Source organism: Rhipicephalus sanguineus, chromosome 1 (assembly GCF_013339695.2).
Source record: "Rhipicephalus sanguineus isolate Rsan-2018 chromosome 1, BIME_Rsan_1.4, whole genome shotgun sequence".
NCBI lineage: Eukaryota > Metazoa > Arthropoda > Arachnida > Ixodida > Ixodidae > Rhipicephalus > Rhipicephalus sanguineus.
The window spans coordinates 255,028,963-255,101,051 of record NC_051176.1 but is presented as its reverse complement, the minus strand read 5'-3'; the positions used below and the strand labels follow the sequence as shown (position 1 = coordinate 255,101,051).

Here is a 72,089-nt window from a genome sequence, read left to right as displayed (position 1 = left end):
GCGCCGGTGTCGGTAGCGAAAAATCTCGATGGACGCAAATGATAAAAATCGCATTTCTAGCTGGAATCGAACCCAGACATTCTGCGTGACAGTCAAGTATTCTACCACAGAGCCACGTCAGTGGTTGAATCAGCTTCGGGAAAGCACATATCCGCTCAACGTCAATTGTGATTTCAGTGTTGGCTATCCGATTTTATAGCCATGTAATATAGTATAGACTCCTATGACTCGGCAATCTGTAGACAAGCGCTGCTCGACCCCGTGGGAATACGCCAACGACACTAGTTGTGATATGCAGATCATCACTCCGTAGTGTGCTGTTAGTTTAGAAAAACATTGACGCCTCTGCTGTAACGTGAGTTCGACGTTACGCCGGACAATAAGCTGCCCTTTAGGCGCCAATGTAGTCGACGTGACTGGTAAGCCACGATATGCGCACAAGTGCTTAATGCACACAGAGACGTTTATCCACGTCGTAACGCTTGATTCCAAGCAAAAAAAAAAAATGCTGCGTGGCCAGCTACTCAGTGACTGCTTCGCATGACATCGATTCTCACTATGCGTGAGATCTGCCGGAATTTTTTCTATATTTGATTTTGCTTTCAATTGTTATAACAGTCAGATAATGACAGAATTGTATGGCAAATCGCGATCGTCCCGTCCACTCTACCATGCCGAAACACGTTCGAGAGTCCTAACGCAAAATTCGTCTTCGACGCGTGTCGGTCCAAGTATTGAGCACTGTCGGCGTGGTACGCAGCTAACACTGGTATTGAGCGGCGTCGGGTCTGGAGACGGCGGTGGCCACACGCGCAGTTGTACCTGTATAGGTGTTGCGACGTGAGCTTGCGTGATCGCGACCGCAGCCGCAGCGTGCGATGGCGAGCGCTGTCGCCAGAAGCTCACGTCAGCTTTGTAGGCTGGATCCATCCCTGCCGACGCTCACTTGTTCCTTCCGTGAGCCTCGTCCTGCCTCGCTGCTTTTTGTTGACCACGAGACAGCGGACAGGTGTCGGTGCTCACGCTATCCTGGCAGCGCAGTATGTTCGCAAAGGAAAAGAAAGAGAATTCTGCTCCTGCGTAGAAAAAAAAAAAGGAGCCGTTAAAAATCGACTCCAGGGAGATGTACGAATGCAACAGGTTATGAGCGCAGTTGTCGTTGAAATTTTAGCTGATCATTATCGTCCTCGCTATCGTATTATTATTACCATCTCTCAACACCTTGGGCAGCACAATAGTTGTGTTTGCGCACAGGAAGCGCCAATGATTCGCATGATGTCGCAGCGAACAGTAGTAGTAGTAATAGTAGTAGTAGTAGTAGTAGTAGTAGTAGTAGTAGTAGTAGTAGTAGTAGTAGTAGTAGCAGTAGTAGTAGTATTAGTAGTAGTAGCAGTGGTGTTGGGGTAGTGGTGACCGTGGTAGTGGTGGTAATAGCAGCAGCAGTACCAGCAGTAGCGGTAGTGGCAGAAATAGCAGCAGTAATCGTCATAGCTGTAGTATGTTCTCGTTGACAACACTAATACATCAGCACATTCGAAATCGAATAGTAGCATTTGCAATAGAGGTAGTGACAGGACACGCGCAGCGCTGTGTGTGTTTCCTTTGTGTGTGTTTCCTGTGTGTCCCCGTCGTTGTTTCGCGCTGTGTGTTTCAGTAGCATTTGCATAATAACTTGTTGCTGATCAAGTCGGTGAATACTTGACATCTTGATTTTACCGCTAAAAAGGACGAACTCATCAGAGACAAAAGGACAGGCGCGTGTCCTGTCATCCCTCGTGTGTTCGTCCTTTATAGCGCTAAAATCAAGATGTCGTCGAGTAGTAATTGCAGCAATAGTTGCAGTGGTGGTAATGGAAGTGGTGGTAACAGCAGCGGCAGCAGTAGTGGTAGTAATTGTTGTCGTAGTAGTAGGTGTAGTAGTAGTTGTGGTGGTGGTGGTGGTGGTGGTGGTGGTGGTAGTAGTAGTAGTAGTAGTAGTAGTAGTAGTAGTAGTAGTAGTAGTAGCAGTAGTAGTAGTAGTAGTAGTAGCGGTAGTTTTGTTGCTGTCGTTATCGTTGCCTCCACTCTATGGCTACGCACGTAGCTCGCCCTGGGCTTTTACTACACAGTGATTTGCTGTTAGATAACCAAGTCAAGGGCGCCATCCGACAGCGAGCTTTTCCAACAACAGACATTATAAAACAGCATACGTATTGTGCAATTTTACGACTAAACGTGAAAGATAAAAAAAAAACAAGGAACAGAATAAAAAAAATGTAATTGAGCAAAAACATGGAGCTATATAGCGATGGCGGCAGGCACAAGCGGTCGTCGTCGGATTGAATGAGGTCACCTACACTAAATACTTATTTCAGAGCATCATCGCTCATTCTGGATCAACCTGATTTTATTGCAAGAGTTACCTGTTGGTCTCCCTCTGTATACGCACGTCTTACGCGATTGCCTCGCTTACTGCCACGTACCGGAAACGCATAACGACGACTAGGAAGGAAAGGAAAATAAAATGCGAGTCTAAACATCCCGATATGTGTCAATGCTCATCTGCATAACTGTAATTTCTGATTCCGCGTGGCACCACCGATAAGTCGGTAGAATCAATAGCCTACCTATTAAGGCAGCGAAGCTCGCACTGGCGAAAAAGTTTGGAGGATGCTTGAGATTCTCCTTCAAGAGTAGAACGCGATAGCGTAATCTGGGGTGCTATGCAGGATGGCCCGAGTTTGGCGCAACACGGAATCTTTCCGAGCTCTGGCGACACCCCCTTTTGAACGAGCAAACAGTACGAAAAGGTCAAATCCATCCTTCAGCGCGCGCTGCGTTGCATTGGTTACGATGGAAACGCGGCGTCACGTCAGGCCGGTCGACAAAGTTGGGTTGTGTCTTCAACCCAGAGGCATCTTCTTTCGTTTGTTTGTCGTTCCACTGAGTGCAGAAGTGCACCCATTCAAGAAAAGTGTCAGAAACTTTTACTAACGATATTTTTTAGAGGTACGGGCTGTTTAAATTCCTTTTCGTTTAACGTCTGCACTCAGTATCCTTTAGAATAATCAGCACCGCGGTCTCTGAGATTAGCTCCGACCGAGCGCCTTACAACACCGCGGTCGGAGCTAATCGCCGAAGCTACGTCTGTAATCATCACCGTCGGCCTGTACATTCTAGCGCGTTGCTCGTCCGGCGCGCGCACTCTTCGTCCTCTTATTAATCCTCTGCTCGCTCCCCGAGCACGTGCGCACGGCTGATTAGCTAATTAGTTGGGCGGTATACCTAGCTAATTAAACCAGGTCATGATATGACCAAGTTAATTAAGCCAAGTCATGCTAAGACCGATCTAATTAAGACGCATCTTACTGAGACCATGCTAATGAAGCCGTGGGAAGCTAGAACCGAGCTAATTAATACCATGTTAGCACCACGCTAATTACAACGTGCAAATAAAAACAAGCTAATTAGAGTCTTCACACTAAGGGTATGTTAATTAGGACCGTGCTAATTATAAATGCATTAATTAGTTCCATACTAACTATTGCCTTGCTAATTACACCTGAGTAAATAATGTCGTCTGGACTTAAACATTACCACATAAGACAGAACTGTTCAATATCATGTTAATTGAGACCTAGCTAATTAATACTATCAAAATTAAGACCGACCTTACGCGGCCTTCACTCCGAAGAAGACCGACTCAGTAGACGAGCCACGTAAAAAGCTGGAAGGAGCTGGGTGATCACACGCTCCTTCGATGGTTCTAGACTTGCACAAGTAGTGCCAGCAGACTTGCACAAGTAGTGCCAGCTGAACCAAACTATTTTATATCCAAAGAAGCTGCTGCTTAGTGTCCACCGCATGAAACGCTTGACAGGCACACCGGCACTATGAGAGCCAAGAGTTGAACTGGGGCCTTTTCAGAATCAACGAGTGTGTACCCGAGTTCGCGCGTCATTCAGTTTGATTGACAGACGCCCGCAGCGAAGATCGGGTCTGCCCACCGCGTTTGCTCTTGCCGAGTAGCAGGGCTCACGCCGCAACGCCAGGAAGCGGCACGATTCATCTATGAGCTTAATCGCACAGACTATGCACACACGCACGAAAAACTAAAGGTTATATCATCACGTGGCTACGATGTCTCGCATTCAATTTCACCGCGCTCACGACGTATCACTCACAGCCATGAAGCAAGCGTCCCTGGTGGCATTTGCTGCAAGAAATGTTACTGTTTGCTTGTTTGTGGAGACATTGTTTCTACCGATTTATTACAAAAGAAAAATCTTTGGACGTCTAATGTAAGTAGCAGCAACCTGTCCATTTATTTATCTGTAATATTCGAGAGAAGCGAAGCGAGCTGCACGAGAGTGCTGCGTGTGCGCCCTTGTTGCTTCAAGAGTGGAAATTTCCATGCTGCAGGTGGAGCGAAAGAACTTGTCCGAAAGAGGACGAACGCCCACGAACACGGCCTATGGGAGGCGCGATGTTCAGTTGGCAAAAAGGCAGCGCGACAATCACGCTGGCGTCGCTGCACTATTGAAATGTTGACTAAGTGGTGCATGGCGCGGACGCGTTCGCACGCGGTGTTCCTTTGAAAACCTGCCGCAAATGCCGCATATGCGTTTGTGACGCCATGCTCGTTCTTGTAGCCGTTTTTATCAACGCTGCTATCGCGCGCTTCACACTGTCTTCCTATCATGAACGCCGCAGTGCGAGCTCGGAACAAACTAGTGTTCCCGAGAAGCTCGGGTCATCCTGCATAGCACCCCTGGTCGCGTTCGCATCACCCTTTCAATCGCTAGCCTCGCTTTGCTTCTCGGTGAACGCTCCTCCGTGCCGCAAGGAAAGGAAAGTCTGTGTGCGTAACATTGGCCGTTTCATACTATCCTAGAATGCCTACTGCAAGGACTGTTACGAAGTGCCCAATACGCCATAATTCTTTCTTTAGGAGATTGACGCTGTTGACGCTGTTGCAGCTGATTATGATGGCTAATTATACCTGAGAGCTCTGTAATGAATGGGCCTTCATACTACCAACTCGTTGCGCAATTAACACGTTTTGACGCCTGGTGCGACTATACGCTTGTGCCACGCAATATTACATGCGTTAAGGGAACTCTCGCACTAGATGACATATTCGTATAGGGTTTTTTTTTTTTTTTTAAGAAACAGCTTGAAGCACTGGCATGGCTATGTGGTAGAACACCAGCTTGCCACCCAGAAGACCTAGGTCCGATTCCCACTATAACCGAAGGTTTTTAATTTATTTATTTGCATATATCTCAAATATCTCAAATTTTCGCTCACGGAAAGCACCGATGTTTCGCTCACAATGAGTGACGCCGACGCCGACGCCGACACTGAAATTTCTGCGAAACGAGCTCTTTAACGCTATCGCGTTAATAAGATATCGTACATCATACAGGCACAACGATTGACATAAACTCGAATATAGACAGACACTTGTTGCTGCGCGTTTCCGCTTGCGTGTTCTCTTATTGAATACGCAGGCGATGGTCAAATGGACACTCTTGAACGGCGGTGCCTTTGTGTGCGTCGTACCTTTAAGAGGGGAGACGGGGCTCTTGCTCGCGGGGGCAAGAAGAACGAAAGGGGAAACTCCTCAAAAGTTGAATTCTTTGAGCCTTTGCACCTTGAGTACCATGCAGACGAGTCTATACGAAGCCTGTGTAGTTACAAGCTTGTTTTAATTAGCGCCTCAGGGAAGAAAAGAAAGAAAGAGCAGCCATTGATTTCTGGAGTCCTCACTCCTCTTTGTGCGGCTTCCTCATTCTTTTACCTTTTTTTTTCCTCTACACTCCCCAGGCTCTCGGCCACCGAAGTAAGGAAATTATGAAAAGAGAGTTTTCTCCTGCGATTTAATTTTGCGCCAAAGTGCAGGCGCTGCGGGATCGCGGAGGGGCCTCTGGGAAACAGGCGCGTGCGCTCACTTGCTGCCACTGAATAGCGAGCGGGCGGACGGGCCAAAGGAGGCAGCGTGCCGCTGTTGGGCGTCAAAACCTGTAATTAATACCTGAGGCGATTTATCGATTTTATATCCAATTCAGGCCGAGTGCGGAGGACACGGCAACAGATTGCGTTTCCTACGCGGTGCCTTGCTTCCTTCTATTTCCCCCCTCTAGCGCTTCTTTCTGCTGCGTCTAATAGCCACTCACATTTGTTCCTTGGACCGGCGGCGACGTGTCGAGGAGTCAGTGGCAACAGGGAGCGCCTTCCGCAGCCGCCACTGTGTCCTCCGCGAAAATACCGCTGCTTTTTGTGGCAGAAGTCCGTGGTGGGCCAACCTGTTCTAACCTCGTTGCCGACTACATTCCGTCTCTGGCTAATCCATTACCGATATCGAGACAAGCAGATCTAGTCCTTACTGAAAGCCTCTTGCGCTTATATTGATAGGCGCTGAATCACAAATAAGCTTCAAAAGAGAATTCGCTCTTAAATGAGATCATCATGGCACCTGTGACGCACCAGGAAATTGTCAATGGCGCTCTTTACATAACGTGGTTTGCATACGAGGAGGTAGAAGTGCTTTCTTCCGAAGGAACGATTACTTTCGGCGTTCTCAGGCTGTAGGTTTGCGCATTTCAGAGGATTGCTAATACAGAACTACTTAACACGGCAACGCTAACACATTCGTAATCTGAAAAATCATATTTAATCACAGTTTGGTTATTTTGATAGCATAGACGCGAGGGTGAACATAATAATAATAATAATAATAATAATAATAATAATAATAATAATAATAATAATAATAATAATAATAATAATAATAATAATGACTTCCCTGTGCAATCGTTCAGGGGAAACTACGACGTTGATCTGAGCTCACATACGAGAAACCCTGTTCGTTGAATTCATTGTGGTCACGCACAAGGCATAGACAGCGCTCACTTCGAGGCGTGCCAAACAAAATCTATCAACAACTGATTTGGCGCGCCAGTGATGCGCGTTGTCACGGGTAAGAGACCGTGGGAGACGCAATACAAAACGCAAAAGATAGCGTCACTTAAACGAGCAAAAGTACAGACCGACAACGTTCAGTGACGCGCAATAAAAGTGTCTATTGAAAAAAAATGTCACCGCTGCCTATACCTTGGTCGTGGAACGATATGCGAAGTACTGCAAAATAAGGGGCCGCGAAAACCAGCGGCGTTCTTGCAATCTTTCCGGTCGGAAGTGCATTGCGAATGCACCATCCGCTGGGAATGATTGAACCGTGTTGAGAAAGCCGTCAGCGAGCATTATGTCGTAAGAGGATACGTTCCGCTCAATAGCGCAATGGAACGCCGACTTGTAAAGCAGGTGGAAGTCGTCAGTAATCAGAAAACACAAATTCATTTTGCAGAGATATGTACGAAACGTGCACTCATACGATGCTTTTTTCAACCTATTTAAAAAAAAAAAAGCAGTTCGCACTTCCAAGGTCACCAGTTCTTATATTCGCCTAGTGCGCAGCACCTCAAGGGGTCGGTAACACATTGAGTACCAAGGACAAAGAGCATTTGAATGACTTCACGCGTAGCTCAAAGTTTGAAAGTCTCGAGTACAGCGTCTGCGTAGAGTTACTTGTTACGAGAAAGAAACTGCGAATTATGGTCTGATCCCAAAGGCGGCGCCGCCTATAACACGGAGTTTCTAGGATGCCATCCAACATGGAGCTTTCACGAGAGAAGAATGGGATAAACTGGCAAGTTCTAGCTTTTCTAGGAAACTTTTTGCTGTGAAATTTCGCATGTGAAAAGGAGTGGCAAAATTAGCTGTCATTCTTACATTTGATTTCTGCGTCTTTGATCTAATATTAACCAGCTTGTGCATTTGTGCTGTTCATTTGTGCATTTGTGATGTGAGGCGTATGCCGATCATCTCAAAGATCTAGCGGCGTTGCCAAGAATGAAGTGGGCAGCGAAAAAAAGAACATAAAATATTCTAATCGAGAATCGTTTTCTTGGGAGCTAAGAGACAGAGATTCAGTCCCATGAATAGGTACTTTTTTTAAATGCGAAGCATTTCTTAGCGAACCCAAGACACTTTGAGCGTTTCTATCTATCTATCTATCTATCTATCTATCTATCTATCTATCTATCTATCTATCTATCTATCTATCTATCTATCTATCTATCTATCTATCTATCTATCTATCTATCTATCTATCTATCTATCTATCTATCTATCTATCTATCTATCTATCTATCTATCTATCTATCTATCTATCTATCTATCTATCTATCTATCTATCTCGCTAGCTAGCTAGCCCTCTTAACCTTACTAGCTAGCTAGCTAGTAAGGTTAAGAGGGCTTGACGAATATGACTGTCTGGTCATGACACCCGCTTCGGTGGTCTAGTGGTTATGGTGCTCGATTGCTGAAGCGAAGGTCGCGGGATCGAATCCTGGCCGCGGCAGCCGCATTTTTGATGGATGCGAAAATGCTCGAGGCCCGTGTACTTTGATTTAGGTGCACATTAAAGAACCCCAGGTTATCGAACTTTCCGCCCTAGAGTACGGCGTTTCTCATAATCATATTGTGGTCTTGGGACGCTAAACCCCAATAATTATCATTAAGTCTGGTCATGACATGAATAACGTGAAAATCCTGTCGCGTACGTCGCCGAATCCTTCCCTCCAGACACGTGTGGTACATACCCGTATACCACAGGCCGTGATATACGGGTATGCGCCACAGGTGATTGACAGTTTATATCTACCCAAGAACAGCGAGAACAGACAATGGTAATTTAAATGCGAGAGCGTTAATAAAAACCAACGTCGGCAGCGTTGACCCGATGAATGTAAAGAATAATTGTATGCTATTTCTATGTTGTATGCTCGATTTCCGCTCAAGGGCTAAGGAGTAGCCGGCGCATTATGTGTGCACCTACATGTCCTTTTACATTGTGTCAATAAAAATAGGGCTCCCAGCAGGAATCGAACACAAGCATTCCGCGTGCCAGTCATGTATTGTAACACAGAGCCACGCCACGTCTTGAAACTGCTTTGGGAAAAGATCCTATGCATGCGTAATGTCGGTGCAACGTCAATTGTGGTTGTAGTGCTGGCTATCTAATTTGATAATAAAGCAATAAACATTACATATGTTCTCTGATACAGGCGTCATGCCGGGTTAACGTCAATTGTGGTTCCAGTATTTTCTCCGCTTTTATAGAAGTCTAATAAACATTACATTTTTATTCATATGATTCAGCAAGCTATATATCAGGCGTTGCTCGACCCCGGAAGAATACGCTAACGAAAGTTGCGCATGATATTCACATCATCACACCCTAAAAAGCACTTATTTTCGATAATACTGACGTCTGTGCGCTAAAGTGAGTGCTGACGCTACCCACCCGTAAGTTACCCTTTAAATGTCAGTGTACGTAGTCGACGCCCCTGGTAAAGCCACGATGTGCACACAACTACTGTATACGCTTAAAAAACACGTCGATCCACCTCGTAACGCTTGGTTCAAAGCAAAAAATGCAGCGTAGAACTACTCGCTGACTGCTTCGCATGAAACCGATTCCCACAAGGCGTGGGATCTGCCGAATTTGTTAATGAAGAGGCTTGAAAAGAGGTGAGAATGCAGAAACCTACTTACCGTAAAATACACGATATGAGGAATGAGGTGCTTCACATTAAAATCAAGATTACAGTTTTTATGCTTAATTTGGGCTCTACAGTGGCACAAGCGTATCGAGCGAAATGATTTTCGTAATAGTAGTTTACGCTAGAAGCAGCATGATGATTAGCCTTGAGTTGTTTATAATATTTTAAAAAATGCTGTGACTCAATAAGCACTGCTTTTAGAGTGCAAAGAGACGGTTAATGTATCGACGGAAATGAGGGAGACTGTAATCTTTAAAAAGAATAATGCCAACCGTCGAGGAATACTGATTACCTGCTGGGTATGCATTGTAGTCATGGCTAGTTACTGCATCTTAATGGCAGGTACACCAGTTTTGTCGCAACCACTACTGGGTCTCGACTACTTTGTCTGCAGCGACGCGAAGCATCTCTTGTGTGTCTGTTGTTGTTGAAACTTGCCATCACGAGAGCTTATTCAGCACTTATTGGAATGGTTGACCATCCTGCATGTGATATCACCGGCGGCGAGAAGAGCGGAGGCCCTCTGTTGCGCCACTGTAGTCGCAATGAACATAAAAAGACAAACGATGTCTAAAGCATTGCGGCGACTGGGTGACTGTAGACATACGCTATATTGTGACACCGTATCGGCCGATAATCGGCCCAGAAGCAGTGAAGGCCCTTTTGCGATCTTCGAGAACAACTGTGGGCGCCTTTGTCTGCGCGGTACTGTCTGTGAACGTATACACACATTCACCGCCTTCCCCACTCCCCGTCCTTTCAGTTATGCTTTTTCTGACGTATAGGTGGTCGACCAGGCTCCTTTCTCGTTGGCACTTCTGCCTCACTTCTGTCTTTATTTTCTCACTTATGTCATAGCAATGCGTATTATAATACAACTAAGCTACAACCGTTTTGGTGTACATGCATACGCTCGAAAGCCTACACTTAATAGCTAATTATTCTTCGTCAGCATGAGTCTTCTGTCAGCGTTTTGTATGAGCCTGTTTGGCCTGACAGCATAAACCGCCAGTTTTGTTTGCTTTCTTATTTTTTTCGCCTGAGCGTCACTTCGAGAAATATTTGTGCTTCAACGTGAAAATGTTTAGAATTACAACCTGATTAGCATACATGCTGTTTTGTATCTCCTTTTTCCTGATTGTCGAAAGTTGACAGGGGTGTCCTTCCATCAGTTTTCAGATGTTGTTTACAAGTGCAAATGGCGCCATGGGAACGGCTTCTCAGGCTTGTCGGTACGCCTGATTTGTTGTAGCGCAGGTACAACGACCCGAGAAAGAGCGGGCACATAAGGCACACGTAGCGATGTGTGCATCACCCCATGTTCCAATTATGCACATGTCCTTGTGCCTATTGTGCAACCAATGAGGAGGTGCCGTGCGAGCACGTAATTTAGGAACCTCTGAGTGAATAAGTGGAAGCGGGGTATACCGTAATGTAGCGAAGGGCATAAAGGATTTGGCTTTTATCAAATTGCGTTCTCTTGGCGAAATGGTCGGCATGATGTAGCTGTGAGTAGATGCACAGTGTGCGAGAGAGAAAAACTTTTATTTATGCAGGCCTCAAGGATCGTCCTCGTTGGGTGGAGCCCTTAGTTCAGGGCCCCATTGGCTCGCGCCACACCACGTGCCCGCTGGATCAGTCGACGCTGCTCCTGCGGCTCGGAGCTGCACAGTGGACTTTAATGAAGCAGCGCAGCCACGCTGGTAGAGCACAGGTCCCAGCCAGAGATCAGAGTGCATATTCACAAAACTGTTTATGCGCTAAAGCACTTCCCAAGAACAGACATCAGACAAGGACAGTAGTGAAGATCGCAAGGTCAAAAGTGACCCGCTAAAGTTTAGCATTTCGTACTGACGGAAAGCAGTGTGAATTCTGATTTTTATTTTTGTAAATACCGGTGGTGTTTTGAGTGCTTGTACGTATAACAGTTTTATATTAGGGCACCGTAAGAACTATAATAAATGGACAACAGGACTACAGCAAAAGTATGTTCAAAGACTATTTATTTCGCTCTTTTTTTTCACGGAATTCACAAAACAACAGTTAAAACAACTTTTAAAGCAATAATCAGTACATCTCATCTCTAAAATAAATATTTTGTAAACTGAACATTGCTGTGCCGCAGTCTTATCTAACACAATATATAGGTGTTTATCTGATAACGTAAAATTACAACGAACAGAAAATGCGAGAAGAGGAATTTTATTGACCTGTACATACATACTCAACGATACATAAAAACTTGGGTATCAAACCTGGATAAAACTCACACAGAATAGGGCTAAAAAACCAAAGTCTAGGCTTTTGATAGAGTTCTAAGAATGACCTGGGCTTATTTGTTTCAGTATAACCATGCGAAGTGCCATGAAAACAGATGTCAACAATAATAAAAAAAGCTGATTTTCTGTAATGAGCATCATAAATAATATGCTTCCTGGCGCCATTCGTCAAACAAGAAAGATTTTCTTTTCTTCTTATTTTTTACATAAAGTTATCCGCACCATCCTCTAAAAAACGTTCTATAAGCGATGGCGAAGTCAGTCAGGGAGAGTGTGGAAGACCGCATTTCTGTCGGCAAAGGTCAATTTTTCTGGGGTTTGTTCGCAAACATTTTTTTTATTATGGACACTTTGTAAGCTGATTTTTTATGGAATACGCCTTCCACTTTATTTGTGGCTCCTCATTCTGGGAATTTAGGGATCACAAATAAGTTCAAATTCTCGTGCCCGTGCTATGCTTTCGATTTCTAATGCAGGATATACACGTTTTTATCAATAGCACAGGACGCTTCAAGCTTTTGTAAACGCTTGACCTCGCGTCTTCGAGGAGAAGCTTTTTTTCTTGCTCGAGGCTCTTGACGTTGACAGAAATATCAGCAGCACAGCCTCACCAGTCGGAGACTGCTTCAGAACTCTCAAAAACAACACTCTGAGCACGCTAACACCAACTTTTTTTTTAATTAGCACTTAGTTTAATACTGGTGTGGACGAGGACACAAACGAGCCGATGTCTGAAGACTCAACTTCAGTCGGCAGCATGCATCACAACTCCACATGAAGGGTTTTCGTTGATGTCAAACCTGAAGCGAAGGTCGCAGTGACTGCGACCTGGTCGTTACATTTTGTCGAGGACATGCACCTACAATAAAAACTAGACGAATTTCAGTTTTTATACAGTGCACTGCTACGCATGCAATATGGTCTTACAGCATAAGTACAATTGAATATCATGCAGTCTTGAAGAGAGGTGTACACTACAAGAAGAGAAACGCTCGCAGAGAAAACAATTCGCTCTTTTGGAAGCATTCAGGCTGCCTTATTGCTTAGTTTCATTCCGCACCACCTGCGACCTCTTTGAGCCCTAATAAAGTAACCATTGCATGCCTTTTAGTTTACATTCGTTGATGCGTAGCCAGCTTGCAGGCGTAGGTAAGAAGACAAAACAACATGAAACCTCTTATTGCTTATACGTGAAGAAGCCTAGCAGGCGGTAAAATTATTGCTTTAGCTTAAGGTACTGTCGTCAATATATTAAGCATTATTTATTGCTGCAAAATGAGCTCGCGTTTGTGATTGATGCTTAGTAGCGGCTCAGAAATCGCTGTAGCCGTTTTCGGTGAGATTTATGTGCTGCTTACCGACAAATGCCGCAGGCAATGCGATTGCAAGCTCTCGGAATACATAACTGATTAATGGAGTGAGGGGGCAGACAGTGGCGCACGGTACAAGCGCCGTGGATACGTGGGGCTGGCGAGTCAACTTCAGCGTTGCGCTTTTTATTCCGTGCGCTTTCATGTACAGCGTAGCGACTACGTTGTTTACACAACCGTTTGAATGTGACCTTTCGAAATAGGTGGGGCTGAAAGTGGTTACAAGCGGCGAAACATCGTCCTTTTACGTGCGCGCGAATATTATTGGTAACAGTTGCCAAGCGATGCTTTCTTCGAGCTGAGAACTCGCAAAAGGAAGCGTTATGTACACAGCCATCAACAGAGCGATCTATTTTATTGGTGCGTCAGGAACACTGAAATCAGAATCACTGAAACTAACTCCCTTCTCATTACTTTTCTGAAGTAAACAATTTCCTCGCTGCCAGTTTACGCTTTTATTCGCAACTACCCCCTCTTCTTCTTTTTGTAGTTTTTTGTGAGCTGGCAAATGCTGTTCTAATGAGCGATAACTTAAGCATTTTTCCATTTCCACGTGAGAAAACAGGGAATGTCTCTTATATCCCCAGGTAATATTTATGTGTTTGCTTAGAAGATCTTTTCCGACGAACTTGCCGCTGTCATTTTCATTATCTACCTCACATGCTTTGCCATCAAATGCTTATATTGATCCCTGCGATACCCACTGAAATGTTTGTTGCAGCTCGAGAACTTGATGGCGCAGGTTCGGGTCGGTCTCCTCCAACTCCATTTTATACTTCACGAACAAAAATTTCGCAACAGCAGCTCGAATTAGCGTATGGTGCCAATCCATGCTTAAGTTGCCACTTGTGAAACGGTGGTTTAGCGGTATAGACTGTTCAGCTTCGTTACATTACGTTTAGCCTTCTGCCGTGTTACAACGGCACGAAAGGCATTCGGCAGCAAAATAAACGCAGAATGCATTATAGACAGTGCAATTGTTCTAATGAACAAGACGTGTAATGTTTCTACGGCAAGCGGTTATTTCACTCACTCAGAGCATGATTATCTAGCACATGAAATTAACTGGCAGTTACTTGCTCTAGCCACGGACACACTGCTCAAATGAGCGCAACATTTACGGTTTCATCAAGCTGAAAGCATTGTTGCTTGACCTCAACAGCACACATCCACCGCAAGCGAGCTTCGTGAAGCAAAAAAAATTGCGCCGCCAGAAATTCCCCTTGTAACACGCTCAAACACACTTTGTAACTACTATTCACATACGCTCGTCAAATCTATAACAGCAAGAACGACGTTAGCGGCATAGCGGCGAAGCGCTCGATATAGTCAGTTCACGTTAAAGCGCGCAGAATGACTTGGCTTGACCATTGCGACTTTCTTGCTGCGTCGTTCAACAACCCCACGCTGGCCAGTTTTAAAAGGTAACGTAGCCATGTGTGCAACATTTTTCTCGATGTCTATGCATATTGTTTTAATGGGAGACGCGCAACTCTGAGACTGCATCATTTGCTGCCATTGGGTAAGTTGACATAATGCAGACTTAGTGGGCTCAGACAGCGGAACATATCGCGCAAAACCACTGTTTCAAACTGTTTCTGCATAACATCACCCGCGTAAGGGGTGGTTAACTTCGTCGATTGTTTTAGCGCATTTGCACATGCGGCAAAGTGTGAGCAGGCAGCGCTTTGCTTTATTGCTTGGAAAGTGAGCGTGGTTGCGCGATTAGGTTTTGTTCTTGTACCCCTCATTTAATTGTCATATTTAAGTTATTTGCTGACAGTTCGCTCCAACGGTACAGGGGCTTATTATGGAAAAATAGCTTGGCAGTAAAATGCGACGCTTCCGCAGAAATTCCCTGCTTCTCGAATACCAGATTTTTGGATACGTTTTTCATCCCAGGATGAGTGCTCCGTATCCGTGAGGAATCGGCGCTGTAATTTCTGAAATTTCTAAACTATATCAATGTGTATTTTTGTCTTTTTTTTAGATTGTCGCAACTGCCACCTCTGTGTTACTAATAAAGTAACGCTTCTTAATAATATATTTGTTTCATCCGTTCAGTATAGTCAAACAGTTCCAGCTTCACTATTGAGCGTTCCAGCTTCACTATTGAGCGATAATTAGCAACCAAAAACGCTCGTTACGCCTTTTAATTTCTAAGCAGCGAAGGAATACTGAATGGCGGAGTGATAGCAGTACGCATCAGCAAAGCCAGCCAAGTACGGGAGATTGTGAATGCACTTCAAATCACCACTCAAGACAGCTACGTATATTACAGCTGGCATGGGCAAACCGTATTTAGCGAAGAGCGAAATAGTAACACGAAAGCACACCAGCACAAGCACGAAACAAGAAACACTCGCACTCCAGCGCGTATTTACAAAAAATAAAAAATAAAAGCATAAGTGTACGAAGCCATTTGTACAAAGCAGACGCCACACGGTACATTCTCGTCGGCACTGGACACAATGCTATTTCGATTGTCTCTACTTTGAAGTATAAAGTAGTGCCTGTATAACCATCTGTACAAGTGGCGATGAAATCAAAGCGATCGCTCTGCTTGCTAATTCAGCGGTATACATCGTTGCTGGGAAAGCAGCGCGCAGGCGTCAAGGACTATACACAACCGCGCGCGATGCTGCCGTGTAGGCGAAGCATCCGCTGCGCCCTGGCTACACCTACTTGCACGTGCAACGTGATTGCACTGCGCGACATACTGTACAGTGTATTATTGCTGGTCGAATGTGTCGATTGCTTTGAGGCAAGACGACTGTAGTTGGGATAGCTGTCTGTCGCCGGGGCGAAGGGTCGAACCAAAAGCCTCTCCGGTGGCTCTCTACTGCAGAATGGCGAGGCACGCCTAGCACTATGTCCTAGCCTCTCGATATAGGAGCGCGCTCGGCAACGACTACGGGGCCACGGAAACAAGGATTCCGTCGTGTAACACTGGGAGGGCCTTCGCTACATAGTCAGATGCAGCATCAGTAACACCCAAAACTAGACAGCGGTCGTTGCAGAGTGAAAGGAGAACACAGCCGGGCCGAACCCGGGAAGGGATCCGGTCGCGTACACGACCGGTCCCCGGAGGGAGCGAGGACTTTCTAGCTTGTGAAACAGCTCGGTCTCTCATTGTCAGGATTGCATAGGAGACTACGTGATGTCTATATAGCGCATTCGAAGATTGCACGTTTTAGTCGCGTTATTGCTATGAGAACTATACTACGGCAGATACAGCAGGTCACGTAAAGGTGTGCGAATGTTGGTCATCACTAACGCGCTGAAAGGAGACCCTATTCGCATAAGAGTACATTTGCGCTCTCGGCCATTTCGCTTGAAGCTGAGCACTACCACTGGTGTGCTTTGAACACTTGCTATGTGTTGAACAGAATGATGATTGGTTGGTTGGTTTGCGGGGTTTAACGTTCCAAAGCCACGCAGGCTATGAGAGATGCCTTAGTAGAGAGCTCCGGATAATTTAGGCCACATGGGTTTCTTTAACGTGCACTGACATCGCACAGTGCACGGGCCTGTAGCATTTTGCCCCCATAGAACGACCAATAAATACGATGAGACGCACATTGCACGCTACTGCTTAGAGTTCAGTAACATTTCTTAATGAAGGCGTTTTTATCTTCACTCATTAGGTCAGCCTTTACTTATTCTGTTTGACTTCCATTAATGTGTCCCAAAATAACAACTACGTTTTATCATCAGGCTTCATTACTCTTTGGTTATCTCTGAGCCAGCTGTAGGTTTTCAACAAATTGGTGTACAAGATTCGTTTCCAATAAACAATTGTTTCTGATTCCGCAAAATCATCATTTCCATACCACGCAAAGTTATTCGCGATTACACTGCATGTGACTAGTCATAACGCTCGCTCTGTTCTCTTTTGAAAATTCAAGGGGAAGTATTCCGGAATTCCAGAAACACCGACTTCGCGTCCTCAACCCCCTACAGATGCTGCTTTGATGTGATGAACCAGAGAATATTAAACTATCGAGTTTTTACATCGACCATATATCGAGCAGCTCGAAGCTGCGAATATGATCCATGCTGTGTGTGCAAAATGGTGCATTATTTATGACGCGTACAGCTACAGTGCAAGCATATCTACACCTATCGCGTTCGGTAAATTATTGCTAGTCTTATCAGATGACGTCCATGTTATTGTCCGAGTAGCTCGGAAACTCAGCCATTCGCACACCTTTATTAACCACAAACACTGATACTCTACTTCACACCACAAATAATGCGTTCCGCCACATACCAAGACGTCGATAGCTGACGCAATGTAGTTCGTTTGAAACGTGGAAGCTCGGTCAACGACCAAGATTTATTGAGCGCAATAATGGCTTTTTTTAAAGAATTACAAAATAGTCACGCTTGCAATGACGCAGGATCATTTTCCATCTATACAAACCCCTGGGCGCTATGCATGCACTAACACATGACAAAGGTGCGTTTACAATAACTAATAAAAATGAAACAAGAATTGCACATTAGCCTCACTGACTTGATATTTTTGATAATGGAGAACCGCAACTGGTGAAAACGTGGCTCAAAATCCATCCTTGTCATTCCACTTATTACCTTATCTCATAAAACAGTCTGTATATTTTCTTTTCCTGAAAAATAGATCATAAGCAGACATAAAACGAAGCTAAAGTAACACTTGTAATAATAAAACGCGCAGCTGTGCAGAAAATAGGTATTTAAAGAATAACAGCAGGCTAATCTGTACATAAAACTCAAGATGATACCTAAATATAGTATTGATATTTTTCACATTACGATATATTAAATCAAAAAGAGCGCACATCTACAGTGTGGACGGTACAAGGGAGCACACGGTGGTTGGAGATTGGGTCTAGCGTGTCGGAACTACTATTAGGACAATATTATTTGATGTACGCAGTGTACTTCTCATCAAATGCCTTCAGGTTCACCGAAATAAATTTCTTAATTGGAGCCAAAATTTACAGTAGTCTGCGCGATCACCGTCTCGGAGCCAAGCACGAGTTTCAGGTGCCGCTCTGCGATTTCAAATATTCCCTGCAATGCGGTAAACGCTACTATGTTACCAATGTGCAGGTTTTCTGATCAGGCACGTATTGCTGCCGCTTGCTGTGGAAGACAGCCTCGCCGGGTCATTTTCTGCATCTACATTGTTTTGCAGTGAATAACGGCTGCAGATTAGCAAGGTGTAATCGAATACTTTTGCGCAACGTCACTGAGTGGCACTTCGTACTATGGAATCGTCTCTCGTTCGGATGTTGCTTTACTCAAAGGGGGGACTCATGCGTATCGCGGCATTTTCTTACACTTATCGGAACCAGTTGTTTTACAAGCACTGTCGGGCAGCTCCAACGGAACGTTGACCACTTACCACTTTTACTTCTGGCTTAGCTGGAGTAACGTAAGCTTAGCATTTCCTCTATTCCTATATGAAATGAAATATCTTCCAGGGAGGGAGGGGTAAAAGAGTAAGGGAAGCGAATTACTTTTTGTTACGTACGCCTGCACCTCTTTGAATGTTACTCATGATAGATCTCACTGGATGTTCTACTTCTACGGGTAAGCCTACCTACCATCTCTATATACAAATGTACACACGACTGCGACACCTGACGTAGTGGCAACAGTTATGCCTCTGACTTTTGCTGGCGTATATAGCAAACAGTCACGTTTTTTTCTTCTTATTCAACCCCTGCCAGTAGTCGCAACGTGGCCAAGTTGCCACTTGCCTCGTGGGCGTCGTTGTGCTGTGCTTTCTAATTACGCACTTTGTTTCAGTTTAATTCCTTCGGGCTCGAGTTTACGGGTCTAAAATTGACAGTTCTTTCCTGCTCGGAACAAGAAAAGAAGAGCCACTCTTGTCTATAGCAGAACGCATTCAAGGCTCTCTTGTAACATCTCAACTGGGTTATTTGTGAAGAAAAAAAGTAATCGCGATGTTGGCTAGTTACGTATTCATTTGCAGAGACCATACTTGTGTCCTGATCCTTGCGATAAATAAAAGAAATTGGCAATTCCCTCACATTGCGGGGAGCTGTGATACGCTCGAAAAATGATCCCCCCTTTTTTTTCTCCCAACGATACCTGTAATTTTCTGCTAGGCCAAATGCTCTGCAGCGGATAAACCCTGTGTCATTGGTTCTCTGACTCACACATGTTCGCCTACCCAATGCGATGCCCGATTTTCAATCTGAAATAGCGTTCGCAAGTATAGTTTGCTTGAATCAAGCACTGTTGGTTCCGAAGTGCTTGAGAAACGAGTTTCATTGAATAGAGCTCGAAAGTGGTCCGCATATGGCGTTAGACGCGGCTGTACCTACGACCTCGCGTTATTTACAAGCTACATTTTTTTTTTTCACCCGTGATCTAGAAACACGGCGTGGAATCCGAAGCAGAAGAGCGAACGAAGCGCCCCTCATGGGGCTCCGTTCTAACATCAGTTGGCGTTGCGTATTCAAAATAGAGTCGAGGACAATGATCGCGCCTCGAAGTTATGTAGCGTATCAAAGCGGGGGCGTCTACACAGAGGCCAGTTTTATGAAGTTGGGGGTAAAATGAAGGGGAAAAAAAAAGAAGCGTTGCGACTTCTATATACGATATTCCGAAAGATGGTCAATTTTTATTGCTCTTAGGAACCGAAATAAAATGTCGCAGTATATATGGTACAGGTTACGTGATGCGGGGAAAACGTTGGAACGGTGAAACTCGTAAAGAGCGCGTAACTATTCTGCACTGTTTTTTTGTTGACAGCATGAAACTATAGAACAGGAAGCTACATTTCAGACTTGGTAAAAGGGAAGACTCTTGCTACGTATAATATTATTGCTTTTTTTTTTCGCTGTAAGGAAGAATGATCTCTAAGTTCTGTAGAAGAACATCGTGAGGAGGTCTATTGAAGAAGGGAGGACGGGAAGAGACTGCTACAGGTAGAGGGAGAACGACACCCAACTAACGCAAAGAAATCAAGTTGTCCGCTCTACAGCATAGCGGGCTCGTGTTGTACGGACGGATAGTGCGTTCAAAAAAAGCTACGCCATGCTGCCTTCATCGATTGTCGCTGAACACCTGCTCGGAATGATGTGGACTGACCTACGCACACCTTGTTTTGTTCCCCTACCCTGAAACGAAAATGTCCGTGGAAATCACGTAACCTATAGCCGTGTGTAGAAAAGTTGAACGGGTGATGTGGTCTTTTTGCTTCCAATTTTTCCTCTCACCAATGAATGTTCCGCAAGAGGCGCCTGGAGAGGCGCGAACGAAGAATTGAAGTCGAATAATGAATAGAATAAAAGAGGCGACGCGCGATTTTGTTAATGTTTTTGTAAACTCTGATAATATCGAATACCCAAAAAAACGTTTCGGCAATCTGGATGCTAGAAGAAGCTTGAAGTTATCGCGTTGCGCAGTTGTCTAGGACAGTTTTAGGTGTTTTGCGCAATACCCCTACGAGTTTCACATTTTCCTGCCAGCATGTAATTAAAATATAACTTTTATCGCTCCTATCCTAATGTGTGTAGTCTTTAGACCGCGCTACAAAAATGAACGCTGTATATAGCCGGGAAGTCCTATACACTATGAAGTCTACCGCAGCTCGCGCAAGATAAAATTTCCTTACGCCAACAATAATTTCTCTACGTAGCAAACGAGGGATTCACTGTGTACACGTTTGCATAGAAGCAAAAGTGAATGAAATGCCTGAGCACGTCTAACCACATTACTGGAGAAACGCCAGGTATTTGTCGTTTTGTGGACACGAAGTGGTGAGTCACAAAGACACAACTGATTCGCGAGCATGCATCATCATTTTGGTCAAGAGATGTACACGGCCGCCGCCAGAGACGATGACTGTGAAAGAAATGCACAACTCAGAAAGCTTACAGGGTTTCGCAGTGCACTTTACACAAATTTTTGAAGCGACTGATCTCACTTGAGCGTTATCTTAGCGAAAGCGATTGTTTCTTTTTAAAAATTAGGAACAAGGAAATCGTTTTTTTTTTTTTCTCGCGTGCGCGCGTGTTCGGAATGGACGCCATTGTTAAGGAGGCGTGAGTGCTACTGCTTTCGAGTCTCGCGTGTTTTTCCTACGTCGTATTGGCAATGGGCGGAGAAACAAAAAGAGACAAGCGCTCCCCGGAGGAGGTGGCGGTAACGCGGGAGGAGGAGAGCCCCACGGAGGAAAGGTCTTAGGTGGCGAGGCCCAGAACGGCGGCCATGGCGGGACCTAGCTGGTGGTGGTGTTCGGCCGGTGGCAGCGGCAGCGCCGGCGAAGGCGGCGAAGGCGTCGCGCCGTCTTTGAAGCAGGCCGACTCGAGGTGCTTGTTGAGGTAGGACTTGAGCGCGAACGACTTGTGGCAGCGCGCGCAGCGGAAGTGCTTGAGGCCCGAGTGCGTCTGCATGTGTGCGCGCAGGTTGGAGCGGTCGGCGAACGCCTTGCCGCAGTGGGCGCAGCCGAACGGCTTCTCGCCGGTGTGCGAGCGCATGTGGCCCTGCAGGAGCCAGGGCCGCGAGAACGCCTTGCCGCACACGGGGCACTTGTGGCTCAGGTTGTGCGTCAGCACGTGCATGGCCAGCGCCGGCATGGACACGTACACCTTGGCGCACGTCGGGCACTTCTTGGCCAGCTGCGAGTCCGGGCTGCGGTGCGTCTGCTTGTGGCGCGACAGGTTCGACGAGGTCGCGTAGTGCTTGCCGCACTCGCCGCACGTGTAACGCGGCCGGTCCTCGGTGGTGGGACGCCGCGTCGTGCCCGGCAAGCCGGAGACGGTCGTGCGGCGCCGGGATCGGCCATCACTGATGAAGAAGGCGTCGTACGTGTAGCTCACGGTCACAGCCCGGGCGGCGCCGAACGAGGTGGACGAGCACGACGACGAGGCCGGGCTGCTGCTGCGTGCCCCTCCTTCGCTCGATGGTTCGGCCGCCTGCACCGGGGCCAGTGGCGGAGGTGCTGACCCCAGCGGGGGCCGCGAGTAGAACTCGGGCCCGCTCAGGTCCAGCACCCGCGGCTCATCGCGCAGTGGGCTGTACGCGGCGGCCCGCTCTGGCGCCACCAGGCTTTCCGCACCCAGGGCCAGCTGGCCCGTCGAGTAGTCATGGATGAAACCTGCGCAGAACGCAAACCTCTGGCCTCATTATTGCCACCACAAAGTGGCCTTTCACATCACAGATTCTGCATTGTTATCTCTATCTAACGAGTACTTTGCCTCAGCAGGCGAAGCTACTTAAAATACGTAAATCTTGCGATCACACGTAATTAGTGGTCGCTACTGAAGACGACTTTTTCTCGCGGGTTACGTTGTAGAGGAACAGACACCGTCGTAGCTTGATTTGTGGAACGACGCACTTGTTATGCGGAGGGTGGGTGCTCAGCTTCCACCTGCGGCAAGTTGTTTTTCGTCCACATTAATATTCCTTTACGTTATAATTTCTACGCTTCAATTAATACTTAAAATAATTTCTCCCTATGCTTTCTTGGCCTCGCTTAACTGTTGGCTTCATATAGCAAAGTCCGGCCATGAATACATGGAACGAAAGGTCTCGCGCAAATTTATGCAGATAATTCTCATGAAGTTGGTGATCACTGTCACGTGACCACTTTTATAGTGCTGTAACGATTAGGGAACCGTGGTGCACTTTGCATTCGCGGCGTCACGTTCGCTCTTTTGCACTTTCGCCTAAGAATTACATCACAAGAAAAACATTTCTGCGTTTTTCGTGTATTTTTTACGGGCGGCGTCGGAGATGCTCCGTGCTAACGCTGCCTCTTAACCTCTCACTCTGATAATAGTTCTGTCGCTCACATTTCGTCATACACAAACACATGCCGCGGGCACAAGTGTGAGCAGAAGCCCCCTTGTTTTCACATGATTAACCTCTCAATAAATAATGAATACGGAGGTGGAATCGTCGCTATAATGTGGCGACGGTGTCTCCTTTTACTTGGCTAGTAAATGAAACTTAACATTTCATTAAAACACGTGAAAGGCACGCCATTATTCTGGTTATACTATTTCCGGTTAAATAGACAATGGATAGATAGACACAAGTCATAACTGAAAACCAAGCGCTTCACTCCCGAACTTCCGCGCCAACCGGCAACGACTGCATCATAGTGTGCAGCCAGTGAATTCATCCTCTTCATGCAAATTTAAGCCTGACCTGACACAGACTTTTAGACGGGTACATATTCTCGTTTCCTTACTTGCCTTTCCCTGTACGTATGGAAGTTCCCGAGGCTTAGAATATTCTCGTTTCTTGCCACCTCATTTCTCGTGACTCGCAGGGAACGTGTTGAAGTGCAGATGTCAGTATGCGTTCGGCAAAATTGATGTGTTATCGTGACGGCTTTAGTTTGGCTGTCTGAACTCCCAACTGTCGCACGCGAGGATTCCAGCGTATGCATGCAGAGTTGCCACCTGTATAGGGACGGCTACAAGGCATGCATGGGTGGCGATGAGGAACAGAAAAAAAAAGCAATTGTTCGGGCATCGTCGCGCGCTGCATCCGGCCAGAAATAACGATGAAGGCGCATCTCCCGCATCGAGATAAAACGCTGACTAGGGCTAGAGACGGGTGCCTTTGATGCGGTGCCGGATTAAACGGGCTCCACAGACGCGGTTCGATTCTACTTGTTATCAACTGAAGAAGAATGCCCCTCTTTGACGGTATCGATTGCAGCTGCCACAGGAGCGGGGCTACGTTGGGAGCTGCGGGGATGGGCGTGTTGCGCGCACTTTTGTGCTTGTTGCAGCGCGGGGCTGCGTGGCACCCTGGGCACGAGATAAAGGCGAACAGAGACACCCCCCCTCCTTCTAAAACGCCCGCTCAAAAACGTCGTGGGGGAGGGCGCATCCCCATCGGCGGCGCTGTACTGGCCCTGTTGCAGGCGCGCGCACTTTTGTCCTCCGCGTGCTTCCGAAGCTCCGGCCAAGTTGAGGCTTTCAGGTCGCGAAATTGGATTGCGCGCTGCCGCTTGTGAGGTCGCCAAGGCAGGCATCCTAAATGGCTCGCTTGCGGCGGACCCCTTCGCGGCGCCGCTGCCGGCATCGCTCAGCGTCTTTGGCCGCCTCTTCTGCGCTTCCAACCACACGCTTGTGTCGCCTCACGCTTGCGAGAGCGACACGCAAAAGACGTTATTAAAGAATCAGGGGCCGAATTCACAACACTTGTCTTTCCCAAGTGTTTTTTGCCATTGGCCGGCTGGCTCCGCTAACGATATATCCAGCATCCGGATTGGATGAAATATTCTCTTACGAACATTTCTTAGCGTAAGATCTTTTGAATACGGGCCTTGTTTATACCTACTGCGTCAAGACGACGAAAGCACAACATGGCGTTGCTAACCCTGTAGGACTTGATATCAGTAGGACTTGAACTTTGCGGAAGGGCTCTATAAAAAAGTGAAATTCGCGCGAGTAAATCATTGGAGCACGCACCCAACGACTGCGCTACGTTTACGTAAGCTCCTGAAACTCATGTAGCGGTCAATATTCAAGCTTTCTCAATGTCTCGTGCCAAAAGTTGTAAATTTAAAGTGTGCTTTACGCGTTTGCCCATAGGATTCCCAAAACTCGTTTATTTCAAAACATCATATTCGTATGCGATGACAGTTTCTTTGCAACAGCTGACTCACATCTACTTTATATACGCGCCTGGCTGCATCATCTGTAAGAATTTTCACACCTTACGACGCGCAAACAATGTGCCTTCCAAGCCACCAAATTGACATATGACGGCAGCGCTCTATTTGGTGTGAAACGAGAGCTTATAGTTGCGTAACACTGGGCACGGAAAGTCACCAAACTGCTCATCCCCAAGAGACAGCTTACTTAATTTGAAATTATGTACATGAATATATTGCGTGCACATTAATTGGCGCCACCAGTGGCACCAGCGCCACCAGTGGCAGTTGCTTCCTGCGAGAGGCTGGCCTGTAAATGACATGGTGAAACGCACCCCGTGGAAATGTTGTTTCGAAGTATAAACTTAATGTAAATACAGTGTGCACAAACCATAGACCATGACTGTCACTGTAAGCGAACAGCTAGACGCGCAAACAAAGCTATTAAATGATTGGTGCACTTGGTGGTGTTTGTTGCAGTGAGCGCATTTAGGTATAGTGTTTGTGATTTCGTTGCCGAATCTCACGCGGAACACAGCCATTGATCGGCGCATCTGTATAGCTGTAGTCTGCATCGAACGCACGTGCGTCTGATACAGTTATAATAGTTATAGTAGTTGTGTTTATATTAGTTTGCGTTCGGTAACGAATGAAGCCCACAACTACAAGTTGTACACACGCACGCGCCATTTGAGTATATGCTTTTGCGTTGGTAGGTAAAGTTCAGCTTTCGACAATCATCTTCTGATCCCGATACTGAATGAATCAACCAATAACGTTATCCGTTTTTTTTAAACGAAAGTCTTTGTTACCACAGCACAGTATCAAAATGTTTCTGCTCGAGGCACGGCTCCTTACGACAATAATAGCATAACTTCCTTATGTTCTTTTCTTGACTTCAAAAAAAAAAAAATAGCAGGTGATTACGTCTTACTTTAAAATTAAGACTGGTCCGAAACTGAAATTAAAATTTCGTGTGAATTACTGCCACGTAAATTCTAATAATAATTGATGCAGTGTTACATATGCCACACGATGCGCAGCCGAGTCTGCGGAACGTCGCATTTTGGGGCTTCGCGTATCATTTTCCCAACCTGGAGCTCGTTTTAAACATAACTCTGCAACCATCGTTTGCACTGCAGTACCATCCGAATGCGGACACTGCAGTCGTAAGTCGAATGAGTGACCTCTCGGGCTTACAGTAGAACGCGACCGATTTTTATGAAACTTCTGGCGACCTTGTGTAACTTTTTTCATTGAGATAAAAATTATTAAAGTATTTGTCGCGGGCAGCCCTTTCGAGTTGGAAATATTTTTTACGAGTCAGTTTTTGCCTTACATGAGTAAAATTCGTTATCCAAATGTTCTTGTAACAAGAGATCAGAGCACCCAGCCTTTTGTGGATACTATTGAGGGATAGTTTTTGAATAGCTATAAAATAGCGTAATATGCTCGAAACTAGTCTCGCGAATGCACCCGTTTTATTAAAGAAGAGTTTATCTTGTTTGAACGATGTGACGTTTTTTAAAAACAACGATGCACGCAAGGCAAAAAAAAAGTATAATAATAAGCGAAACAAAACAAAGTGCGCATTACTGCAACAACTAATGTGGATGCAAAAAAAGAAAGCTTGGAAAACTAGATTGGTGTCTTTCCGTGATCCTTCCGTCGCCTTCGGTGCGGGAGTAATTGCATTTCGACGCGGCTATACCCAGAATGAGACGAGCAGACATTCGTTTCCTCCGTGTGTTGAAACGAAGTGCCGTAAGTACATGCAATGAGATGCTCGCGTTGCACGTCCGTGACGACACGCCACCACGAAATCCACCGTTACGCGGACGGGAAAGCTCTTGCAGCATCTTGTAGGCGTTGAAAATAACGGCGCCCGGCGAACTGCAGCCGAAGCGGCGAACTCCCGAAACACTGCGGCTTGCATTGCGAGCGACATACGATACGATGCATCCGAGGCGCAAGTGCCACGCCGCCAGCTCTCGAAACGGTGGTGGAAGGAAGAGCCTTGCGTCTTCTCCGGGAGTCGAGAGCACATCGGGACGACATCGGGAACCCACTCAGCGCGACCCGCTAAGTCTGCCGTGGAGAGCCAGCGGCGCGCAACGAATCGACACGTTCGGCGCGTCCTGGCGGCAGCGCTCTGTTCGCCGCTAACAAGGTGACCCGCAGCTAATAAGCGAAATCTGCCAACAACAGCCGAGCAAGGAGCCAAACAAACTAAAAGCGAGATTGTTATTTGCTCACTCCTCCTCGCTGAGGGAGGAAGGAGGGAGTGTAGGTGCGCGTGGCATTCTTGGTTTTCCAATGGCACGGCTGGAGAGGGGCCCTAAGAGCTTTTTCTCCAGGTCTGGGCGCCTCTCGGTCCCGGGGCGTTAGCTGCTCGCCGAATATCCTGGGTGCCAATTTGGGGATAAGGAAAGGCTTTCGCCCCAGGCGCGGTGTCGGGCCGCGCTAGGCCCCTCATGACGAGATTTGCTGCTGCCCGCCAGGGAAACCTGCTTCTGCGCCCCGCGCTCCCTGCGAAACAAGGCGGCGGTCTTTGTCCCGAAGCAGTAGTTATTGTTCCGCGCTGGCCGAGATGACACGTCGCGGCGCGAAGGAAAAGTGGGGAACTCCAGATTACCACTCGGCAACCATCGTCAGAATTAACGCATCCGGGGCCCACTTTCGCAGCTCGGCAATCGGCGGGGATAAGATCAGCTCGTGTTCCCGTTTTCGTTTCCAAGCGAACTGTGTCCAGCGACACTTGCTGCACCCAAATCATCCTTATATACCGATGAATGCAGTATCCTTTTATTTCCAACAGTTACCGTCAGTGCATTACTGCTTAGACTTACTTCAGTAGTTCACCTCACTGGAGACGAAAATGTTCTTAGCCTACAATTTCGATGCATAAACACGCCTTCTTCGTGCGACTATACCGAGATTCGCCGATGTTTACTCAGAAATATGTGCTATTTCCCAACTTTAGCCGCAACATTTCCTTTTTGTAGATAGCCTGAAGAATGACATGTGCGGAAAGCATCCAGTTCACGTGAAAGAATCAAATCGGGCGTGTGTACACATATGTGTGTATGTACACATCGGTGAATTTTCTCGAAACACGACTCTTGAAACCTCCACGAACAAGCTTTCCATTAGCACGTAGACGTATTTATATTCGCTAATGTTCTATTGAACACTAGCATGGCGAACTTTTGCGCGTGCCAAAGTGTTACTTTTGTTATTGCTATTTCGTTTTATTAACTAAACTGAATTTAATAGCAAACATATGTTTCCCACATAAGCGAGCGTAAGTGGCCGCACATTTACTGCTTTCAACTTTTACAGATGGATCCCGTTTAACAAGCGATATCCTTAAATACACCGATGCCTTCTGAAAATACATTGACTTCGATGCTTCCATGATGAAATCATGTTGCTCTACAGAAACGTATACACGCATGCGAGTGGAGCTTTCGACCTGCTTTTGTTGACTTTCTTTTTATTCGCAAAGTACGCACACGACGTAATCTCTTTGATTTAGGTAGTCAAGGGCTGCGCATTGGGGGGAGGCATAATGCTAGAATTAACCGTTTTGATATAAATCATAATAATAATGATTGTTGGGGTTTAACTTCCCAAAACCACGATATGAATATGAGAGACGCCGTAGTGGAGGGCTCCGGAAATTTTGACCACCTGGGGTTCTTTAACGTGCACCTAAACCTAAGCACACGGGCTTCAAGCATTTTCGCCACCATCTAAAATGCGGCCGCCGCGGCCGGGATTCGACCCCGCGGCCTGCGGGTCAGCGGTCGAGCACCATAGCCACTGGACCACTGTGGCGGGTAGTTTGAATATAGATCAAATAAAATGCGCGCGCTTATACCAATCGCCTCCAAGCGCGTCTATAAGGCAAAGAAAGTAAAAAAAGCGCGTCCGACTCACGCTTACCAAGGCTGTTTATAGTATTTCTGAAGTGTGGTATCTTTTTAAATGTCCCGAACTTTTTTTTTTCGATGGGTTTGATGTGCTGTTATCATTATTTGTCTCTCTGAGCAGAGGTTGTCAACAAACAAAAACACTTTGCTGAAGATAAGCTTTGAACCACGTAACTCAGCGCAGCAGCCTTATGATCAATCCTTAGGCCGGGGACTCACGCCTGCAGGAAACAAGAGAAGAAAAAAGAAAACACTGACGCCCTTAACTTTATGCCTGGAACAAGCCGCTGCAGCTCAACTGGTAGAGCATCGGACGCGCTATCCGAAGGTTGTAGTTTCGGTCCCTACAAGCGGTAAGTTGATTTTTCATCCACTTTAAATCCTTTCCATTTATGCTGTAATTACTACACTACAGCTAAAAATGAGAAATAATGTTCCCTATGCGGTCATTGTCTGTTGGCGTAACTAGGTTTTGTCTCACAAAGAAACGAGTCCTTAATTCATTCCCTTTCGTTGGAACAAGTTATAGATATTCAAGACATTTGGCACATGAGTTGCATCTCAGAGCAACAATTTACTTAGAAGAGTGACAGAGCGTGCTGTACTAGCTGACATTAAAGATAACCTGAAACTGGTAACCCATTCACGACCAGTCAGCTGTTCGTCTGTGATGTGCCGTTTTGTATTGCCTGCTCACTGCCGCTTTGCTTACGCGGATTTATTTCTATGTGTGGTATCTGCAGTATCATGAAAGTGAAGCTTTTTGGGGGGCAACTTAGCGGGGGACTTCGCTGTCTGGGATGCTGATTGTGCTCCTGCTGTTTTATACGAAATAGCACGCACAAGGACAGCACTCACTCAACTAATCAGCTTCAATGTAGTCCCATATTATCCTAACATAGGGATTAACCCACATGTTTGAGAAAATTTATTTAGTGGAAATGCGAGTTATGTAATTATATAGTTACAATAATCAGAAATTCATAATTGAAATTACAGAAATATATAATTCGAGTGAGACCTACATCATTTTTGTAATAGCAATTATTTTTTTTGCATAGTTGAAGCTACATAATTCTCTGTTCTGTGTGTTTCACGTAGAGCGAAAAAACCACGGATGTCCCTTCCGTGCTTTCTATTCTTAAAAGTAGCCGAAATTTTTCAGGCTTCTTCAAGCGCTGCTTCCAAACGTGTAAACCTTAAATATTCAAGAGCCCTACTGCATCCCCGTTAATAGCGTTATCACTTTACAGTCTATGCATACGCTCCGAGAGTGCTCAAGCCCGCCAGGCGCACTGACCTCCTTTGAATGACACCATGAGTATTCATCAAGATCCGTGGCCCCCTCAACTGGCAGGTTGTCGTTGTCGGTGGTTCGTCGATGAAAATATTTGCGGCGTACACGGGTGCTTCCGTAATCATCAAAGCGACCGCAAATTACCGCTCATCGTTTCAACAGGAAGGGGGCGACATTAGGTATGCAAAAAGAGCTGTCGCAGAACGAAATACGATACGTTATGCGACTAATTCGAACGCGCGCGCGGCTACGTGCGCCGATCTGCCACGCGCTGGCCGGCAGAGGGCCGCCGCCGCCGCCAAAGAGCGGCGCGGCTCGCGAATCCGACGGCTGGGTTTCTGAAAGATTTATTCCCGAAACGTGATCTGTTTAGCTGAAATCGCGCTTTTGTTCCCCCCCTCCTCTCGCCGTTCCTACTTTTTTGTTTCCTTTATTTGTTTGCAACACGTAGACGCGGGCCGAATATCTAAGGAAGGCTCCTTGGCGCGCGCGCCCGCAACTGCGCGTTGCGGTATTCTTTGGAGCGCGCGTCCGCAGCAGCGTGTGTGTGCGTGCGGCGAGCGCCTCCCCGAAGACTTCTGGGCCGCTTGTGTTGCGCTTCCCTGTACGGTAGGTCGAAAAGGACGGATGAAAATACGGTGTCGTATAAACTGGCCCGCTTTTCTAGCGCTTTCCTCCGCGCTGCGAGCTCTTCTTTATTGAAGAGTATATATTTTCTCTGCTCGCGCGCGCACGGGACCGCCGGGACGCCGTTGCCGCTCCCGTTTCCGCGCCGCGCCTCTCCGACTTGATAACGCCGCTGTTTATTTCTCGGCCGCTTCACCGCGCCAACCCCTGTTCTGTTCGCTCTCCCAACCCGAGACTTTTGATCTGTACGCAGCCGGCCATATCGCCCACCGAACCCGCCCAGCCCGGCCGCGTGGACTCGCTTGTTGTTCAGACGATCGCGTTCTGTGTGTGTACATATAGCAACGGCGTTGAACAAGGTCGCTCTCGGGCGGCTTGTCCAGCTGTACCCGATTTCCTCCGCGGCTGACCTATATCTCTATTCCGCGCGAAAGAAATAACTGCCCTCTCCCCTCTGCTCCACCTTATAATGTTCCAGCGGCTCCACTGGGTTGCCCCAGCGTTTGATAATGACTATCCGTAGTATGACGTGACATCGAGAAAATATGCAACATTTAAATTAAGTATTGGGCTTACGCCTCCGACGAATGGGTAGATCATGCACTGTAGCCTTCTGCCATCCTGCTCATTTTATTATTTGCTTCGTACGTAGTGGCGTAGCATGCTTTCTAATTATTGCCAACACACTGTCGCTCCACGTTTTCCCGCTTTGCATATATTTACGCGTCTACTGGCGCATATGGCCTAAGCATGCCTCGTATGGAATACAGTCTTTACTGACAAATTACTCTGGGACGCTGGAAACCAGTATATAAAATCTCTGATAACCTGTGGGAAACTTCCTAACAATTGCGGTTCATAATAAGGTGCACTAATCGCTTCCTCTGCTTTTTCAGTAAATTGTGTTTTCGAGCTATAGCCTTTCTTTTGAGAACAGCTTGATCAGATGAATTGTTTTATCCTAGCACACGTTCGGCACAGTACGTTTAGCACAGAAGTGGTAGCTCACGAAAAACATGATAGTTATGTAGCACGCATAACGAACGTCACGGGCTGGTCGAATTTCCACGAGGCAACCGAGAAAGGATCGCTGAAACACTCGGCACTGCAAATCACTCTAGTTTATGCTTCGCGCGTGATGAGAAAATTACTATGCGTAATAACGTCGCCATTCATTAAAAATTCGTAAAACAGCGCGAAATGTGCGCTACGACAGTTAACCGCGCGGCCCCGAATCGTGGGGCAAGCTTTTCCTATTTTCTCGGATGAGGAATAGGAAATTGCATTTGGACCGCAAGTTCTGAAGTTCGTCGTGGTCATTTGCCTGAGGGTCCCCCACGCCCGCCTCCCCCCCCCCTCCTTTCTTTTTTCAGTGAGTCAGAAGCAAATCAAAGCGAAGCGGAGGCCTTGAAAAAAGCGGTTCGACATTCCATTACTTTGTGAGTGAGCATCATCAATTTAAGTTGTGACATTGGGCGCAATTCTTGGCGACATTTTTTTTTTCAGCTACGTGGCGCGGACCCAAAAAGCAGTCGCCCACCCTCGGGCTCAGCCGTCATTTCAAAGTGGCGCCATGCAACGCTACGCTGTTCGGTGGGACGCGGTGCTGCAGGCGAATGAAAAGCAACGAAGAAAAAAAAACAACGATCACGCGCGTCGTTAAAAATCGATTTTCGCCGAGCGTATATCTGGAGGTAGGAAGAAGAAAACGCCTTGACAAAATATAGAACGAGACCATATCGCACTATGATTTATGTGCATTTTCATAAATTATATTGCCAGCGCAGTGAAGGCCGTAAATAAATAGGAAAAGAGAAAAGAAAGAATAAACTTTGAGCGGGATTGTAAGAAGGGTGCAGAAAAGAAAGCGCTAGAATTTTGAGCACGCGCTCAATGCTGAGGCTGTGACCGACTCGGGCGCACTGCGCGGTCGCGCGTCGCTGGTAGCGGTGACGGTGTCGGGGATGCCGTCTAAGCGGCAGGCATCCCTGTGGAACGCTATGAGTTCCTGCCGGCATCCCCCAAATGATGCTACAAAAAAACTACTGCAACCACTTACGAGGGGAAAAGAGAAACTAAGTAAAGATGGCGGGAAAAAAAGAGGGTTGGTTCGGGGTAGGAAGGAGGCAGACGAGTTGACATTTCAGCGCTTGTGAAAATCAAATTTAGCCTGCCGGCGATTCGCCGGGATCGTCTGCAGGCAAATGCGTCTCGTCAGAAGGAAGGATGCGCGGGCGGCTGGCTCCGCAGAAATCGTGTATAACCAGATTCCCGCGACTTTCGCCGTCTCACTTTCGCAGCAGCCCGCGGGGGAGCCCTCCACTCGCCGAGGAGCGTTAGTGGCTTGGTCGGCAGCAACGCCGCGTCTCCCCCGGGTAACGGTGCCGACCGGCGGAGAGCGCGGACCCGTTTGGCGCAAGGGAGCAGGAGGAGGTGTACAGCGCGCAGCTAACCTGGCCTCGCACGTAGCTAATCTCCTTGTACGCACACGCGCAGCGTCGGCATTCTGGGCCACGAAAACACACCTGGGCTTCTTCTCCCGCTGCAACAGGCGCAAGGAGCAGCTCGTTTTCGGCTTGACATATTTACTTTGGCTCACCGTTATGAGCACTCAGTCCTAATAAGTGGTCTCGTCTGAGCTACGAGGCTGCGTGCGGTCGCCACTCGCGCCGTTTATATTTTTTTTTTCTTCGCGGTCGTCTTATTTGCCTTCTCGTTATTGCGTTCTGTGCTGGGCGGCAGCTAATAGGCAAGCCTCCTTAGGTACACGAGAAAGCTCGCCCAGGGCGCGTAAGCTGGCCGTCTTTGTGAAACTTGAGAAGTGTCGGTCTTTTCCTCGGTGCATGGACCAAAAGAGAGAACTTGAACGCCCACTGTCTGTCTCAAATTAAGCGCGATCGTGCTACGAAAGTATGAGGAGAAAGCGCGCTTCTTTTCGAGCTTTATACGTCTTTTTTTCTTGTTGTTGCAAATAACGGTAAGTGCTTTCTTCCAAGCATTAACATAACTAACTTGGGTCAACTTCTACATCTGGTTCTAATATTTGGGAAAGCGGGTGTCCAGCAAAAGAAAAGACAAAATGACTGTTTTGCTGAGGCATCAATATGTAAGCTTGTGTCAAGACTTCCTCGACAGGATACCAGTCGTATATCGAGAATGTGTAAAGTGTGGTGAAGAACACGAAATTTGAGGGAACGAAAGTCCATAGAGGAGGAATTTTCGCCTTCATGTACAAAACAATTACTGTACTTCACCTCAGTGAAACATTTACAGGATCGTGGGATACGCCTTTTGGTAATGTTGACAGTATTATTACCTCTTCATTTGTATGACTCATACGTGCGAATAGAATTTGATTAGCCTTCGTCTGAGCAGCGCTAAAAAAATGTTGCAGAGGATCCCTAAGCATGTTCTTATGAGATGAGAACAAGAAAGCGTTTATTTTGGCTAGGTTGTTGTTACGGAGCGTTGCTGCAAAGTGGTGTTGCCGAGTTGTGTTGAACGCCAACTGATACGTCGGACAAGCGCGCCATCCTTTGTAGACGCTACATTGGTGCCACGTATTGCAGACACTGGCGCGCTTACGCAGTGCGCCGGCTATTCCTATGAGCTTTCCTTCTCCCTTTCGAGTCGGGACTTCCCGTTCTGCTGCGGGGATTCCCCTGTCCTACGCCGCGGCTGCAGGTGGTTGCTGCAGCGCAGTGGAGCTCACGCCGAGTGTCGCTGCAGCGCCAGCTGGGCGTCTGTTCTGGTGGGAAAAGTCACGTGGTTTCCAGACACAGCTTTTGCAGACGCCAGCTGATTGCCCGCTTTCTCTAACCTACCCAAGAAACGATTTCGAATTAAACGCTGATCACGTACACATGACCCCTATGAGAAGTGGAGTGCTTCAGGTGTTCAATAAAACTGAGCCTGACTCACTCGTACACCACACACACAAATGCAAATCTCTTCTGTAGAGTGTGAGGGCTACGAAGAGAGCTGTCATCACAAACGAGACTTTTGAACATGTGATTAGGAGAAGGATTGCACTAATCCATACGAATTGCCTTTGCGCCAACAAACGCCAAGGAATTTCATATCAGGCGTGACCGAAAGGTCGTCGTGAGACCCTCATAAGATAGAGCGGTGGTAATCACTACTATCAGCTACAAAGTAACATGCTTATTCAGCTTTAGCAGCGACGTTGCGCATGCAGGCAGCGAAAACAGTAAAACGTTATTCTTTAAAAGAGCATTATAATCCCGCTGAATATCTCGACCACATCAAATATTAATACGTTTGAGGGGTTTGCCATCGCGTATATTGTTGCTGATCCAATCGCCAAACGATTCTCTCATCACGGAAGCAGTGTATGAACCGGCCCAGAGAGTAAATGTTGCTTATTTGCAGTTGTGTAATTAGGACAGCTTTTACACTATCACACACTTTTCTTTGAAATATTTTTGACGCATTCGATTTTATGTTTTCTTAATTTCGGGGCTACTTTTTCGAAAATTGTGTGAATGCGCGACAAAAGGCGTTCCTCTGGACGTCGATGAGGGCTTCTGGACGTCGAGCGTAAACACGAGCGCGTAATTTATGCGCGCGCGCCAAAGTGAGAATTGGGTGGGAAGCGGGGCTAACCTCGCCGTGTTTTTGAAGGAGCGCCGGCGATCTAATTACGCGACAATCAGCGCTGCCCGGAATATGGGACATTAAGTTTTCAGTCCGCGGAATTAGGAAGCTCCATTGAGCAGCGCTAAAACCAAATTTATCTCTCGCATGACGCACCGGGACCAGCAGCGGCGCATAGCGATACAGCGTACGACGTCAAAATGAAAGCCGCAAGCGCCTTCTGATGGCGCCCATCTTTTTGCTTTTTTTTTTGGTAGCGCACTATTTCTTTTCATTCCTGAGCGTACGTGAAATTACCGATGTAGAAGTAATACAACTGCATTTAAGCTTTCTTCCTTGCTTCCTCTTCGAAGCAAATAAAAGCGATAATCGCAGAAACGAAGAAGATGAAAAAGTTGGGAGGGAGTACAGGCGAAGCGGGCGGGCTGAACGCTTGTCGTTATAATTTTATCTCTGTCGAGATTTTAATCGTGAATTATTCATCACCTGTTACCTGAACATAATCCGCTTGGCGTTGCACACCGTGGCGGCCGGGTTTCCGCGAGCGCACCGCGCACATGCCCGGAATGTTCGCTTCGTGAAGCGGCGCTTTTAAGGGAAAACGCGTTTGAGGCCGCAAGCGCGGCGGTAGTAGCCGCGGAGATCGATTACGTTGATCACCAGAGGCGCGGTCCTTGACGATTCCGCCCACTTCTCTCTGACCTCGCGTCGGGCGTACGCGCGCACTTTATGGATGAATGCTCAGTCGTTATCATTTTTGACCACGGCGCTATATGCAGGCCGTCGTTACTGCGCAGGGCGGCCAAATGCCACATGGCCAAAAGTAAGGGGGGGGGGGGAGGGGGTGAACGACGACTCATTAGAGCAAAAAGGCTTTTTTTCTTGCTCGCCCGCTCTTCTCCGCAGGCTGGCGTCCCCCCCCCCCCCCCGCCCCCCGCTGCACGGCGGAGCCACTCAAGCGCATTCAAGTTTTGAGAGTTTGAATATAAATTGGGATCACGTATACGGCCATCGGCGGCGAATACAACAGAGTGGACGGCGACGTGGCCAGTGTTGCGCATCTCCGGCCTCGAGTGCACCCCGCCGCCTACTCCCCTTACCGCGATTCGCTTTTGATCGCAGCAAAGCACGATGCTCGGACGGCGCGCGCGTGCGATGCTTTAGCAGCCATTAATGAATATTCAATGAGTTTAGGACTGTAATAAAATTGAGCGCTGGCCTTTTTTGCGCGCGTTCAATTACAAGGGTGCCAACTCAGGTCGGAGCACACGATTACCAAAATTGTTCCCCCTCCACATTTTGTCTCTCTTTTTTTTTTCCCCTTTCTTTTAGACGTCGGAGTAGGCCAATTAATTTGACCCGCTCGCGTCGGGGTGCATGCGGCTTGCTTGCCACGGGACAGAGATATAGGGCCGTTGCGCGCAATAAGCCCGACGGTGGCTGCGATGGCGTGTAAAGCGCGGCGCGCAAGCTGAAAGCACGCAGTTCGACTGTTTTCTTCGCAAACTTGTTAACCTTTCTTTTTCAGATATTTCCTCTTAACGCTCCTGTCCGATCTCATCCTATAGCGCTTTCTAATTGTGCGTTGTGTAATGGCTTCAATTTTAATCCATAAATTGGGGTAATTAGTAATACAACCTGCAGCTATTAGCTCATGCTCTCGCATTCTTCTCAGGGCCAACATACTTGACAGAAGTAGCGCAAAATTCTGAAAAAGAGAAGAAAAGAATAGCATTCTGTGCTGTCGCATCAGTTGTTTCTTCCAAATTTTCGCGCTATGTCCTTCATGGCGGATGGTTTTCTTCAGCAAGTGAAGTGTTAACAATGTGTTAGTTTTGGGGGTATTTTTGTTCGACTTAGACTGTTTCGTCTGTTTTCCCCGAAATGTCTCGCTGTATGTTACTTCTTTTTGTATAAGCATGAGAAAGCCAGTTGCCGAGAAAACAATCTGTCCTTTATTACTTGAACAGAAGACGCCTGGCTACCGCTTTAAAAAGCTGTACATGCTTCTGCGGAATTCCTGCTTTTGCGGCGGTTCCAAAATTCTTGCTATCATAAGGTAGGCATGCGTGTTTGCTAACATCCCACATGAAGACCGATCGTGTACTACGAATTGAAAATAAGGCGTAAGGGAATACGGCCACTCGAGCGAGCGAAGTGGTTTCCGTGCTGTATGTCGCTTCAACGAGAAGTAATTGGTGAGAGCACAGTACGCACAGAGGTACGAGCCGTCTGCTGCTCTGTCTAGAGATGGCGCGCGCGACCGTGCCTGTTTGATCAAAGTTCGCAGTTGCTGCCCGAACGGCGCCGTCTTTCACCGGCATCCCTTCAGGCCCCTTCACCCGATGGAGTCGGCAGGCGTGTTCCATCTCTCCTTCAGCCGCGCCCGTCAGCAGCATCCGCACGCTTTTACTCTCACATAGAACACATGACGCGCGGGGCGATGTTATTGATTTGGACTTTATACGGTACATGACGGCGACGGCGACGCCAAAAATGCGCATCGACTGTCCTATCGCAATAAAACAGCAAGCACGAAACGCGCATAGGCCCGCAACAACTGAATGGTCTGGCGGCCTTGCAGTTAGAAGCAACAATCGACAAAAACAGAAAAAGAAACGGCGCCCTTTGGTCCTTACGTAGCAAATTAAAAAAATCTGGCCATCCGCTGGTCAATCCAACCGCATTTTCTACTGCCAGTGCCAAATTTGGAAACCTTTCTTTTCTAGAATGGCTAGGCAACCGAAGTGATAAAGAAAGCGGCCGTATTCAGATAGCCATCTTCCAACCCACCACACCAAAGAAGGGCTTTTGCGCGGCAAGGAGTGTATTCTAGGTTTGCGCGTTCCAAGTCATTCGTTATAAATATCAACCGAACTCATTGAACGATGCAGATAAATGAAGTTTATAAAATATAATTTTATTACACAGAAATTTTATTATATCGACGCGTGGAAGCTTTCCCGTAGTTATGTATTCACTAAAAATATCGCCACAAATGAACGTGTGTCGCTTAAACAAGAAATTTAGCGAAGGGCTCGTCCAGAATCTGGGAAAAGAGAGAGAGATAAGGGTAAAGGAAAGGCAGGGAGGTTAACCAGGTTGCACCCGGTTTGCTACCCTACATGGGGGAAGGGGGAAAGGGGAGGAAAAGAATATAGGAAGCAGGGTAAAAAAAGAGAGGACCAGTGATACGCGCGCACACAATCAGTGTTAACCGCGCACACACGACAGTCACAATCCAGAAATATTGGAGATTGGTTCCTCTGGGGTTGTCTAAAAGTAGGCTAGAATCCGAGGTGTTAAAGAACGCTTGCAAGGACTGGCTCCAAGGAATCCAGAACTTGCAGTGCGCGTTGGGCTGACGAAGTTGTCATTCTGTTGAGGAGAGTGCGCATCGTGGTCATGAGAGACCTCGACACAGCGAGGACTTGTAGGTTTTCGTCGTGGCAATCATCTGTGGACGATAAGCATATTGCGGGGCATTCTGCATCGGCTCTTTATGAAGGTAGCTATGGGGCTGGTTTGGAATAAGGGAGCATCAAGGAAGCTTTCACTAAGAGTGCCCATATAAGCAAGGAAGCTTTCGTAACTGACGTAAGGCGGCCTAACGGGGGCTTCATAAGTGAATTAGAGTGTTTTCAAAATTTGCGGCTTATCCTATATATTCCTTGGCCAAAGCCGACAATTGACCATCCTGCTCGTGGAGCTAACGGAAAAACGACAATTAATTCATTATTGACTTCTCTAACCAGCAGTTTCATAGCGCTCCGGCAGCTCCACAAACAAGCGGTAAGTCGACGAGTAAGCTATACCACAAGTCTTAATCAGCTCTGATATGTACATTGAAGCAAGGTTAATTACCGCAACGTTTGATTATTGACTGAAAAGGAATTTGAATTCGTAGTGCCTCCAGAGTCGTTCTTGAACCAACAGTTATAGGTTTCTTCTGAGTATAGCGACGGACATTGCTACCACTAGTAATAAAAATATTTTCATATCCTACAAAATACGAAGAGATCTAAAATCTGTCAAGATAGTAATCAACATTATAGGCCAAACTGCGGAAAATGTTTCCTATCATTAGAAGAACATGTTCTCGACAAGCCAGTTTTATATTTCGGAAACTAGGATAAAGTCACAGCAACACGAAGTAAAGTGACTTCCGGGCGGTCGCATAATGCTGAATGTTTAATTTTTCCCCGTGTTGTTTTAACATATTCTTGCAAGCGATAAACAGGCCAGGCTTGCAGCACTTACGAATACCAACAAGACCCAGATGAGAACCAAATTGCTGCCCCCGAAAGTGCACAGAACGTTGTCGAGATGAACTCCATTGAACAGCGCGGTTATGAGAAGGGTGGAACTGAACAGGAGGTGCAACTGACAGGGAACGCATCAGCACACACCCGCCACTGCTCGTCAATGGCGACCACACCCACACCTAATGACTCTGTGAGCGCGCGGCCCGTATTTATTTCGGGATGTAGTTGACTGCCGGAGCAGAGATTCTATCTGGTTCCACGCTGATACTGGCGTTCGCGTAAGGAATCCTAATCCTCGCATGATAGACCCTTCAGCCGCAGTGGTCCAGTGGCATGCTACTGATGTTCACGGGCAAGTTAAAACCCGTCTCCGAGGTGCTACTTTCACACGTTTAGCTTGAGTGAATTCAGAGTGGAAAAGTACCTGTGTATACATGGTTAAATATAATTAAATTTAAATTTCCGGTTTTGACGTGCCAAATCCATCACCCCATTATGAGGCGCGTCGCAGTGGGGGACTCCAAAATAATTTTGACCAGTCTGGGTTCCTTAACGCACACCTAAATGTAAGTACGGAATTTTTTTTTTTCATTTGCTGCTGTCAAAACGCGGCCTACGAACCTACGACCCCGCCCTCCTCAGCACTACGCTATATACACTAAGTCACTGCGACATAATTTAAGAGCAGACGTAAAGATTTCAGGAGAACATAATAAATGCAGTTTCCTCACTGATACAGCAATAAAATATTGTATGCTGTGCAATGCATGTTCTGTATATGTGTTTTTATTTGCTGTGGCATTCATCTGCAATAGCATGCTAGGCGCACTTTGTTTCTCATGCATACATGCCGAGTGTTGTGTTTCTTGTTTTTAGCTTTCAGCCCCATCAATCAGTGAAATTTTATAGAAGAATTAGGTGATCCGACGGTCCAGTCACACTATTTTCTACTGCAGAATGCGTTATCTAGGCCACTATTTTTTGCCCTGCACCGCCACGTTTGACAAACGCACTAAAAGCATCTATACAGCTCTTTCTGAAGCGCTTCATCATGACACAAGAGGACCTAATTCGTTCGAAGGGAACTAAGTAAAAGAACTGGCAAGTAAAGAAAAAAACTGTGCGCTTTATGTCTGTGGAAACTGCCAAAAGCACCTTTTTGTTTATATAAATGCGGACCTATGCCCAATAGTTTTCATCATAAGGGAAGGCCGCGTAAAACCGGGCACCTGGACTCTGCTGTTCGTGATAACCGTGCTCATGGTTTATTTCTACGTTAGTTTTACATGCTGATTGCCTCCGCGCGTTGGTCTTATCGCGGGCACTCTGTGAGCGGTTACGCAATGCTAAAAAAAAATAACTGACGGTTCTGAAAGTGAATATTAAGCAGAAAAAAAGCAAAAGCAATATTATGCTCACCCAGCGTTGCGACGGAAGCGCACGGACCAAATTGCGCGCGGCACGCTTATCACATTCCTCCTCATTCCGCCATTCGCGTCGTCTTTAACATCATAACTGCATGACCGAGTGGTACGCTGTATTGCGACGTTAATGGGAGAGAAGCGCTTCTGCGCATACGAAAGGCGTCGCGAAGATGCCAGGGTAACGCGCAGAAAGTGCAAGTGCGCAGTCAACGTAATCAGCTGAGCAGGATGTAGTCCGCATTCGGGCTTGTATCATCTCCTCGGTAGAAATTAGCGTCGTTCTTTCCTAGTCGGCGATGTCAAAGTATGCGGCTAACAAACAGCCATCGCTTAGTCGTTAAGTTCCCGTCGAAGAGCAATCCCTGCGAATACTCGCGTCATTTGCGATTTGGACCCATTTTAGATCTGCGGTTTGGACAGAGCAGTGGCGTTATGCTTTCGATTCGATCCTTGGTAGTTATGTGCGTCAAAAGAAATATGTGTAGTCCTATACTTGCTTTAGGAGATGAAAAAAAAAACGCACAGAAATCACTTAACGATAATTGCAACAGTCAGCGCGTATAGCACTGCCGTTGACTAAGTGCTTCTTAAGGTGCTTATCTGTAGCCGCACTAGATTGAACAGCGACTCGTGGGCAGTACATCAGCGTTGTGAAAACGCGCCAAGTGTCTCAACGTGCTGACTTGTAAGTAAATGGTTGAACCATCAGCGTTGTCGAAAACGTACCAAACATCTGAAAGCGCGTGATTCCACGCGGCACATTCTTAAAAGTATTCGATTCGGCCTGGTGAGGCATGCGCCTGCGGCGCTGTGATTACAGCATAGAGCTTTGGCACCACCAGGTCCGGAGTTCAAATTCCGTCTCGGGAACATCTTCACTTCTGTTTATCTGTTGTATGCGCTGCTCTAACGCACTTGAGCGCGCGTGCGCACGCGCTCAGGTGTGTCTGTGTTTGTGGGTGATATCACCTGCGTTTAGACATCCGGTATGCCGGTCGATCAATTTGTTAGTCGGTTCTTGGCAGCCCAAATGCTGTGTAAGCATTGAATGGTGGAAGGTTAGTTAAGTTGAGCTTAATGGTGCAAAAGCGACTAAGACTATGCCTCGGCAGCCACAGGGTGACAAACTCTCGCTAGTAAATGCAGAATACACTGCAGTGTTTAAGACTTACTTAAAAGATATGTGTCACCTAAGAAAACTGATCCCGCCAGTCACAGGTACCCGCTCATCGTCTCCTAAAACGAACCTTCGGTGAAGGGGTAAGCGCAATTTACAGAATACGCCAAAGTTCTTTTTTTTTGTTCTTGCGTAGCTTTATGTAGGCAAGTAATTAAAATGCGTATTACCGTTAACGATTCAGTATATTTATTGTATGTTTGCTGTTCATCATCTGTCCACAAGGAATTATTCATTACGTGCATGTGCGCTTTCCGAAGTCGACACACAATTACTTCGATGAAACGTTCTTGGAGGTAATCATGTCTTCCAATCACAAAGGGCAGGTTTAATTAGTTGAAGTTTATTGTTCTCTCTCGAGTGCCATTCACGGAGCCATTCAAAGGCTTGGGAGGAAGGAACTGAAGTGTATTCAGTTCCCACTGCACGTTCAAGAAGCCGAAGTGGTCAACGTTCGCACAGCCCAGTTGTTACTTGATGGCATTAAAGCCGTGTAGGCAGTTGTAAACAATTGATCTTTTGTCATCGTTTCCAAAACTTTAATCTGAGACAAATAGGACAAACAGGGACAACTTCGTTGTTCTTGCAAAGTGTGCAATTTGGCATTTGGTCATAGTACGTCATGTACTTGAATACATTATACTTCCCAGTGATATTTCACGAAAGTTCTGCTAGATTCAGTAATCCCAGTAAGCCAAGAGTTTCTAGGAAAGCCTGTCATACACGGATATGTCATTGCTTTGCGAAATTATAGACTTGAAAAATGAATACTTCTTGTTAGCTGCCACTTAGTAACCGCGATGTAATCAGAATAATAATACAATTAGAGTTAAATTAACACCAGATATGTAGTTATAATTAAAATTAGGCGACGATAGGGCACGGCAGCAAGGACGACACTCTTGTCAGGTAATAGTTAGTATCGACAAACATTTGTCTTCTACACCGTGCGTACAGATTTAAATTTGTTATACTAGGTTCGCTGATACAGCTTGCCCGTCTGAACACTGCAAATTACTGCTCAAACCCACCATTCTCCTTGAATGTCTCATGACGTCTTGATATCTATTTTGCCACGAATTCTTATCCTGCTCTATCACTAAGGCTTCACTAATTCCAAGCACCCGCACGTACGGGTATACGTCTAAGCGTTGGTGACATAGGCAAGTTATTCCGGGCAACAATTATTTATGAATTCGAGAGCAAGCGCCCTTTAGTATCGCAATGATGAAGAAAACAATTTTGTCAAAGTGCGAAGAGCCTTGCCAGGGTGTCTCCGCAGTGGTCCCCTTTGTGAGCGTAAGCGTCGCAGCGTTTTGTCTCCGTAGACTATAGCGTTTATCACGTAGCTCTCCCGGGAGACCCTGAAAAGGAGGCCTATCGGCGCTTTCAACACCGGCTCTGCGGGCGGCTCTCGTTACCCGGGTTCAGCCGGTGAATCGCCTTTCCCCTCTTCAGCGAGCCACCTTCATCATTAAAGCAGGAAAGAAAGCCACAAAGCCGCCCTATTAGGCGCACGCGTCGTGAACGGGAGCTAGGCTTCAAGAGCTGAGAGGTCGTCCCTGAATGGGCCAGAAATAAGTAGAACTTGTTTTTTCACCTTCTCCGCCAGTCTATGTGTGTTTTCTTGGCTTGCTGCAATTTGAGGGCAATGACGCGGCAAGTGCACCGGGCTCTGATTCCTTGCGGCAGCAGAGAACGCTTTGGGTCGGCGGCTAGGGGCCCTTTTCTGTTCTGCGGTCGGCTGTAGGTAATCGGCTTACGAGCGCTATTGCCGAGAAACGCTACCTTGTTGGAGCTCTTGAATTATCCACGTAAAACTCTGGCACACACGCTCGTCGCGCACCAACGATTCCGTCCTCACTACTGCATCTCTTCGGTGTGTTTGAGCGTGTGTGTGTGTGTGGGGGGGGGGGGGGGGGGCAGGGGGCGTGTGAACGTGCGCATGCGTTAGTGAGTGTGCGCGAGCACTTGCGAAAAATTTGTTGCGTTGCTCTCGCTATAGATATTTGTAAGCAGTGTAATGAATTAGACATGTGTTATTTTATATACATTGGCGACGCTAAGTTAGCGGATTGCTTTGCTCTACAGTTATACTACGCACATTACCTAAAAATAATGTCAAGTGTTCGTTCTACCTTGCGAACCAACATGCGAATAAATGATCAGTCTTTCAAATTGCAGAGAAATAGTATCCCTTGGCGATAAGTAGTCTCTAATTCCCTTAAACTGAGTACATTCGAAGATAGCGGAAGCTTGTGAAATATTTAAACTGCATGTGTATGTGTTTGAAGATTACTTTTGTATCGAACTAACTGGAAACGCGAATGAAATCACAGCTAGCACTATTTTTTTATACTTAGCGCCCATGAAACTTCTGATACCTTAAAAAAATGTAGAAGAGTTTGTGATTTTAGTATTTTCCCTCATTCTTCGGCTCACCGAAGAGCATGCAGGCTATGACTTTCATTGTGCGTATATAGCCGATGTTTCGTGGGAAAACTATGTGTTCCGTTACTCCTAATGCAGTGCTGGGTAAATGAGCATTCATCTGTTTATGAAACTGCGGTGCCTTGACCGTAGCCGACACCTAAACGTTTCTGCGCGTACTTATTAATGTATTTACGTATATATCAGATATCGGGTATCTCAACCCAAGAACTGATTCGCCGTTTCAGGATGTACCGAAATGACATATCGTAACATAGCTATCTGCAGACCACCACAAGATGTACCTACGGAAAAGAATGTTACATGCTGTGACACATGAGCGATCGGCACTGCTAAGTGTAACGACATGATAATGACTTTGCAAATGGTGTATTTTTTATGGCGTGGTTTGGATGCGTAACGGTCGCATGCTGGCAGAAGCAAAAGCAAGGATTGCACTTGAGACGTAAGTAAATTCCGTATCAACAATGCTCTCACGGCGCTGTGCCTTTAGACGATGAGACTCAGGGTATATGTGTTGAATGTGAATGTCTTTCTTCACGTGAATCGAGTAATGACTGCAGCCGCTGCGGCTGTAGAAAGGGTGGTGATATAGGTCGCTTATCGTTTCCAGGAATCACAGGAAGGTAACCTCCACTATGTTTTTACCGTGCGCCGTTTATCTGTGTGGTACTCGATCGTTGCGTAATAAATTTGCAGTTTATCCTCGATACTCTCGTCATTTTAGTTATGTCGCCTTTTTTTAATCTACATACACCTACCCAATTTTCTCATCGGAGCAATATATCGCAATAGTGGCACTCGCACATCGTACTTTGTCACTGCAAACTACCGCATTGACTGCTCAGCAACAAAAGTTTCCCGTTGATGTGGTCGAAAATACGCATTCAGTAGTTCTAGTAGTCATCGATGGTGCATTTCAAGAGACATATGCTTCCCACAATTCCATTTACTACCGGCTTATAAAGTCTACAAAACGGCATCCACGAAGTAAGGTACCCGACTGAGCGGCCGCATTTGCGACAAAAAGTAAATGTCAGACTATATTGCCACGACCCGCCACTGAAAACAACAGTCTTTCCTGTTTTCATGTACGGAAAATTTTCCCGTAAGCTCATTCTTCACGATATTAAACCATCACTGTGCGCTGCGACCATTATTAGAGTTCAACATGCGGCGTCCGTATTGCACTCTAAACTGCGACGTGTTAGATTCTGTTACTGCGTACAGCTGCTGAATGCGCAGAAGAAGTAATTTTTCTTTTCTGGTTATCTGATATCCTCCCACAATTAGTGTGCGTAGTGTATCACAGGCAAAACATTGTATAGTTTTAAGAGTTTCATTTTGCTTATTGTCGACGCACGAATATTAAAATGGAAAGCTATGGAATACGCCTCTGTGCGAAGCAAAACGAGGACACGTAGGAGTTCCTGAAGCGTTACCGGAGTGTTAACTAGTTGATTTTTTTTCTTTCTTTGCTTATATCATGTGTCATAAAGCTGACGGTCGAGTGCTTAGCGGAAAACAGCAGCTAATAGTTGTTGGAAATCTTTCCTGTAATACGAATGGCTTGATGTCAAGAAGTAAATAAGCAGATGATTAAAACATATGATTTGGAAGGTCATTAGCCATTACCAGTGAATGAGTATTCTTAATGGTTTGCGAAAGTTCGACATGCGTTGTCGGTGTAACGAGTATCCTACAGATTATCTTTAACTTTACCTGAACGAGCCGGACATGACAGATTGGTATCTAAAGCACAGCAATACAGTGCACTATACAGTATTAAAAAATGTATGTAAGAAAGATACTGATCATAAATAAACACGTACGAGATCATTACCTTCCTTGCATATTACGGAAGAACAGGAAGCACTCGAATACAGTCCTCACGAATGCTGGCTTTGTGCGACTTCTTGGCGTCTTTTATGAAAACAAGGATCTTAGTTTTCTTATCTTGCGTAAACATGAACATACATGGAAGCAATCTAGCTTACTTTACTTTTCCGCTCAACATTGTCTGTAGCTATGTGCGCGATTCAGAGCAGAATGCGTGAAAACAAGACACAGAAGAAGAAGAAAAACAAAATTGAAGGACGCACGTAGAATTGCTTTCCCTACGTCTGCTTGGAGACGCCGCACCTTTATTTGCGACTTTTCCTTCACTCAATTCTTGCACGCGTGCCAGCTGGCCCACTGAGCTACTTTTTATTCGATGTTGTTTTCCGGTTTCTCTGATTATCACGGCTCTGTGCTTTGTTTGCCTGTAATGCGTAATTTGACGTTTAGTTTTGTGGCTGTATAAAAGCAGGTGCTTCTTTTTCATTATGCTGAACGACTAATTCGTTGCGGCTGCAAGAATTCCCATAGAATTTCGCTCAAGCAATTCGCTGTATCACTACAGCGGGCGCTACGCGTAGATTTGTTTAAATTACAGGTATCACTTCGGCCTTGAGAATGCTACTTCAGATGAACATCGAAACAGCCGTACAACGTGCTTACTTGGACTCCGTCAAGCGGACTCCGTTAATTTGACATTTCTGAGTGAAAGTGAAGTAAGCTTGCTTAGGCGGTACTGGCGGGCTAGCTGGTCGTACGTGATCTTGAGAACAACCGCGCAAAATTTAAGAAACACGGAGAAAGAAACAATGATACGCACAACACAGGCGCTGATAGCGCCTGTGTTGTGTGCTCTGTGTTTCTAAATTTTTTTTTACTCCTGTTCCCATGATCACAAAAATGAAAAGCTGATTCTAGATTTGCTCTGCCGCACGCATTACTTAAATGCTTATCGCGAAAGACAACCACAAAGTGAATTCAATTTGGATATTAAAGGCGCTGAGGAATATCTTATATCTGACCTAGATTTAAACAACTGGAGTTTGCGAAAGAAGCAAAAATTTTCGTTTTACGGAAGTAATAGGGACGCTTCAATTACGTGGCTTCATCTTGTGAAGGATGATACTTGAAACGGTTGCAGGCTCTCCAGGCACCCTGCTATTTAATAATATGTAGTGTAGCCTGGTGATAAGCTTTTAATGACTTAAAGAAAGATTATATAATAGAACACGACTGATATTTGTAAAGTCACTATAAAAGTCACTCTTACCGTGTAAACAAGCTTCCACACCTGGAGAGTTGCAAAAACAAAACAGATGTGGCGACGCCGCCTTGAAGTTCTGGAGTTCCCGCACCAGTTCACCATGACGTCAGAGATATTGACAGCTTCTAATCAAGCTAACTGATTGCTTATTTCAATCGATGTACGACACCGTATACTAAAAACAGCGATAGACAAACTTGGGAAGTTTGAAGAAATTTTATTAGGCTACAGTGGGCTCCAAATAAAAAAAAAGGCACTTTAGAAAACGTGATGCCACACTTACGAAAGTTTTGGGCATGTGAATTAATAGAATAGCAATCCTCACTTCATTTCGATTTTCTTTCAGTATTACCACAATACTAAGTAAGATTATTGAAAGTTCCGGAAGAACAATTTATCAGTGTATATCAATATAGCGTATTGCTTTAATGATCCATTAATCTCAGATATTTCCAGCGATACCAAACGGGGTTGCATGGGCATGACTGATCTGACAAATACCTTGCCTCAATGTTTGTTTGCCGATCACAATGTTCTGCCACCATGAGTCCTTCAGTTCTCCCCCCCCCCCCCCAAAAAAAAGTGAGCAGCATGAGCGCTACTCCCTTTCCCACACGCCGTGGACCTTGCTAGAAAAGTAACTGTGCTGCACTTGCATCAAGATATAGTCTTATTTTCAAGGTGTAGAAGCGCATGCAGATTTCCGTGTCGAGCTTTTCGTCGCACTGAGAGAAACATCGAAAGGCAGCCAACCAGCGCATAATGCCGAAGTCTAATCTGGTTGTTACTACAGAGAAGAAGCGTTGAGCAAACATACTTTTTGAAGGAAGAAATAGAGAAAAAGGACGAAGCATTGTTGGTAAGGCTCGAACGGGCTATTGAGGAAATAGGGAGAGCCTAGCGTTGCAAGCTCCACATCAGCATAAACGTAACGCGCAGTAGCCTGCTGTCAAACAGATGCGCAAGTTTCATTGCTGCGCTTCGCGGCTTGCGAAGCCCCCCGGTGTGGTCCTAAAAGATGTTAACTTTGCTCAGAACTAATTCGCAGATAGATTTTCTGTTATTCCAATAAGTAATACCATGTGAGAATAATTGATTGCAGTGGCTTGCCAACTGCACACTAGTACGCTAGTTAGGAATCATGGACATGACATTGGCTTTCCAAACAACGTCATAGTCCTCACTGCTAGATTTGGATCAAGTTTTTGGTGCGTATAACAGTTCTTATCTTTAAATTTCGCTGATATAATTTAGTTAGAGAAGCCACTTAAGTTGCAATCTTAACGTGAGATTCTGTAAAATTTTTCTGGTTTGCGAAAATCATCAGCAAAAAGGCTTTCGCGCAGTATTCTTAAACACAATATGTTCTTCTCTCTCTCTCTATCTCTACGTGTAAATCACAACGTGTCACGTCTTATGCACGCCTGAATTTATGCGTTTGCAGGGGTTGAGGTGTTTTGCAGTATTCACTTTCTCGTGCACAAGCTGGTTTTTCAACCAAATGTTTGTATCATGATGCTATCGCGTTGTCACAAAATCAAAGGGTGTGTGAAATGACAATGTTCTCTCGAGAGATTCAAGCATCCGGTCTGATTAAGCTTCCAGTCAGAACGTTAAGAAATCTCGACAGTCGACTTTTAGAGTGTGTGAAGGCACCACTGAGCTAAATTTTGAAGTATGCATCAACAATACTCGCTTTTAGTACGCTATTAATGTGCTCTATTAGCTTTCATCAAAGAAAAATGAACCCTACGAAACGTTATTTCTGTAGAGCGTGCTTTGCCACTAGTAGACAGTTATAACGGCAAAGCCCACCTCTGCTGCGTCGATGAATAACTGCGCGCAAGAAAAGGTGGAAAAAGGCGCCGGCTACATGAAGAACAGCGAAAGCGGGCAATGAATAGGGGTCCGTCAAATGCTGCATTATTATTGCCAACTCTAATTATATCTGTTTATTTTTATTGAATGACTTCGCGCCTCTTTTTTTTTTTTTCCAAAAGAAAGTGAACCAACTAGCTCAGCAAGAAGTAGTAATACGAGAAATTGCGGGTAAACGGCCTTTGCCAAAAGCTTTGTATACTGCAAGAATGGACTTAAATAACAAGACACTTAACGACGCCAATAATAAACTAGCTGATTAGGACCAGTGCCGGTCCCGTCGCTAAGTGTCATTCTTCGTGTGTTCACTTTGTTTGAGCTGAACCTTTCGTTCACTATCAAACAACTCAGAGTGCAAGGATTCTAGCGTAACATACAAAGATACGTTGTCCATACCTTGTGATTTGTGAAAAATATATTGATACATCACATTTCTTTTGTTGTTAGACTCACGAGTGTCAGCATAAGGCTGAATTCTCACGGCTGCAGCTTATCCTTTCTGCTTAACCGCCAAAGGCGTCCAAGCCCGCTTGGCTGCGATAGGTGGCTTTTGATCACCACTACATAGCGTCAAGTATTGTGATCTCCGTTGACCCATAATATTTTTCTTTAAATGCATACTGACAGCCACCGTGATGGCTTACCGGTTGTTGCGTTGCTAAGCATCAGGGCGAGGGTTCAATTCCTGGTTTTGGCGGTCGCAATTCTATGTGGGCGAAATGCACAAATGCCCTCGTGTTTTGGTTTAGACATCCGTTAAAGAACCCCAGGGTGTCGAGAATAATCGGGACTTCCCTCCTACGACGTGCCTAATAATCACATCATCGTACCTGGCAAGTAAAACCGCTGAATTTAAGAAGTGCATAATATGAGGCTACCCTGTCTTCATGACGCAAAAGCTTTTGCTTGTATGTTGTGGATTGCACCAACCGCTTCTTGTGTTCCCGCTCATGTGCTTTATGCCATAGAGAATCACAGGTGAGCCAGAGACCGCTTTCTCCGCACAGCTCTGAAACATAAACCCACCATCTTTACCACTTTTCGATAGTCAGTATTGCAAACTGCATTAGCTCGCTCCCAGCAAAAGAGAAACCTACACACGTGATGGCTGGACAATGTGTTACACTCAGTGAGTGGATGTTTGGGGACTGTGGATGTCATGCAGGACATCTGCTATTGTGAAAGAACTGAAGGCGAACGGGTGTGAAGCATTAGTGGTATATGCGCTAACAAGTTCGGGAAATTACGGTAGATAGGAGTGATTCAGCATCCATTCTTGTTTCTTGAGCTTATAACATGTTAACCGGGAGATGACACAGCGATACTAATTTTTTTCACTCCTGTTTCCTTATCACAAGAAATTACCCGCCACGGTGATGTAGTGGTTATGGTGCTCGACTGCTCACCCGAAGGTCGCGGGATCGAATCCCGGCCGCAGCGGCTGCGTTTTCGATGGAGGCGAACATGTTTGAGGCCCGTGCACTTAGATCTAGGTGCACTTTAAAGAACCCCAGGTGGTCGAAATTTCCGGAGCCCTCTACTACGGCGTCTCTCATAATCATATCGTTGTTTTGGGACATTAAACCCTAACAATTACTATTATTTCACAAGAAATTACATTCACTTTCATTCGTAATTGACGACGAGTTTTTATCCATACATTCATTATTTTTAAAAGGATCTACACCAGCATTTGTTTCATTGTACATTAAAAAACAATGTGGTGTAACATTCTTAAGGTTTTTAGATTCACACATATTTCTCGTATGTCTTGAAGTGCAGTCGGCTAATGACTTACGCGAAGCTTTAAATACCGGCAATAAAGAAATCCTCGACCGTCTGCATCGGTTACAAACCCTACAATAAAGCTTATGAACATGAATTCACGAATGTGTTTGTGGCGGCTCGACGAGCTAATATGCAAGTGCGGCATAAATCTGGAATCAGCTACAGGCAAACAACGCATTTTGTTGCTGAAATGTGGCATGCTATTAATGTCAGCCGACGCATTCGATGTGTTGGCATTCCCGTTACATTTCACACTCTCTTAAACCTTACTTCTTCAAGACTGCGCAGCTCCTCAACTACGCGCGGCTGCGTTGGCAGTTTCGCAATGGTAACGAGATTGACAGTCCCATCCCTCGCACGCGTTCGTACTTGTTCCCATCCTAGCATCGCGCAATGGACTCTGGCGTTAATTTATTCGCATTTAGCGAGCGACTGAACAAACTAATGCACGTTTTTTTCTAGCGAGGAGTCGGCGTCATTGAGCCGGCCGGCGGCACTCTCTCGTGCGTCGTTCTCCCGCCGCCGGCTGACCACGCGTTCTGACATCTGCCGTGGTGGGCTACCGGCGAAATGACGCGCACCGTCGTCGGCACGCGTTGGCAGCGGGTCCCTTCAGCGTCAAGGGTGGTCAGCACCCTTGAGGCGGAAGCGTCCCGCGGGGGCGGCGCGTGGCGGCGTGCGTGCGTGTGGCGCGTGGCCGGCGTGACACGCGGTCCACTCACCGGCAGTGGGGCTGGTGCGCCCGAAAGCGGCCGAGGTGACGATTGCGGGCCGCTCGTCGGCGGCCTGGTCGCCGAAGAGGGGAGCGCAGGGCGCCGTCTCGGCCTCGCTGGGGCTGAGGGGCTCGCGGTACGGCCAGCGTCCCGACGAGGCCGGTCCCGCGGGGTGCTTGGTGGCCGCCTTCTTGACGAGGTAGCAGCGCGGCATGGTGCCGGCCCCGGGGCGGCGCGCGGCCTGGCTCAGCTGCGGGTCCTGTGCATGCCGCGGGCCGAGCAGCGTCCGCCAGCGCTGCCGCTCCGCTCGCGTCTGGGGGGGTTGCCGTGGGCCTCCGTCGGAGTGTGTGGAAAACGGGGAAAAAAATGACCAAACAAACGGTGCGCACGGTTTTGTCAAACTGGAAAACCTGAGTTTACACCTCGGGCTTTGTTTTATAGCGGGCCCTCGCCGCCACCTCCTCCGCCGGTCGACCTCCTCTCCACCAACATCGGGCGGACGCATGCGCAGAGCGCTCCTGGGTCTTTCGCAGGCCTTTCCTTCCCGCGCGAGGCGCCGCCCTCTCCCGACAACATCCCTATGGGGAAGGAGGCCTTCCCGGGAGAAGATGGAAGTGGACCTTTCCCGCGCGCACTGTCCGCGCGCCTGTCGGCGGCGAGAGGGTGCCACTGCCGCGCAAGACGCGCCGCACTGCCGGCAACCGCATCAGTGCGTTTCTTTTCCGAACCAAAACATCAGCTGCTGCACTTCATAAATTTACCTTGCCCCAGCGAGGACGAAAAGGCATAGAAGAGGCTAAGTGACGCAGCAAGTTACACAGGGAGAAAACTAAAAACGGTCGTGGAATCGCACTCTTTGTAACCCGTACGCTATGGTAATTGACGGAAGTGATTAAAAATATGAAAAAAAAAGCTAGTAATGTGTCAAGTAAAGCAAGAGTACATGCAACCGTTAACATTTATCGGCCAAAGACTCAGTCAACAGGTTCAGACGTTACGGCAAACTTGCCTTGTTACGAGCTTTAACGTTTGCGTTTGCAGTCATACGAATAACATTCGAATAAAAAAAAATAATGGGGTAATTCTCACATATCTTTGAGTGAAAGGTCACAGTAGAGGTTACATTTCATTTTAGGTAGACAACATCAAATTTCTTAAAGAGTGTTCTCTTTCACGGGAGACCAATGATAAGATGAATGATCGTGAATGGCTACGCGTATTTATCGAAAATGATTTACTATGCCCAGTTATATAGAAAACGCAACTGAAATAGAATTACTTCATGGGGACTAATATCCTTTCTGTGGACTAACGGCCACGGGTGGGAATTGAACCCGCGACCTCATTCTCAGCAGCAAAGCGTTGCAGCGACTCAGCCGCCGCAGTGAGTAATCTTATATAATATTTCAGCCTGCGAACGCACGTATCAACGCTCTAGCTTATACCACACGCGCAAAACCAAAAGGCTTTGATTTTATCTCCATGCTTATGGCTCGTTGATTTGTGGGAAAAACAAAAAAGCGTAAGCGGATTATTGCGCCCACTCAGCGAACAATTACCTCGCTTCACTGCTCTTGCGCCGCAATATTTTGCTTGAAAACGCAAGCTTATTAATTTTTTCTTACGATTCATTCAAGAGATGCGTTTAATAATATTATATCATGGATTTCGCCTGTTTGCCTGCTTGTTCTCATTTCTTAAACCACATTAAGTGTATCCACCAGAACGAGATATAAAAAAAAACTTACTCTTCTTCATTTTTGTTCGTGAGCGGTAATTTTTGTGAAAATAAAACTTTACACCCCTTTCATTATCAGAAGGAAACCTTGCAGAAAGCATAACCAGCAGGAGTGTTAGGGATTTAAGAAGTGAAGTTATTATTTACTGGCTACTGGCACTTCGCATTCCCAAAATTTTAAGGAGGGAGCACTGCTTTATTAGTCACAACAAATAGAATAACGAAACGAAGAGGTATATAAACATTTTATAGCTTAGCTACTAGTGGTACGTTTCCATGTCGGTCCAGCAGCACAGATGGGGGCTGATCCTGGGTAGATAGTGCAATACCGGGATGACCTGCTGCCCGGTATTGACGCCTTGCGCAATACACGGGTAGAATGCGCAGTTTAAGTCCATCGTGTGCGTGCTTGAGAGCCCGGCAGGTGTGGCGTGATAGCGACGCATGATTGCGCGCCATACTTTAGCACCCAAAGGCCCGTACTCAGTATATACTTGGACCAAGCACTTACAAGAAGAAACATGAGGAAGCGCAACACACATAAGAGGAAAGGACAACACTGGACGTGTATTCTGAGAATGTCGAATGTGAAATACGAGGAAGGAAGGAACAGGAGAGAGACGAAAGGTAGGGAGGTTAGCCAGTTGAGAGTAACTGGTATGCCACCCTACGCTGGGGAAAGGGATAGCGGCGTTTGAAGGTTACTGGTGTAAAGAGAGAGAGTGAGAGAGAGATAGCGAGCACACACAAAAGATCGCAGTCAGTCCTGTGTGGTATGCGACATCTCTATTCGTCTATAGCCGCTTGTGCAGGTGTGTTGTCTTCTAAAGTTTCATCAGTGCATTCGTCGCCTTCATCCGCGATGACCTTTCAGTGCGACATTCTAGAATGGTTGTTAGCGACATCAGTCTGTGGTCAAGGCGAGCTAGAGCGAATGCGATTGATCTTCTCTGCGCACTGTAGCGAGGACAGTCGCAGAAGATGTCTCCTCACTACAACCGTCGTCACAAAAAGCGCTGCCAGTCATTCGAATGCGAAAGGCAAATTACTTCGTGAAAGTAACTAAAATATTTTCCTGGGTGTATATGAGTACATAAATTGTCTGCAGTGCTATACGCATACTCAAAGATCGCTCTTTCCACAACACGTGTACAGAATAGCCGGAACATCAGCAGGGGTAAGGCGCACGAACGTCATGTTACACATAGTTTGGATAATTTCCATTGAGGAAGGTTGCAGAACGCATGCGCCACGCTAGACGTGTTTCAACGGTTCTCAACCAAGAAGTCCAGCACACACCACAACGTCGCCATTACGCTGAAGTCATTTTGCGATACCGTTTAGTATTTTTTTTTATTGAAATGATGAAATAGGAGAGGTTGGTGCCATTATAGTGGCACCGGCTACCCCTTCTCGCTTAGAAGTCAAAATATGTAGTGACAAAAATAATAAGGCACAAAATGCAATACCGTAGAACACATAGGAAAATACGCACAGCCGAACATCACATGGCAGTTCATATACGTCTAATAGGTAGCATTGTGTTCAGCAGTTACGCTGGCCATTCGTGTAAGCACATACTATGCAGTATGAGTGTCATTTTTTGAATCTGATCGGCAGGGTATGGAATACGAAAAAAAAAAAAGACAGATCAAACGACGTGCGCACAGTATGCAGAAACAAGTAAACGAGTAAATTTTTTAGCAGATTTTACGTTGAAAGCGTGAGCAAGTGGTGACGCTGATGTCACAGAAGGTGCCGTAACGAAGAAGCCAGATATATTGTATATTGTACAGCTTGCTTGCAGCTCTTCGGACCCAACGGCACTAATTGCTACAACAAATTATGTTGCTCGCATCCGACTGCTCCAACTGGTGTGCTCCGCTGTTTAGGTGGTAGTACAGTGCAGTGACAATTTTTCTGCATAAGAGGCAGTATATAGCAAGCCGAACCCAAGAAAGTCGAAACGGGTCTCTCGCTTTGGTTTGCCGGTGGTGCGAAAACTGAATCGCACTGCGTGTGCCGCTGCAAATGAAGAGACCGGAGCGTACGGGAAAGGGCCCACCGATGTAGTAACAGAACTTATATGTAAATTAAGACTTCGAAACCGAAACAAGAATTTTTGAAGGGTGCCTACCTTGTCACGCCATTCATCCCATCCCATTTCAGTGTCTTCAAGGCTTTCCCGAAGGGTGCGTCAAGTGAGAGTTCGGAATCGATGGTGTATGCAGCAGATGCAGATCTGAATAAGTCGAAGAGGCGCATTTCACGAAGTGCTGCGTAATATACGCTGGGTGGAAACGTACTGCGGTTCTGCAGAGTCGGCACTTGAGGTGTGGGACGGAAATGTTGATCATCCGATAGTCTGCATCAAATGTATCCCATTTTTAATAATAATATCCAGGATTTTACGTGCCAAACCATATATCATTATCAGGCACGCCGTAGTGGATTGCTCTGGAAATTTTGACCGTCTGGTGTTCTTTAACATGCACCTAAATCTAAGCACACGGGGCTCTAGCATTTCGCCTTCATCGAAATGCCACCGCCGCGGCCGGGATCAAACCCGCTACCTTTTGGTTAGCAGCCGAGCACCGTAACCACTGCACCACCGATGCGGATTATCGCAATTTTTGTTCAATGAGCTTGCCTTAGCAGCTCATCTCAAACATGGGCGAGGCTGACTGAATCATATATTGATTGTTCTGAGGTAAGATTAATCTAACCCTGGAAGCTCAAACACTCGACTGAAGACGTCCTTTTGTGGCGAAACAGAACGTTTGACCGAAACGAGCCGAGCAGCCCAGCCAGCTTTGGCTAAAGACTGTAAACACATCCATTAAAGCTACCAGAGAGAGAGTGAAGGAAATACGAGAGTAACCTGTTTGATATAGCACATCGTATTTTGATCGTTGCTTATTCACCTTCAACTACTCAATTTCTGCGCCAGTCGTCAGTGTAAATCAGTGACGGAGCGGTCATATGAGATAACACCGCTGTTGCTGTTTGCCATTTAATTGTACTACATGCGAGCCTTGTGCTTGCACAGAGCTTTAAAATGTAGTAATAATTCGCGCTTGCAACAACATTTCATCCATTTCCGCATTGACTTATATCAAATTATAATTTATTTTCATTCTGCTAAAGTACAGGTTAAGGAAGTTTCCTCTCTTCTTTTTTTACTTTTTTATTAATTCCATGCCTAGCCCCGGAAAAATATTGCAGCGGTAACGGCGCCTTTTCTAAAACACTGTTGAGACAACTTACTGCGTAAATGAAAGGTATCTAGACTAGAATGTAGAGATAATAAAGAGGGAGGAGAGGAGGAATACGCATTTACTGTACGAAACGAGGAAGTGTTCTTTCTTCGCCCTAGGTCGGCGGCTCATTTATTCTAGAAAGCAGTTGGCTAGTGCCACGTCCCATGCCCGGCCCACCAGACTTCGCTGATTCTCCAGGCTCGGCGCCGTTAGCATTTCCGACCACGTTTCTTCGATAGCCTGCAGCAATTCTGTAGTTTAATCTTGAGTGTTTTCTCGCGCTGCGCGGACGCACCAAAACCACGTGTTGGGGGGCGTCCGGTACATCGAAGAATCGGCATGGGTATGAGAATGGGGAGGGGGGATGCATCCAGCGCACAGTAATGACATGGGCACACGTTATGGTTTGTAGTCCACAAAAAAAAAAAAGCGGTGGCTCCTTCCTTGCTTAATTGTGGGAGTGGTTATGGATCATGTCATCTTTTCAGTCGACAGTGCTGCAAGGTTGCGACGTTGTTGATGAGAATGACGCTCTTGTTTTCAAAAAACAGCGCACACACGAGAAGACAAAAGAAGAAGGTAAGAACCGACGGCACGAGCGCTGTATCGGCCAGACCTCACTTAATCTCCCAGAAAAGGAGATTAGCTTTCTAGATGGCACTGAGGATGTGTATTATGATGTCTTGCTGAACTGCCGCACGCTGTCACTAGTTCATGGCCTTGATACGCATATTTTGCATCATGTGAAGATCCTCTAGTTATATATTATGTGTGTGTTGCATAAAAATTCAGTTCATAGTCAGCGCTCGTGTCGTCTGTTCGTTCCTTCTTCTTTTGTCTTCGTGTTTGTGCGCTGTTTTATGGTGACGTTCTACCAACTCGCCCAAATAGCTACTTTGCTCTCGTTGCTTTTCGGAGCTCGTGCGGCAGGAAATAATAACAAAAATTTCAATCACTAGACTACCATCTGCATAATAAAAGTCTCATCCATGTTATTGTTTAAGTTGCCTGTTTTACAGTAGTGCGCTTAAACGTTTTTGTTTGAGCCACCGCCACGTCAGCTGAGGTGTGTGTTCCACGCTCTTTCATTATTCTTTTTGGGTCGGTTCCCATATATTCGCCACACTCAGCAGGATAAAAAAAAACGCGCACCACCCTGTTTATTATCACTATTTTCCATTATCTCTCTTCTCTCTAGCCGAAGTTTATCCGTCATAGCGCAAATCTGTTGCAGAGCAGAAAATACTTCCTTCAGCGTAAGCCTCACACTAGTACACGGTGCACTAGTATAACCAGACCGATCGAAGCAGATTCGGAAACGAACGAGCAGACATCGCTGCGGCACCGCTAATACGTCAAGTTCTCTGAGCCGTACGCTCCCAGCGGTTAAATCGTTCAAAGAATGGGTCGGCGTGCAACACCAGTGCGAGCAATGTACCAGTTTGCAAGATTAAAACATGTGCGCCCATGAGATGTACGTGCGTGTCGGAATCGCACTAAGAAAACACGCGTCTTTCGGGGAAGAGTAGGGAAAAAAAGACACGTATGCAGTGATGCTGCTCCATTTGGTTAGGTATCTTTCCATCACGTTCGCGCCGTCTTCTTGTTTTACTAAGATTTGGAACGCAGTGTCTTATTCGTTACCATCTAGTCCCGTTTCATCTTCGCCACATTATGATCCTTAGCTGCAATAGTCTACTTTTGGTCACTTTAAAATGGTGGGGTGTCGTTTCAGTTAGTTAGTTAGTTAGTTAGTTAATTGAGGTTTTATGGTACAAAAGCAACGCAAACTATACTGCGCCATTCACAAGTTCTTAAGTACTGAATAGTTAAGGTTGCCTAATTTTAGAGTTTACTTAAAAAGCCATTTGCCTTTAGACAACTGAAAACACCACACAATGGAACAAGTGGGTCATCTCCTAGGATTAGTGCTAGTCAAGTCACTAGGACTAATAAAGTCCTAGTGACTTAATTCAAGTCACTAAAGATTATCCTACTGATTAGTTGGTCTTTAAAAATAGAGGCACTGTGATATATCATGTTTAACTTTCTAAAGTAACTCGCTCTATATTTAACAGGCAAGAAGATGAAAACCAGGCTGCAATTATTTACGAAAAAAGGAGCCTAGAGCTGCCACCACTTTGCTCCGCAAAGAGCATGAGCTTTAATATATACATACATCGGTTTAGCGCGATAGTATACAATAGTTAAAGAAACCTAGGTGGTCGAAATTTCCTGAGCCCCTCACTACGGCATCTCACATAATCATATCGTGGTTATGGCACTCGACTGCTGACCCGAAAGTTGCGGGATCGAATCCCGGCCGCAGCGGCTGCATTTTCGACGGATGCAAAAATGTCTGACCCGTGTACTTAGATTTAGGTGCACGTTAAAGAACCCCAGGTGGTCGAAATTTCCGGAGCCCTCCACTACGGCGTCCCTCATAATCATATCGTGGTTTTTGGACGTTAAACACCAGATGTTATTATCATATCGTGTTTTTGGGCCGTAAAACCCCAACAATTATTACATAATTATAAAGTAGACAAGAAGATATCCGTACACTGCCTTGAGGAATTAGGCATATTTTAAAACGATAGACAACTTCATAAACTTTTTCCCTACTCCGGAGTGTACCAGAAACGGGCCAGCCGCGAGCACCTGTGACTGCCGCTTGGCCACTCAATAAGGAAGCTCTGCGAAACGTCAGTCCTTGTAAACCTCTAGAGCGCTGCCTTTAAGGTGCAATGGTGCATTTTTTGAAACGTAGATTCGGTGCAGGTCGCTTCGAACAACATGTGCACTTAGTGAATAATTCGCGCTCGTGAGCTTATCAGGCTAGGCTCACGCGTGTTTGAGTGGCGCACCACGAAATATTCTGGTCCATGTTATACGCGGAGAGTGAACAGAGATCCCCCTACGCACGCAATTTTGCTCCATAAGGAATTGATCTGCACTGTTATTTCTCCTTTATGGTTCATGTCAGAAACCACGGTAACATGTACCCATGACTTGTACGCTATCTTTGGAACTGGCTATTTCATCAATATTTCGGAGAATCTCCTGTTCAAGGGAATAGTACGTATGTGCACGAAATTCCTTTTTATAATTTTGTAAGAACAATGTTCCTTTCATCAGTTGTTGTTCCTTTCATGTTGTTTACCTATTTACACACTTATTTACTTTTTTATGTCTTTACTTGTGCGCCAGAAGCCTCTTCTACAAGCTGTAGTTGTGAATCTTGAGCCCTCTTTTCTCTTAGACTCTTTCATCCCTTTTGCAAGTTCATGCGTGCGTTTATGTGCGCACTTGTGTACATTTACGTGTGTTCGTCTGGGTTCATGCGTGTGTCTGCATGTGCGTGCGTGTGTACATGCATGTGCGTATGGGCATGTAAGTGTATCTGCGTTTGTGTGTGGGAATGTTTTTGCTCATTATGTGGAAGCGGTGCTCATGATCGAAGCGCCTCTAAACCAAAGATGGCATCAAGTAAACTTCCCGTAAGACAAGTCCCGTTTACCCATTAATCTTTTCACTATTATGCGACCACAGACAAGCTGTGAGTACAATCGCCTTTTCCGCCCTTTATTTTTTGGGGACTAGCTGAGCAATAGCTTCGTATGCAGGCCCGTAGACGCGTCTGAACACACACCAGGCCCGTGTTCCGCGTGCCTGGTAGCTTCAGCATCGTCATTTATAATTTTTTCGTGCTCAGCTCAATTATACTTTCTCGTATAGTCCGCGTTATTTTTACGTTGTAACTTTTCACTGTTACCTTCTTTTCCCGGGTCATTAGCGCTCTATTATGCACTTGTCAGTGTCAATTACTTCCTTGGTTCTTTTCTTCCGGTCCCATTCTCGTGCAGCACCTATAAGCCCGGCTTAAGAAAGCCAAGGCCCGAGCAAGCAATTAAAACAAGTTTGAACAGGGAGGAGACTTCACGCAGTGTCTGCCCGAGAAGGCGAAGGGCAGTGGGTGGTACTTTGCGGGAACAAAAAGCCGGGCTGCTATTATTTTACAAATTACCGAGCTTCTTCTACCAACATTGTCTCGGCATGCTGGCGATGGCGGCAGCGGAAGCAGCGTGGTGCGCCTGTTTGTTTGGGCAATTCTTAGCCCAAGAAGAACACACGGTGAGGACGTTACGAACTGGAACGACGAGGAAGAAGGGAGGAGAGCGGCTCACAAGGAAAGTGCGGGAGGGGCGCTGGTCCTTTCCTTCACCGCAGACGACACACACGGCGCCCTTGCCTGCCCCGAAGTCATCACTCTGTTCGCTGGCTTGATTCTGCGCAGCTTGAAACTTCAGCTCAATTTTTTTCTCCGTTTCTTTTCTTTCCGGGCCTCGCATCTGCGTCACTCTTTTTCCGAGGCTCATCTTTGAAGTTTTGTCTTGCTGCGCTGCAGTTTCGCTTTTAATCTTTCACGGAAGAACGTGTCCGTTCGTCTTCACTGTCGCTTCTATGCACTCGCTTTGATGCGCAATTTTTGCCTCAACTCATCGCGTGGAGATCTTTTGTTGCTTCTGCCGAAGGCGCCACGGACAAAAAAAATGAACACAGTAACAGCAAGTGCAGTGCGCTGAAAGGTTTCTTCCTTCTTTCTTTGCTGACAAGTAGCACGCGTGTTGGTATTTGTTGTTTCTTTTCTTTTTTCGGGCAAAGTATCATTTAATCTGATGAGGAGGAACCAAAAAGCTCCGCACTACTACGCGGTCTTCTAGAAGCAGGGTTTTAATTCATTATTTCCTCATAACGTGTTCTCCTGGCCCTCAGCGTTTCGCCTGTGCAGCTACAAATTCGAACAGCGTGGTACTTATCTTGCGTTGTCGCGAAGACCTTGCGTTCTTTCTGTGATTAAAAAAGGCAAACTAAGGAAGCAAACAAACACTCCGTAATGTTTAAACTTAAACGTGTCAAACGCTTTATTTATTTATTTATTTATTTATTTATTTATTTATTTATTTATTTATTTATTTATTTATTTATTTATTTATTTGTTTGTTTGTTTAGTTGTTTGTTTAGCTTACAAAATCCCGTCAGTCTCGCCCGACAAAGGAAAGAAAGTGACAGTTGTCAAGGCACTAATCCTTTGCTTCCCTCGAAAGTGATGTTTACCACGTACCTAACTTGTTCAGTTCCTTCCACCCCCCCCCCCCCCCTCTCTCTTTTTTTTCCTCGCCGGCAGCGCTCCAAGCTTGGTCTCCCTTTAGGTGGTATATGTCCCAGGCGAGCTCCGAGTAAGCACGGCCATTAAATCATTTCTCTTCGAGAGAACATATTGCGCACTCTCACGCACACACCAACACTTGCGCCTGCCTTCCGTTGTGACTTCCCCCTTCCTGAGCCATCCCTGAAGGCTGCTGCCAGCGTTGTATGCAAACAGGCTCATTTGCGGCCGAGACGCACGGGGTATGTGGTCTTGGCCAATGAGCACAAGGCGCCTGCAGGATGCTTTCCGCGGCTTCCTTGTCCCCAATGTAAGCTGACTGTCTCTGCTTTTTGTCATTCTTACCGGGTTGTGTTTGTGTCTCTCTCGATCTCCTGAGAACTCTTCGTTCTCGGCAGGGATTCTGAGCATGTGTCTTGTCGCTGCTCGAGCTGTCCCCTGGAACAAAGCGAAAGTGCGGCACCTAATGATGCGCCCCAGCTAGGACTTAGTTGGGCCGTTGCTTGTGGGGGAGGACAGCCTTTTGTTTACTTCACTGACGACGCGTGCTCTGATAAAAAAAAAGAGAAGAGCGGAATCACGTGCCATTGAGTTCGAATGACGTTTCTTCTCATGTCTGTTCGGCCTCTCGCGATGTGTGCTGTTAGTGTTGCGTGGTTGCTTTGTTTTAGGGTCCCAGCCCTTGGCCATTTGAAGATGAGGTCGGGCTTATTTGGTGCTGAAATGGGCGTGTTGTGGGCAAACATTTGTTAGTTACAATTCCGTTGCTTCTGCGGTTGCTCTTTAATGCAACTGCACAGAACCATTATGAGGAAATGAAAAGGGACGAAAAGAACTGACTACGCATGCGCAGCTTTGGACAAACATCCTTGGAAGATTATTGTAGCATATAATATAGAAGAACCGTAGAATAATCGTGTAGTTCAGAATGTAATCGTTTAAACACTACAATAAAGACTTAGGATAGAGCAATTCAATGCAACTTTTACTGGGGTAAAGATTGCGGCTCCCTGGAGCAAAAGTTATTGGGTCATAGAAAATATAATTGAGCATTAATTATTTTCCACATCACACCTTAAACGATGTTATTAAAACAGGAAATGCATTGTCGTTGTTATTCGAGTACTGGTATACCGGATGATGCGCATATTTGCTTCTTTGTGAAACCCCAAATTTCTTCTGCATTTCGTTCTGTTGATGGGGATAGAAATGCGCAGCTTTGGTGACCGTGAAGAAGCCTGCCTATGCATCACAACGCTGTCTCGTCGAACAAGTTGTGTTCATTAAGGTTGAATAACATACGAAAGATAAAACCTGGGCTCAACGCTTTACATTGACGAAGTTAACTGTGCATCAAATGTTAGACACTAAGTAAGCTTAGCTGTGTCCTTGGATTTGCGTAGAATAAACCAATACGGCGTTGCATCCAGTTCCCAGCAAGCGTTCCTAAAGCACCGCTCTAATAATCGCCTATTTATAGTAGTCATGAGGTGCTCAGGTAATTTGTCTGAGATTAACCCCAACAGTACCAGTATAGGTGGTTTCCTTTGTTAATTTTCATTTCTTAATTTTCAATAATTAATATCATTAGAACACGCAATAGCCTTAACTATGCTGATTATCTACTTGACTGGGCTCTGCTCCCGAGACCTTGATGTGGCAGGAAAGAACAGTGTTCAGTTCTTACAATACAACAATAAATAATTCGAACCATACAATGAAATATTTTCATAGTTGCCTTGCACAGGGTGCAACAAAAAAAAAAGATGGAACCAACGACGTAAACAAAGGTATAAATTTGCAACATACTTTCACTTATTGTCCGTGTCACAAAGCAATGAGAACAGTTACGAACATGCACCAATTAACCTCATTTTTTTTTCGGCATGGTTGTTTCAGACGTAAGCATATAATAAAGCATTTGCTAAATGCCATTTTAGCGAAGTTGAAGGGTGTGCCGACTTAATTATGTTATAATAACTACTTCGATATAAACATTTTCCATCCTACCGCACATATCGCTCGGCAAAACACATGTAAGCAGGGAATATTGAGCATGGTCTAAGACCCGCCAGATGAAGGATGCTTTGGAGAAAACAAGTTCGTTTATTTTCTTCTACTGGGTTCTCTTTAGTGGGATGACTGCACTCTCATGATAAGTGTTGGGGTTTTACGTCCCAAAACCTCGATATGATTATGAGACACTGTAGCGGAGGGCTTTCGACCATCTGGGGTTCTTCAACGTGCACCTAAATCTAAGCACACGGGCCTCTTGCATTTCGCCTCCATAGAAATGCGGTCGCCGCGGCCGGGCTTCGATCCCACGACCTTCAGGTCAGCAGGTCAGCAGTGAAACCACTAGTCCACCGCGGCGGGTCTGACTGCACTCTCTACCACCGCCATTCCATCCTGTCTAAGCCCGCCGTCATCGTGTGTGCCGAAGAAACGATGCAACAAATACACCGCATACAGAGCCTGCGCGGCCGTTGGCACGTCGACATCGTCGACATACGATTTCTAACGCATTCGATCATAGCCGTCGAGGAGGCCTCGCGGGAATGCAGATTCGGAGGTGTCGAATTCGAGGGGATCTTTCTTTTTTTTGTTTCGAAGACGAAGGTTGTTCGTTATATCCATTAGCACAACAATTTCGCTTCGTTAAAACGAGAGAGGTACACTCTAAGAAAAAAAGAGAGTCAAAAGAGGGTCATGGAACCGTGACTCTCTTCGGGTGTCCATCTGACCCCTTTTGGAAGGTACAGGCAGAAAAAAAGAGTTCGCATTTGGGAAGGAGTCACTGGACCCTCCTGAAGCGCGTTTCGATTGGCTTCGGTATACGGAAGAGCCGCCGTATACGCCATACATATCGCACGCTCGCTCTATGGCGCCGTTGTGGCGCCTTGCTCGGCGACGCAGACGGGGTTGCCGCCGGGGTGCCGGGGTGGCGCGCCGCTCTCCTCTCTCAGTCGTCTCAGCGGCCGTCAGCGGTCTCAGTCGTCTCAGTCTCCTGGTCTATTGGAATGCGTTGCGTGGATGAGTTGGTTGCGCGTCTTCGGTGGTATTGACGCCGGCTCCGTGCACGAAGTGACGCTTGGAGGGCAGAATATTCATGGAGCTGCGGACACCGACAACGGGCGCCAGTTAACGGTGAGTGTACTGCTTTCGTAAGTACTAATTATACAGCTTTAGCTGGGCGTCTGCAGCAGCTCTGCGGAATCTGCCAGCCATTTCCAACAGTAGCCTGTATCCGCGGGGCTGTTGCGGATGCCCAACTAAAGCTGTCAGTTAACGAGTTGCCACCGTTATGCGCGTTGCTGTAAAAGCTCCCATAAAGTGAGCGATGCAAACAATAATCGAGGGTCATTTCTTGCTGATCGCACGTCGTGTCTGCACTACTGAAGGTGCAAGATGTCGTTTGAGATGCACTTTAGTCTACTTCATAATAACATTTCCATCGACCTTGAGTATGCGGCGTGCTTCCATGGCGCGTGGGAACGTGAAAAAAAAAAAAAAAGCCTGTGTACAGAACGCTCAGACGCACTATATGTAATGTTTTTTGTTGGCTTAAAGACGGTAGTTTGAGGTGCAGATATAGTACGGTGGCTTCCAGAATGTACGCGGTAGTCATTCAAGTTGGACACGCCTCGCCGGTAAAGTGAAAAAGCTCTAGACTTTCGACGGCGCGCGTTGTTGCGGCCGCCGGCGTGCACTCTTTTCCCTCGTTTCTGTTTGCTGTTTTCGTGGTATGCATACACTGCGATGACGTTGGGCGCTATAACAGAATCGAGTCAGTGTACGTGATTGTGGGAGTTATGTGCGCTAATTCTAGCATATGTCTGATCTCGACGTAGACGGCGTACGCACGCGCTGGGTGTCGTTCGGGCCCTAGTAGTCGCATCTGTTTATCTACGTATTTAAGGATGGGTTACGTTTGTAAAACCTGCGGTCAACAACCGCTCACGGCATGCCCCTGGCTGCCGGAGGATGTGCTTTGTTGTTTTGTTGTTAGCCTTTATTATGTGTGTGTGAACCATTTATTGTGCAGGTTTTGCAAACCTTTACTGCAATTTCATTTTCTCATCATATATCACGTTCTGCTTTTCAGATACCGTTTTTCATGGTGCTCACGCTGGACAGGAGCGACAACCTAGCAAGCCACAAGTCTGATGCCTCAAGCCGTCACCACTTTTTGATTTATTCTTAATCACAAGGAATAAATATGGAAATATGATGGCGATTTCTGCTGTTCATTTAGCACCATATGACACTGTGCACATCACAGTCACACACTTTAGTTGGCTATACTCATAGAAGCATGTAAATGAGGAATACCCAAACTTCTTAATTGGAAATCACGGACCATCTTTTCGCGCTTTCTATATAACTTTGTTGGAAATATGTGTTGTTTTGACGAGTTTTATTAAAATAGTGCTAAAACTGAACTATTCTTTTTTTACAGTCGCTGGGCAGAACGGCAAGTATTATCGGACTTGCTTAAAATGAATACTCCACTATTTTCAACAGTAGTCGCGCAAAAGTAGAGCAAGGATCAATGAGTAGCTTAAAATACTTGTGGAGTCGCTTGATGCTTCGGTGTGGGTCCCTTGAGCCCCCTAGGAGCGTTACCGGCAAGAGTCGTCTGACTCCCTATGAGTGGTAACGTGATCCCCCCGATGAGAGTCTTTGCACTCTTCCTAGAGGGTCAGGGGACACTCCTAGAGCGAGCCGACCCTGACCCACCAAGAGAGTCACCGTGACTACTTAAAGAGAGTCCTATACGTGGCAAGTCAGAACTCTCCGAAAAGAGTCGCGCATACTCTTTTTTTTCTTAGAGTGTAGACAGAAAGAATAAGGGTAACAGAAAGGCAGGGAGGCCAACCAGGGCTGAGCCCGGTAGGCTATACTGCACTGGGGAAGGGGGTAAGCGGAATAAAACCTAGAGAGAGGAGGAGAGAAAAGTCACTCTTACCGTCGACGTAACGGCAGTTTCACGCTTGACATTACAGACAGTGAGTCAGTCCCGTGGCTGAAATTAGAGCAGCGCATTTGTTGCTTTATGCAACTTGTATGCGCGGTCCCATGCACCCAAAGTCTTGTCGACGGTGAAGCCATGGTGGTGCTGCTAGTGTTCCAAGTAACAGGCTTCTGAATGCTTCCGAGAGCTGGAGTGATGGTGTCCAGCAGTTGCAACACGCTTCCAGCTATCGGTGTCTGCATATTTCTCAGCAGCACACGAATAGCACTCACTAGGGTGCTGCCCATGCCGACAACTTGTCTGTCTTCGTCCGTCAGTTTATGAGGTACCGATGAAGTGTCTCTTACTGTCGAAGTTCGATGTTGCTCATCAGGTGCATGTAGCTTTGGGAGTTCAGGCCAAACGTCAACTGCATTGCTAGTAGAAGCGCCATTGTCCTTAGACACGGCTGCGTTTGATCTTGATGGTAGGAACGAAGCGTCAGCTTCATTGCTAGCAGAAGCGTCTTTGTCCTTCGACCCGGCAGCGCTTGGCCTGAGTGGAAGAGGTGGAGGTGGTTTAGGACGTGGTTCACGTGGCAGCGAGGCTTTGGAGGCATTGGTGCACCGCCAGCAACGGGACCATCGTTGCGTAATAGATGCAGCCGCTTCTCGGTGTGACGGGTCATCCCTAACCCTTTTCTTCAGTATTGCTGTCTCCCTTCGTATAACAGGGCAGTCCTTCGAAGAGGCATCATGAGGCCCGTTTCAATTTGAGAATTTCAGTATCGTGACCTGGCACGTGTCTGTGGTGTGGTGCCCAGTGCATCGGGAACAACCGGTAGCGTTCGTGCACACACAACTCACGTGACCTAACTTCATGCACTTCCAGCAATGAAGCGGCTTCGGTACAAAAGGGCGAACTGCGTGTCGGAAGTGGCCCACTTTTACGTGTGATGGGAGTGATTCGCCCTTAAATATAATACTTATGCATCGTAACGTCCAGGTACCACATACACTGACAAAAATGGTGTCTCCTAACGCAGGCTTGATCAAGACTGGTAGGTCGGTGTTGATAATGACTTCGTCAACATCACAAATTACCCCAGTGCTCACTATGCCCAACGCCATATGAGAGCGGACTTCCATCCCATTATATTCCGCAAATTCGCGCAATGCGTCTAGCGCAGTCATGTGGTTGACGTCAATTACTACCATGTTCTTGCGGCTATTCACTCTGACCTCCTTTATTTCATTTGACACCAGTGCCTCTAGCTGTACAGACACGGCTTGCCGGTTCAGACATCTCATGTTATCACAGGCGAGAACTAGATGGCTAATACCTCGGTATTCCGCGAAGATCGCATAGCGGACTGGGCACACCCAAATTGGATGACGTGCTCATAAATCGTCCCTTTGCCTTGCGGCTCCTCACCAGCTCGAAAGTGTCGTCACCAGATTCTTCCCTGCTGGCATAATAGTGCACGGTGTTATCGCTGTCAGTGTCGCTCTCGGTGCTGTTGCGCTTCCTGGAAGCAACACCCGCGGGCACTCCGGTGTCCGGTGGTCGCGCGTGGGGCTCCACCTCCATCGCACACCAGCAGGAAACCGCACTTGACTGGTGAAATGAAAATTATTCACAAAAAAGGATGGAACTAAAACACTCGGCGTTCTATCGAGTGTTTTAGGCACTTCCTCGTTAAAACGAGTTTGCAAGTGCATGCATCACCATGGGAATTTCAAGGGGATTTAAAATTACTTCATTGTATTCAATACTTAGTTATAACATATTTCCTTTGTTGCAAGGTTCGACAGGTTTAAATTAATCTAACCTACGGCTCAACATGACTCTCTCCTACGTTAGAGAAAAAATGAATTACTACCCCTTCTCGCAGGGATCATTCGACCTTTTAAACCTACTGTCCAATAAACTACAATGAATGTTTCTTTTCACAAACGTTATCTGCCGCATTGTTTGTAAATGAATTACGAGAGAGCAAGATAACGTTCGGAAAGGAAGATACTTGTGCGACCTTGACACTCCGGACAGAAATAAACGTGCCGAATGAAAGACCGTTTCCCTAAGAAATGATCCTTGAAAGTTGAATCGCACTGCGTAGCGTTAGTGTGCGTGTGTCTGTGGGGGGAGGGGGGGGGGGGGGGAGGGCGTTCGCTTGCGACTTCTTTTCACTTCCGAAATTTATTTTTTTTTTTGCCCCCCAAAACAGCGAAGTGGTAACTCGCCGATCCTGACGCATCCGACATCGCAGCACGTACGCAGGACATACGCTAAAATTTCTCATTCGCACAGTTAGCACTACTGCCTCTGGCGTACAATGCCATCCGCACATAGAAGTCAAAGGAGCACGCGCTTCTCCGAGACTACCATGGTTGTGGGCAGGATTTTGTCTTCGAGGGTGCAAATCCGTGTTGCATCGCTGCGGTGCTGAAGGGAGGGGGTAGCGGGGGGGGGGGGGGGGGGGCTAAAATGCCCCTTCATCACCTCTCTGCCAATGCCCATGGAGACTACGTTATACATATATTAGCGATTTTTCTTGCCCCTTCATTCTCTCCGTGCGTCGCTATATACTCTCTCTCAAGTGCAGTGTAACGAATCGGACGTGCGTTTGGTTAACTGGGCTTTCTCTTCTTTCGTATCATTTTTTTTTTTCACTTCTTCTTCGCGAGAACGTAAGACTTAGCTTTTGCTAGCGTAGACGCAACCTTGCCGATGTATTCCATCATCTACGCTGCAACGTTTCTTAGCACTATACTTTTGTTCTGTCATGGTTTTGTCAACCTCCACCTACTTTTTTGAAAACTGTGTTCAAAAATATGTTCATGTCAGTCAGCGCCGGCTATTCCTGTTCTTGTAATTCGTAGACGCGACAAAAGAACAAAAAGCTTCAGACAAAGAATATAGAAAGTACTCTAGCGACAAAAACTAACAGGATCCCTATGCATTCACCTAAGACGACTCCAAGGCGAAAGCCATCTGGTGTGGCTATCTTATCACGCACTTTATATCGACTTGCAACGTTCACCGATTAACTGTCAATAATGTCACTTTCACTACTTAACCCAGTCCTCACTTCATTTTCTTTGATTGTCATCACATAATTAAGTTATCGCTAATTGAATAACACTCACGTAGCCTCCACTAATTAGCGTACACTGTTAACTATCCCTAATTCACTCCCACTAATTAACTGACTACTCACTAAATTTGCTCATATTATCATCGTATATATACACAGTCATCCTTTTCACTCGATTTTGTATGTCTTTCGTACCCGAAGGCGTCAGTAAACCGTGTCACAAAAACGCGGCTTTTTTTTTTTTTTTTTTGAATACTGGTCCGCCTCGGTGGTGTAGCGGTGGTGGTGCTCGGCTGCTGAACCGAAGGTCGCGTGTTCAACCGCGACGGTCGCATTTCGATGGGAGCGAAATGCTAGAGGCCCGTGTACTGTGCGATGTCAGAGCACGTTGAGGAACACCAGATGGTCAAAATTTCCGAAGCCCTCCACTACGGCGTCCCTCATAACCATATCGCGATTTTGGGACGTAAAACCCCAGCAATTATTATTATATTTTCGATATTCTCCAAGCGGCCAGTGTAGCTCCGTAGAAGCTTTCCATGGCGTCCGCTGCACCGGGTGATCGTCCCCTTTATCTTCTTTATTGCATCGGTTTCACGCTTTCGCAATACGTTATGCATAACATATTTCGTTCCATCGCACATTGAGTGGTCCTTAGTTTTTTTTTTTTTTTTTTTTTCAAGTTTGTTTTACATCCTCCAAGGCGCCGGGACAGGCCGAAGACTCTCCGTGTCATGTACTTACAAGTGGTACATGATATATGCACCGTAGTACATTTTCACCACAGTACATTTGCATTTACGGGCATGAATTGTGCGAATTCCGCAGAACACAGCAGATTTTACCAAATTGAAACAACTTATGAGCCGCGTGATGACTAGAGACCGGATTTTAGGCAAATGCTTATTTTGTTCCTTGCGCTCCTATCGCGCCATTTTAATATGTGAGCATGAATTAGGGGTTAAGAAGGGCTTTTAAAGTGTTTTTATAGTGCCTATAAATGCCTCTTTTTGGCGTTCGTGCCTAAATACTTACAAATGCCTATAAATGCCTAGTTTCAAAATTGTCGCTTATATGAACACTATTTAGCCTTAGATTTCGCTCCTGGGTGCAGTTTGAGATCGTTATTCATGTTACCGCGCAACACTGTTCGGAACTATGGGGTCCAACCTGGTCCTCTAGTTTAACCAACTCCCTGCAACAACCGCTAGCAGCCGTGAAGTGGGTCACGCCGGCGAGCATTCGTCGCCGCACTGATATGGCGCGAGAAATCGGCGAATGCGAACCCGCGGAGAGCCGTCAGCACAAAGGAGAGTGAAGAGCAAAAAAAGCAAGAAAAATGTGATGTGCACGCAGCTTTTGTTTGGTTTGTAACTTACTTTTTAAGCCGTTGACGGCAGTCGCGTAGCCAGAAATTTTTCTCGGGGAGGGGGGGAAGGGTTCAACCATACTTTATGTGTGTTCGTGCGTGCGTTTGATGTGTGCGTGTATATATACACACGCAAAACTGAAAAGTTTCGAAGGGGGCGGGTGAAAGCCCAGACCCTCCCCCCCCACCTAACCTGGCTACGCCGGTGGTTCACTGCCAGGGGAGAAATTGGCTCTACACGATTCGACCCCGCCAAATGGGGGAAGAATCCCTACCTTCTGGTGGTTTAGCGGTATGGCGATCTGCTCCTGTTCTGCCCTTCTCAGTCATG

General features: G+C 46.3%; 1 protein-coding gene across 1 annotated transcript; it reads right to left on the bottom strand.

The window, feature by feature from the left end:
* Positions 1–12,120: 12,120 nt before the first annotated feature.
* Positions 12,121–52,560, bottom strand: LOC119382402 (transcriptional repressor scratch 2-like). Its single transcript, XM_037650094.2, has 2 exons — positions 52,180–52,560; positions 12,121–22,378 (listed from the first exon to the last, which is right to left on the bottom strand). The coding sequence occupies exons 1-2, from the start codon at positions 52,382–52,384 to the stop codon at positions 21,462–21,464; spliced, it is 1,122 nt and encodes a 373-aa protein (XP_037506022.2). The 5' UTR covers positions 52,385–52,560; the 3' UTR covers positions 12,121–21,461.
* Between the last annotated feature and the right edge of the window lie 19,529 nt (positions 52,561–72,089).

What these genes read in the sequence shown, in the direction of transcription:
- LOC119382402 (XM_037650094.2), bottom strand. Translation starts at nt 52,384, where the DNA reads ATGCCGCGCTGCTACCTCGTCAAGAAGGCGGCCACCAAGCACCCCGCG. An exon ending in GCGCACCAGCCCCACTGCCG is followed by an intron (nt 22,379 to 52,179) that starts GTGAGTGGACCG and finishes CGTTCTGCGCAG; the next exon opens with GTTTCATCCATGACTACTCG.